The following is a 72,089-nucleotide window of genomic DNA, read 5'->3' as shown; positions in this document are numbered from 1 at the left end:
AACCGAGCAGAACAACAGTAATAACCGGGCAGTGATTACAGAATATTGATCACCGAGCATACAAAAGCAGAGTTATGTATAGTATACTGATAAGGGGAGTATATCTAATTATACTATTTCATTGACAAATGTATATACTATCAATTTAGTCAAATTTTGTAAGTATATATATTTTTGAGTTATAACTTTGAAAGTAGTTTTGTCAAACATCTCAACTAATGTCAAAAGGGGAGATTGTTACTACTTAACTAAGTTGCTATTAGTCTTATGTTCAAAGTAATTCTAGTCAGTTACTACTACCGAATCATGCAGTCGATAAGCATAGTGCAGTCGGTTATAGAAGAAAGTAGTCTCAGAGCTTAGTATACACCAAGCAGTCTATCAAGTAATGTTCTATGACTACCAAGCAGCAAAGATGATACACCAAGTTGATATACACTGAGTGAAATGTGTTACTAGATTCATTGAACTTGGACACACATATGGAAACGTGTTACAAGATCGAGGAACATAGAATCTTTATCTCATTGGAAATTGCACTTATAGATTTTGTATTATTTTGAGGTCATCTATCCAATGAAATATTTTGTATGGTTATTTATTTGATAAATCATGTTTGTAAGATCGAAGCGTGAACCTGATCAACAACATAAGAGATCTATTTATACAACATGAAATAAGGATCAACATAAGTGTATGAAGCAAGACATGTGTAATAGATAAGGAAGCACAAAGTACTGTGACTGTCAAAGACACAGAGGTCACCAAGAAGGATTTCAGAGTACAGTCAAGGAATAGAGTAAACAAAAGGGTTTACCGAGTTAATATATGGATTACTGAGGTATGCTATAAGCAAGGTAATATCATTTTGAGCACATAGAATCTGCTATAACATTCCAGATGTAAAGTTGCAGATATTTTGTAAGATTTGATTGTAATATTTTGAGTTGTAAGAGAAACCTCTAATAGGGTAAATGACTCTAACTAAGTCTATAAATTGTAAAGGCTGTAACCAGGTGCAACATTTAGAATAAGTGTTGTAAAATCCTTTAGCAAGGTAGATCTAATAGATCTTGATATTCCTAACAGGGTAAGCTATCAGAAATAGCTAAACATGTAGCTCTAACTAAGCAACCTTTATTATTGCAGTAGTGAAGTTGTGGGTGTCATCCCAAGCACAGTTTTTCTCTCTAACCAAGAGTTTCTGCATAACCAAATATATGTGTTATGGAGTGAATCATGTATGATTGTTATTTATTTGTTTTAGCATTATATTATGTTACAGCAATATTCAGTTTATGCTTAGTAGTAAAGTTATTGTTGAAGAAAAGTTTTGAAGTACTGATTCACCCCTCCCCTCTCAGTACATTAGCTTTCCATATTGGACCTAACAAGTTGCCATACATGTATAAGTCAACAACTTTCTATTCAATAGCTAGCTTGATTCCATTTACTAAGGCTTCATATTCTACAATATTGTTTGTACAAGGAAAGAGGATCTTGTATGCCTTTGGGATTGAGTATCTTTGAGCCAAAAGTGGCCCCAGTCATGTACCAGTAGCTGATATGTAGAAAATTAAGGGTTTGTCTTGAATTGGTGGCATTAAGATAGGTGGATTAGAAAGATATTCCTTGATCTGCTTTAGGTGTTATTCACATTCTTCATCCCATTTATATGTAACTCCTTTCTGTAAAGATTTTGTGAATGGTTGAGATTTATCTATGAGCTAAGAAATGAAGCATCTTATTGATTGGAGTCACTGTTGTAGAGTCCTAATTTGACTGACATTCTTTGGAGGTGGCATTTCCATAATAGATTTAACTTTTTCTAGGTCCACTTTAATTCCTTTTGTTGAAACAATGTATCCTAGGAGCTTGCCAGATGTAACTCCAAATGCACATTTCTTAGGATTTAGATTGAATTTAAATTTTTCCATCCCGTCTAAGATTGGACCGAGTTCTAAGAGATGTGTTGACCTTTTCATAGATTTGAGTAGGGTATCATCGACATAGTCCTCCATGTTTTTGTGCATCATATCATGAAAGAGCATTGTTAAAACTCTTTGATAAGTGGATCTCGCATTCTTTAAGCCGAAGGGCATCACATTTCAGTAGAAAGTTCCCCATGCATAGGTGAATGTTGTTTTCTCTTGATCCTCGGGTGCAATTTTGATCTGAATGTATTCAGAAAAACCATCCATCAGAGAGTATATTTCATAGCCGGTAGTCATGTCCACTATCATATCTGTGTTAGGCAGTGGAAAATCATCTTTTGGACATGCTTCATTTAAATCTCTGAAATCTATGCAAAAATGTATTGATTTGTCAGGTTTCGAATCATGTACAATATTAGATATCCACTCAGCATAATCAATTGCTTTGATGAATCCATCTTTTAGTAATTTTTCTAGCTCAACCTTAACAAGTAATGCAACATGAGGATGCATTTTTCAAAGTTTTTGCTTGATAGGTTTAAGTCTGGGAGCAATAGAAAGATGATGCATTATGAGGTCAGGATCCAGACTCGACATATCAGTGTATGTCAATGCAAAATTGATCTTTTTGTCCATGAAGAAATTAGAAAATTCTTTCATTTCTTCTACTGATAGGGATTGAGCTATATGTATAATATGTTGAGTTTCTTATATTCCGTTGTTCACTGCTTGTATAGGTTCAATCAGCATTGATGAGCGTTCTTGAAAGTGATTAGGCAAAATGTCAAGTGTTTCACCTGTAGGTGCCTTAGAGAGGTTTTCACCGTTATGTACATCTTTTATTTTCACTATTTTTATTTTGACACCACCACAATGTGGTTTTCGCCATCAGAAAACTTATTTTTCTTTTTTTGATTTTTTAGACTAAGATACTTGGCATCTGCTTTTGTCATGTTCTCACTTTGTTCACTGGTGGAAGAGTTCATTTGTTCAACTACATTAAGATAACAAGCTAATGTATAGTCATTAGCAAAGGTAGGAATATTCAAGGGTTGATCTTGGAGAGCATAGTCAATAATCTCAAGATGTACTAGGGATAAAGATTCAACAGGTTCAAGGGAATTCACGGTATTGTCATCACAACCTCGAACAAACAAGTTGAGTTCTAGAAGACTACCTTGTGTAAGCATTTCAAGACCAGAAAGAGTAATAACATGATTATCGAAGTTTATGTTAGCATTTAGAGGATCTAACCCAGCATACCTACCACTAGCACCTTCTTCTACTTTAGACATGACTAAATATTATGGTTCAACATTAACAAGTGTCGTATGTAAAATTCATCATCAATTCAACTTGAAATAGAGGGAAATCATGAATCCCTATTCGAATCAAAGAATCCTAAAACAAACTCAATGAAATAACACAATCAAACAATAGGAATTTAAATATCAATAAAATCTCCCTATCCCATGACTACATATTGCTTCCATTATTCTTCTTGTTGAAAGTTGATTGAGAGGTTTTTGGAAGAAAACAAAGTGAGATAAAAATAGGAATTGAAAAGATAATTGAATTAATTAATTAATTAATTGAATTAATTAATTTAGCATGTGCTTGCACTTTGAATTTGATTTTCAATTTAAACTTTGCATGGGATTTAATTCAAATATTGAATTTATTTTAATTCAATTTGATATTTCAATATATTTAGAACTTGACTTTGGAATTCAATTTGATTTTTGAAATCATGTACATGTATTTGAAATTAGAGTAAATTAGAAGAATTAGAATTAGAATTTGAAACTTAGAAGAAATAATGGAATTAAAAGAAATAAATAGTTAATTAAATAATTTAAAGAAACTATTTAATTATTTAGAAATTAAATTTAATTAAATAATAAAGATTATTAAAATTAAAGGATTAAAATCACAATTAATATTTAATTAATATATTTAGAAGAAGGTTGAATAATTAGTTTATTAGAGATAGAAATTAAGAATTAATTTATTTAAATACTAAAGATTATTTAAATTGAGGGATTAATAATCATTATTAATTAAAAAATAAATATTTAATTAACATTTAGAAAATGGTTTAAATGATTAAATGATGATAGAATTGAAATTGAAATAATTAATGAGATGACAATGAAATACGAATTTAGAAGAATAAGATTAATTAACTTAATTAAATAATTAACGAATTATTTAACTATTTGGATGAATAATTAGTACATGATCAATGAGACATTTTTTAGGTGTCTACAATAGGTTCTTCAGACAAAGTTTTGACATTCATGATAGGGTATTCATAGTTTGGTGTTGAATAGGTAATATCATAAATATATCTTATTTTAGAGTGATCAGAGTCAGAAGATGAAGCATCTTACTCCTCTTCAAGTGGCTTAGTGAAAACATTATTGTATCAATATCAACATATTTTATGTTTCAAGTTCCTTCATGATTTGGTTCAATGTTCACTTGTAGTTGACATACCTGTTGACATAACCTTGATGAATTTTTTAATCTGTGTCTTCTTTCCCATTCAACTTCCTCTAGATTGATGATCGGTCCTACTTGTCTAGCCTTGAGTTCTTCATTTTTATTCCCATTTGATTTGGTCTATCTCATTAGAGGGAGATACACTAGGTTAAGAATTTTCTTGTGCTTTTCCTTCTTTCAGTTGTTGTTCATAATCTTCTTGTCTTTTAGTTTCATTTCCTCTATTTCTTGTTGTAGCTTCAAGTGTATTATCTCTTGTACTTTGTCTATGATATCATTAGCTTCTTTAGGATTTTCTTCGGTAGATACATCTGATAGAGGCTCTGGACCCCATTCATACTCATTTGAGTTTGTTTTTGAATCCTCATCTTGCAATCTTCTCGTATATGTAAAAGGAGTGTTAAGTGGTGCAAACATGTCTTTAAATCCTTCCACGTCTTGTCTTATGTCTTCTAGAATATCTACTTCTTCTAGTCTTACTACTAATATAGTTGAAACTTGATTACAAGCTACTTCTTCTCTCTTGATTGTCAGTTCTTCTTGTTCTTTTTCATACTCTTCCTAAATTTACTGAGTATTTGTTTCTTGTGATGTTTGATGTAGTATCTTTTTCCTCCAATTAGGCTGTTGATGAGAAGTGTGTTTTTTATTTGATGACTCTTCTAGATGGTATCTGAGTCCAGTTTTATCATTTGTAGACTTAGTTTGTTGCTTGATAGGTTCGATGATTCCTTCTTGGCTCTTTCCCAGAGGACCACTACCTGAATATCCCATGCGTTGAATCATCTTATAGCTTGGACCATATTGTTCAGGGGAAATATCATACTGTTTCCCTTCTCTATTTTCACTCTCTTCTTTGAAAAGCCATTTGAGAACATCACCTCTTCTATTTCATCCACAAGGGAAGTAGAGAAATGTACAAAAATACCATCATAGATGATGTTTGTAGTTGAAGTTTGTGGCTTCATAGCCTCATATGGTTTTCCATACTATCTTGGTGATGGTGGAAGAGACATTAGTGAGAGTACAGGTTCTATCTTGTATCCATCCATGCTAGTACCTATGTTTTTCAATTTTTTTCTAAGTCTTTCATCAAAGTTTCTCAACTTTAAGCTATAGAGGTTGCTTTGTTATGAGGAACAAGGGTATCAAAACATTGTTTTAAAGCATTAAAGGTGTGGGTTGTATCAACAGGAACACTGACTTCAATTCCATTGTAGGGAAATTTCAGGCACTGATGGTAAGTAGATGGCACTGCTTGCCTTTCGTGAATTCATGGTCTTCCTAGGAAGATGTTGTAGGATAGAGGAAGATCAAGCACCTAACAAATAACATGTCTTTCTATAGGTCTCACCCTAATCCGTAATAGTACTAGACCTTTAGAGGTTATTTCTTCTTCATCATAAGCTTTGATTGTTATTTTCTTTGTTGGATCAATGACATTCTCAGAAAATCCTAACTACATCAGTAAATTGTAGGTACAAATATTCAACCTCACACCTCCATCTTTGAAAACATGCATGAATCAATGTTTATGGATCATATCTTCAATGTGCAATGGCTGGTTATGTGGATTATTCAAGGAATGGATATTTGAGTGGTAGTTCATTTTAATTGTTCAACAATGCTATAACCAGAAGAAGATGATGAAGCCAGTTGTTTAGATTTAGCCGCAATCATATCTAGTTGTTTATTTGAAGAATTCGGTAGGTTTGATGTTGTCAATGGATTCTATGATGTCATATCAGGAGAGGAGGAACTAGCTCCTTTGAGAGTAACCATTTTTTGAGTGTAGGTCACGACATTAGCAATTCGTGTTTTGTTTTATTTATCTTTGAATATGACCACATTGCAATATTCAGATTGGGAAGGTTCAAGCATGTTAATAATATTATCATTGTTGGCATAGGTGTAATTGACTTTGGCACCTCCCTTTGATCTTGAAAAATCACCCTACTCATAAGCAGGTAAGGGATCTTTGAAATCTTTATGATCAAAATTGGTTGCATGATTTCCAACAATAATTTTACCAGCATTTATAATGTCTTGAATATCGTGTTTGATTTTCATGCAATTATTTGTTGTATGACCCTTGTTTCGATGATATTCACAGTACTCATTTTCCCTCCACCATTTGGGTTTGACCTCAGGATCATATGGCTTGGGGTTGTCAGGCAATATGATCATTTCATTTGCCAATAGAGTCTTAAGAGTTGACACATAGGATTCTCCCAGAGGAATAAAATCACGTTTAGGTTTTCAAACCCAAGGCTTCTATTTAAACCACTCTTTTGATTTCTTGGGTGGATTTTCTACAGTGCTTTCAATGGCTTTGAGGGCTTGTGTGCCACTAGTCAAATTGAATACTATGGGTTTTGGTTTTGGTTTGATATTATCAACCACTGCATCCTTAATAACATTTTTTTAATTATCTTTGTCATATTTCCAGTATTTGTTCTTCTCTTTGGAACTAGAGCCTTGATGTGTTTCTTTATAAAGTGATATATCTCCTTTCCTTACAAGCACATCCTCCATTTTGAGAGTGTTGTCCACCATCTTGTTGAATGAAGGGTATAATTGCATTTGGATATTATATTTCAACTCAAGAATCAGATTATTAATAAATATGTCCATCTTCTTAGAATTAGGAATGGGTCATGAATATCTAGAGAACATCTTTCTCCAATGTTGAAGGAAAGTGAGAAAAGTTTCTCTAATCTTTTGTTTGGTATTACAAATCTTGATCTTTATGACCGAATGATGAATTTTATAGGATTATTATTGTAGAAACAATTCAACCAGTTCTTCAAAAGATTTAATTCCCATAGGAAGGCTTGAAAACCATTCCATATCTTGTCCTCCTAAACTTCTTGGAAAGAGGCACATGAGATATGTTTGTTTGTGCATGAACTCCATACATAAATTACATAATTATCGGACATGGTCTTTAGGATGTGAGTTATCGTCATATTTGTCAAACTTAGGAATCTTCACTCTTCAAGGAAATGGAGGCATGGAAAGGTTCTTATCAAATGGGAATGGGCAAATCGTGTCCAAAGAATACTTTGTAGATGATTTACCCTTGTTTTTCAATTCCTTGATTTAAGTTTGTAGTGCTTGCAATTATTTGTTTACCATCATTAATGGAGTATCTTCTTCTTTAGTGATAAGGATTTCAATGTTATAATCAATGGGAAGTTTAGCACATTGTTTTGCCAACTCTAGGAAATGCTCTTCTTTTTATCTAGCCATGACAATTTTCATCATTTTTTGGAAATCTTTATCAGTTTGATAGTTATTTATAGTAGCTTTTGTAGGTTCAGAAGTTTCAGACTCGCTAGATGAGGAGTCACTATCGATAGCATGGGTGCTAATATTATCATGAGTGTTGTATTTAGTAGCTTCTCTTTCTTGCCTTCCTGTAGACATGGTGGGAGATAAAGGTTGATAAAAAACTGGTATACTTTATGATGAAGGTTTATCAGAGATGGGATCTTCTATAAAGAATGGATTGGCCTGTGATGAAAAGGGTTATCCCCTACCTTTTGCATCTATCTTATGATAACTTCTAGTTTGAATAGGCATTTACAATCGACGTGACCAAGAGCTAGGAGTGTTACAGCAGGCAAGATTAAGTCAGAGCTAGTTGTTTGTTTGAGGTTTGTTTAAGGAGATGAAGACCAAGTCTCATTTTAGGAATGATATATCCTATATAAGACGTGATCTAAGAAGATCAGACTGATGAGGGTTTGATTGAACTAGCTGAGATATAATCAACAAAGTCATATAACACAACGTCTGGGGTACACTGTCAAGATTGTTTATGCTCAAGATTAAAATGACCAGATATACGCTCACTATAAATTGATTAATCAAGTATGATAGATCTAGAAGATTACTTATCAGACAATAATTTAAGGACTCCCAAATGATAAACTAGAAAATTTGTATGAGTTGTTGACTATTTTCGTACGATAATCTAATGATGTTTAGATGACAAACTATTAAAGATGATGATGCCTCATACGACAGTTGACAGTTAACCAAACGATAAATCCCACTAGGTAGTATGACTAACTAGAAGACTCGTATGACAGTTGACAGTTAACTAGACAATAATTCTCATGGACCTAGACGACAAAGTAGAAGACTTGTACAACACAGGACCGGAAAGGGAGGAGTTTCTAACAAGGATAGAGTTTTGACGACTAAGTTTTTTATTTTTTTGATTGTTTTCTAGTTTCAAAGTTTTAGTTTTCAATTTCCAGGATAAAAACACAGCAAACACGCAAGATCCAAAGTGACTTGAAACACAACATGCTAATTCTAAGGAAGTTGGCTGAGAGAGAAAACATTTTCTTGCAGACTCAGGTACATACCCAATAGCTAATCAGAATACAACAGATAAGTCTCACGCAATTGATTCTCAACACCGTATTAGCTGACTCCAAATGCTAAGGGGGGCACGAAATGGAAAGTATCTTGGGAGAGTTACTATCTCTCTTGCACAAAGATTCCCCCTTTTCAAGGTGAACCGGGTAGCTACTATCTTATAGTTCTTAGTAAGGATTTCCATTCAAAATTACCCCTTGAAGTCGTTTAAGCATGATTGAGGCCTATAGCCTGATAAAGTACTAAACCAAGATATAGTCACACAAGCGTGATTGAGACCATGAGGCCCTACAAAAATGCCCAATGTGAGAGATCTCAAAGAGAAAACTCGAATAATCCCATCCTCCTAGACTTTAATCCCAAAAGGCCTATTTATTATAGTGAGTTGGAATGCTTGGGTTTAGCTATACTCACTTAGGTCATTCTCATAGGGTGATTACTTTTTCTAGCTGTGACAGGCCCACTAAAGGAACACAAGTCTCAAAACTAGAAAAGCTTCAAGGGTTATATTTTTATTGTCTATGTAAACAAGAGCATACTCTCCTACCTTTTAGACTCTTCCCAAACACAAAAAGCAGATTTGTTCATTAACCATATCACAATTTAAATACCTAAAAATGAATTAAATAATACACAATGTTTAGTTGATTCTCTTTAGGCAACTTGCAAAAAGAACACATTAGTAGTCATGTTGTTTTTTATTAATGGAATCTTTGACAGGCGTAATTTTGATTGATGGATTCTTTGACAAGCGTTCTGAAAAAAAGTAGTTAGGCTCTGAAAATATCTAAGACAGACAAAAGATGTATCAAGGTTAGCATTAGTAAATCAAATTCAATTCAAGAAAAAACCCTAAAAAGAATAATTTTTCTCAAACGAGAAAATTAGAAATTTGTACGACAATTCTCACTGAACCAGATGAGTATTCTTAGTGAACCAGATGAGTAAATAATAAAATTATAGAAGTAGAATATCATACAAGGATTCCCACAGAACTGTACAACAAACTCATAACTCATACTATGTGATGCCAAAGCTCATACGACAGTGCAAAGATTTTACAGACGAAATCTGGAAAATTAAAAGAACTGATCTGCAAGGCCAAAATTGTAATCTTTGAGCCCCACAGTGGGTGCCAAAACTGTGTGTGAAAAGTGGACATGTATTTGTATCTGAATACACAACACTTCAATAAGTCATTAGATGCATGGTTAGTAAATAAATAATCAATGAATAATAAAACCATTACAAAGTGACCTATTGCCTTCTAATAGATGTGAGTTTTATTCTTGCTCTCAGATTTCTTTATGCAACACCAGTGACTAGATGACACCTAAATGAAGAATTTAATCTATATGAGCACAAAATTGAGCTAAATGGATGAAAGATTAAGCTAGATGAGTGAATATTGAGCTAGATGAATTAAAGCAATCATGATTAAACTAATAAGCAATAAAATAAGATGTAATATTCTCAATTCACAAAATCTCAATGAACCAAGAGCAAAAACAACGTAATAATAATGAATCTCTAGCGTAATCTATATGAGATATGAGAGACTCAATTTATAGAAAATCTAGAGAGAGACCAATGGTCAAGATCAATTAATTATGAGCGACCGAGATTCTCCAAGAGCAAGCACAATCCAGGTGAATTGATGTGATTGGCTGCTTTTCTTAGCTTTAAAGGAAATTGAACTAATTTTAAGATAAAATCAGAAAAACTGATTTATTCCATATTTTTATTCAATTTTGATGTTTAATTGATTTAATTACTTTTCTAAGATTTTTCAATTTAATTAATTTCTTTTTTTTACAAATTAATTCATTTTTTCAAATTAGTTTCTGATTTTTTGCAAATTAATTCCTTTTTAATGATTTAGTGGAAAATTGATCTATTAATTAAATATGATCGGATATTTAATTGAATAAAAAGGATAATTGATTGAAATGATTTACTTGGAATGATTAATTAATTAAATAAATATTTAATTAATATATAATGATTTATCTTCCATGTGACATTGATGATTGAGGAAGTAATTAATTAGATGCTCATGGTTGACTTAATTAGCTTTGGCTAGGACCTTGGTGATGTAGCTGAGATTAGGGGCCCATGGTTTAAGTGACCATTTTTAGGGTATTACATGTTTAATGCTTGTGCTTAACTTTACAAGCACACTGATATTTATAATATTATCAATGGGAAGAGTGAAATTTGAATTCTTTGCATGGTTTTTAGTGTTCAATGAACTCGTGTTCTTTCAAATTTTAGCCATGCTATCTTTCTAGAAATTTAATTATGCTCATGTGTGTGTTTGCCGCCATGTAATGTCAAAAAGCATATATTGTGTTGTGAGAATTAGTGGGAAATATGAAATGATTTTCTCTCTGATTCAACAAAAATATCCTTTTTTTAATTTCAGTGAAGAAATACCACTACATAGATTCTGATGGTAACACTTTTGTATGATTTGATAGATATGTAAAACTAGTATATATTTATTGTACATTGTTTCATTAAAATTTATTTTCCATTGTTCCATTAAAATTTATTTTCTACTAACTAATTATAAAAATAAAGGCCCCCATAAGATATCCCTCCATATTATTATATATAGATTGTTTATTCAAGCATACTCAATCAAGACATGAGAAACTTGTGAATTTTGTTCAATATTTTTTGGCTAAAATTTTGGGAGGATAATATGTTGGTCTTGCCATTTTTAGTTTTATCCTTAATGTGAAAAAATAATTATTCTAAGTTGACCAAAAGGTGATTTTACTTTTCCTATATAAAACATCACTCCTAATGAATTTCATCTTCTTCGATTATCTCATTATTCCCTTCCAAGAGAAATTATTATGATGCAACAACCAAAATTAGTTCAAATTACTATTATTTTATGACTGTAAAAAAAAAGAGAACTAGTATTTTTATTGCTGTAGAAAGTAGTATGTAAGACTGCTAAATAAGAAGATAAACAAGACCTATTCTTAATGTTGTTAGAAGACTAAGAACAAAATGTTTAATGGTTAAAATCTCAAACCATATAAGGGTTTTCAGCCCTATTATTTCAACATTTATTTATATATATCTATAAATATATAAGTATATATATTGAAAAATATATACCTATATATATAATTATATATATAAACTGCTATATGTGCATACCCCTGCAACAACAAAAGAAGAGATGTATTCTAAACTTGTGCATCCCTGTTACAGAATATATAAAAGATTATATACTGCTGTGTTAAAAATAATTCAGAATAAACTTCCTAATCCTAACCCTATATATATATATATATCCCTGCGTGGGAGAAATATATGTATAGACTTGAAACATGACAATGGAGATATACAAATACATATATAAAAATATGTATATTGATTTATAAATATATATATATTTATATTTACCTAATGATAAATTTTTTTAAAAAAATTAATATCATTAAAAAAAAAAAGGGATCGTAGCACTGGCCGAACCACTGTGTGTAAACACAGTGGACGGCTCTCAGGCCGTGCCACTGTGTTTACCCATAGTGGATGGCACGGGAAATGCCGAGCCACTATGTGTAAACATAGTGGACGGCGCTCGGGCTGCGCCACTGTGCTTACCCACAGTGGACGGCATGGGAGGTGCTGCCACTATGTGTAAGCATAGTGGACGGTCCACGGCCGCCACTGTGCTTATACACAGTGGACGGCACCGCCGTCACTGTGTATAAACACAGTGGCATCCGGGAGAGCCCCGTGCCGCCTCCTCCAGTCATTCCCCCCCCCTCTGCGAAAACCGCCGCCTTGCCATGGCTGCCGTGCCCTATTCCGCCTCCGTACCTGCACTCATACTAAACAAAAAAAAGTAGTATAATAAACCCTAACCCATTTCGGGTTAGGGTATAAATTAATAAGAAATTTAAACAAAAGGGTAAATAAATAGAAATGCAACCCTAACCCAAGGCATTTTTAAATAAAGGATTTCTTTATTTAAAGGGGAAAAAAAATTAAAATTAGAGAGGGGAGTTTATTTAATGGGAATTTTAAACTTTTATTTTAATATATATATTTGGGGTTATTTTAATAATGGAATTATTATATGTCCATTTATTCTTTAGGGGATTAAAATTTTAATATAGTAAAATTAAAGTGATTTAAAAATGAAGGGGTTATTATAGTTGGATACACCATACATTAAAATGATTAATTTATTTAATTAATCAATAGATTTTTCCCAATATATTTGGACGTTAGGAAAATTTAAAAGGAGAAATTGTAGAATTAATTTTATGGACCATAAGCCCTTGGTGACCAGTTTGGGCCGAATTTAATTAAATCATCATAATTAAGGGGTTAGAAAAATTAGAATTGGCTTTAGCTTATTGTCGGTCTTAGTGGGCAAATGACCTTATAGAAATTCGAACCCTCATCGGTTGGAATTAAATAATAAATTTTGCATAAGCATCAATTAATTATTGGTATTCTCATTATATGAATCGGAATGATTAAACTCATGTAGATAACCAATTAACCTTTGTTTTTAATTAGCGACAACTTGAGTTAGGTAATTGAGCTAGCCAATAATCTGTGATACTAATTTAATCTTCACTAAACTAGTCGCTCATTCGAGTTGGTTAATTAACCCAACCTTACTAAACATTTTTATTCTCACCCTAGATAAGACAAAACTCTAATAAAGTTAATATTATTATTAGGATATATTGCGAGTTCTTGATGTCAAAAAAAATAAATTTGTTGTTCCATTTTTGTGCCCTAAAGTTTGGGCATGACAAACATATTCCTTCTCTGGTGCTTTTAGATTAGTTTATTGAGATCATGGTTTGTTGTATGGAGTATTTATATTCTTCTATATTGGTTTTGGTGATCTAGGAAGCTTAATTTCTCATATCATTTGATCTGGTTTTGTAGTTTTTTTTCTGATCAGTGCTTTGCAGAGTTCAATATTTCCTCTTCTATCTTTCGGTGTGATCAGTTCTTGAGCTTAGTTTTTGGGATATTATTTGGAATGGTCTTGTGTATCTTCAGTTCAGATGGTGCTCCACAAGTTATCTTTCTTTGTGACAGTTGTTGATGTTTGAGTGTTCTTGGGTTTCAGATATTGATAGATGAAGATTTGATAAGTGGTGTTGGTGCAGCTATTTCTGATGATTCTAACATGCTTGCTAGTGTTTCCTAGTTGTGTCCTATTTGATTTGGTGATTTTCATTGATCATTGTGAATGTTGTTGGTGATTTTGCTGAACTGGTGATGTTCTTCGTGTTATATGGTTTTCTTGGTGGTGTAGCATGTTGTAGTGGATCTTGGCATGATTTACGGTGGTGTTGCATGTTTGGAGATTTGAATTAGGTCCAAATTATGTCATGCATATCATTATATTAGTTTGGTGGTCCATATTTGTATCGTGTGATGAAATTTTGTAATTGTAAGTTGAGGGTTTAGCTGACCTTGTTGTCACGGTTGATGAATTGTATAAATAGGTGATATTGTCATGTAAATTAGGTATCAAGGTTGTGTCTACATTATCAGAGAGTGGTGTATGTATGAACAAGTGATTCATCCTTCAGCATTGTGATTGAGCAAAGATTGATATTATAGGAAAGACAATGGTGTTTAACCAGAATTATCATGAAGCATCTAGAGATTATATTATTATAGGTCATTTCTTCTATATTATAGTCTAAATCTTATTGTAATTTAGCAAAACTTCCCAAAGGGTGGTAGACTTCTAGGTCATTATCTCTTGAGTAGTGAGCTTTAGGCAGTGTGCCTGAATGCACGTGCATTCCATGTTGTAATATTTATGCATACTACTGGAGAGTATCATATTATTATGGGTACGTTCCCACCATGGTTTTTCCCTTAATCGGGTTTTCCACGTCAAAGTGTTGGTGTTGTGTGTTGTGCTATCAATTTTATTATCTTTGTTATTGCTGCAGTTTTTCAAATTTGTATTTGTGATTAAGTTTGTTGATCTAGTGAAAATTGATTCACCCCCCTCTCAATTTTCCTTCATTGTTGTTGCCAACAATTGGTATTAGAGATAGATCCACTAGAGGAAGATTAACCATTTGGGGAGATCTAAGATGGGATCTAGAACTAGAGGTGCTATCTTTAAGAAGGAGAGTCGAAGATTTCATGGAAGCAACTATGCTATATGGAAGAACTAGATGGAAGTGTAATTGAGATGTCTTGGAGAAGATTACTGGAAGATTACAAAGAATGCCTATTTTGCTCCTCTGAATGGACCAGTTACTGCTGATGAGATCAAGGAAGATAAACATAACATTAGAGTGAAGGAAGAATTGTTGAGTGCCTTGACTGATTCAAAGATGACAAATGTAATGTGACTTCAGACCGCACTTGAGCTCTAAAAGAAGTTTGAAACCCTATATGATGGAGATAAACAAGTGAAAGTTGCTAAGTTACAAAGTTTGATAGGAAAATATGAGATACTGAAGATGGGATAAAATGAGAATATAAATACCTTTATGGCTAAGGTGAATGATCTTATCCTAGGTATGAGATGTGTTGGTGGAACCCTTGAAGAAGGAAATTATTGCTAAGGTGCTGAGATCTTTACTGTTATCATTGATTAAAATGGGCTTTTCTTTTCCCATGATTGGCTATGGTTTGTTGAAATTTTGAGTAGGGCGCATTTTCAAATGCTTCAGCTCTGTTTTAGGCCTTAAGGGTTTAAGGGTTTTGATTTTAGATCCTCTAATGTTTGTTTAAAACCCTTTGGTTTCTATTCTTTCGTTGCTTTATTCACTTAAGTAATGGGTCATGGGATCGTAGGAAGTGTCCCCCCTTGTCGTTTTCCTAGGCAGTCATGTTAATTAATCACAAAAATTTATGCCTTATATGTATTCCTCCTAAAGTTGTTAGGCCCAGTAACTAGTGCGCATCTCGCGAATGAATCTATGGCTTTCACTATTTCGCTAGGCAAAGTTGTGCGTAGTTTAAAACTAGCGAAGTTGCGAAAATGACGTGGCATGCCACCTAGGCGGTCTAGCTGGTTGATGAGAGAAAGTAAAATGGTGGCACATGGCATAAGTCACAACAGTCAGCAAGTCAGGATTAAAGGCTAAAAAGAAAGCCCCAGAGGTGAGCCAGGTCACAAGTTAGGAGATGACCTGGCAGATAGAGTTGTCGAGAATCTACTGGAACCCAGTGCTTTCTCTCAGCATATGAAAAGGTGACAAGTTAGCTCCGAAGGTGACTGGACACCAGGTGTTCAAAGTGAGTCAGAGGGCCCACCCTTCCCGAAGCCTATTCAGATGGTTAAATGCCGATTAATTAAAAAATGATCTGATGGCCCACGCTATTTCGCAAGCGTAAGATGCTCGTGCTTTATACCCTGCAAAATAGCGAAAGTGAACGAGAACCGTCCATGTGTCATGATAGATGGTAATGTTAGCTCTGCAGATGACTGGATGCTAGGTGTTCAAAGTGAGTCAGAGGGCCCACCCTTCCCGAAACCTATTCAGATGGTTAAATGTTGATCAATTAAAAAATGATTTGATGGCCCGTGCTATTTCGCAAGGGTAAGATGCTTGTACTTTATACCTTGCAAAATAGAAAAAGTGAACGAGAACCATCCACGTGTCGTGATGGATGGCAACGTGTCCGGCGACACGTGGTCTTAGAAGAAATTTGTGGGCCCGCCAAGGTGGAACCAGCGGTATAATAGAAAGACACGCGGCCAACATTAAGTTGAATGCAAAAGAAGTTTCAAGGCTAGTGGTTGAGCGCCACGCGGTAACATGTAGCCAATAGAGAAGCGGGACCCAGCGTGGAGCCAAAGCTATTAGTTAGTATAACACTCGATCAAGTTTCTTTTGATCGGATGGTCGGCGCTATTTCGTAGGACCAAGCTGCCCAATAGTTATGCTTCACGAAGTTGCAAAAGAGAAAAATGAAAGACTTGTAGGAATGTTGTGACCCGTTGGAGCAAAAAATACGAATTCTCCTATGAATTCAATTTTGAAGGGATGGCTGACGCATGCGGAATCAATGTTGTAGCTAAGACCCTGAATACAATATTTGATTTCCCATCAACCGGGTGAAGATATCTTTTAAATAATTTTGTAGAGGAGTGGATGCAGAGCTATCTTCTTCAGGTGCAAAGCAAGTCAGTTCAGTTGTAGAGAAAATACCTTCAAGTTAAGAACAGGTTTTCTCATACTCCTGTGTAGCAATTCCTATGTGGTGTGTTTTAAATAAGATATTGATTCATCACAGAAGTGTCTAGGAGTGGTATTCATTTCTTACATTTTTTAAATGGCTCCTAAAAGAGAATTTTCTGGCAAAGTCAATTATTCAGAAAGGAGTGTCTGTGATGATTTTCTGGAACAGTTGACGTTGTCAACTAATCAAGCATCGAAGGCAAAAGAATTAGTGCCTAAAGCTCCCTATTTAAAGATAGGAGAAGGACTGTATGACAAGGGTAACTGGTTGAGAGACCCACAGGTTGGATTGTCTAGGTTGGGGTTATTTAAGATTGGATTTGGAATGAGAAATTCTTCGGCCCTGCAAAACAGTATTTGGGAATTAGATGTTGGGAAACTGGTAGTCCCAGGGGTATTTATGGACATAGATTTGTTGACCCAAATTGCACTCAACTATGATCCAGTCACAAGAAGCGTTCAGGTTATAAATGGAAAAACCCTTATTGAGATTAATGCTGAAGAATTCAGGAATGCTTTTGGGCCTAATGAGTTTACCAATTTTCTAGAATCCATAAATTTCAAATCATTAGCTCAAATTTACAGTGCACAGAGAAGTCATCTCAGGAACGGGCCTCTCAAGGAGTTTTTTGTGAAGATAGGTGGGTTGACAGTTGTAGGACCCAACACACAAGAGCCCTTTTCATTAAGTATGTTCACCCTGAGGGCTAAAGGAATGTATTGGGCACTTTGCCAAGTTTTGGGAGAAGATTCTGAAGCAAATATGCCAAATCACTACCTATTAATGATTGCTCAGATTTTGAATCCTTCTCTTGCAATTACATTTGATTATGCTTCTTTCATTGCTGATGCTATCCATGGAGGGTTAAGAGGAATAAAGAATGGAAAGGTGGATAGGCCTTTCGGATGGTACTCACTCCTGATGCATCTATTTCTCTTTAAAGGTGGTGATTACTTTGCCAGTGGACTGGACCTTATCAAGGAGAAAGAAGGAGAAAAAATGCCGGTACAATTATGGAGTACTGTGTTGTCATGGGATAGAGAGGATGCTAGTTTCTTGAAGTTTGACAAATACTTTGCATCCAAGATTAGAACTCTCCTCTGCTCGGAGAACCCAAGAATCCCCAAGGTTCTTCTGGAATTCATAAGACCAAAAGAATTCACAGAGAACATAAAAATTGCTCATAATTGGGGTGATATTTATTTGTATCCAATCTCGACAGTTTTCAGAGTGTTTGGTTTTAGAGGCACCCCATTCTTGTTACCTTACTAGGTCCCTCTCAAAGTGGGAATTGCAGAGATCCTTAGAAAAATTGGTGGTGTACAAGAGGCAGAGTTGACAGGCAGGGGTAAAGGGACTATTTTCCCTGCAGCTACCATAGCCCACCAATTTATAATAACAAAGGGAGGTTGGAATTGCTTTGAGGATTTTCTCAAGCCTTATCATTTGTCCACTGCATTGTCCAGGTGTGCTGATCCAGAAGACTTCTTCAACGGCATGTTTAGAAAGAAGGCAACATGCAAAGCTAGGCCCCATCAATTTCAGTTTCCTGAAGACCTCATCAGAAATGAGTTTGATCTAGATGAGCAGGAGCTAAGGAAAGAGAAATGGGTGGCTTATAAGAAAGCCTTGGATTTCGTGCATCAGTTTGATGCCAACTATGACCCATTGTCTAGCTTTTTCCCTCTGGAGGAGAGAAAAAGTTTTTAATTGTTTGCTTTGAAGATATGATGCAGACCCTGAAGGAGAAGAGGGAAGCTGTAATCAAAAGAAACCCTAAAAAGGCAAGAATGATCCTAAGTAGGTCAGTCTCTAGCAAAGCAATCCCTCCTGGTGATTATACACTGCACAAGAAATCTAGTTTTAGTGTGCTGATGCCTACGACAGGGGAGCCCTCTACCTCTAAAGGAAAGAGGAAGATGCAAGATGTCATTGACATCCAAGAAAGCCCAAAGAAGCAAAGGGTAGGGAAAGAAGTACAATCGGATACACCTTTGTACTCCCCATCCCAATCCCCTATCCATATAGGAAATGAACAAGCAGCAGCTGAGCAACTCCTACAATTAGGTAGTCTAGGGGAAATTGCCTACACTTATGATGAAGTGGAAGAAGGAATGCCAGAAGAACCCCTTGCTACTAAAATGGATATTACCACCATTGAACTCAAAGGCCAGGAGTGGGATCTTGAGATAAAGCAGGCAAGTAATGCCTTCTTGGCTAACAACAATTTTGTCACATCAGAAGCATTTATGTAGTTTATATGGAAACAAAACATAGATAAATATAATGCTAGATGTGAAAAGAGAAAGGCTGAGCAGCCTAATAAAGATCCAGCCGTGGTAGAAGAAGAAATAAAGAAAGAGATGTTGGAAGAGTTCAAAACCATCACCCTTGAGAAAGGGAGAGATATGGTGGCACAAGCTGGAGTGCTTATTCTACCCGAGTGGGATATAGCAGACGCCCTGGTACTAGACGCAGTGAGGAAAGAGACCAGACCCATGGAGGGAATTACTTTCAATAAGGATAATGTTGCACTCGTCATGTGGTCTCTTAAGAGAAATGAGAGTAAGAAGAGAAAAGATACCCCAAGGTCAAATTACCTTGGTGGGATGATGGTGAAAAGAGTGTAGAGTATAGGGGTAGTGGAAGCTACTAGCACTGTGTTAGAGACTGCAAAATTCAGTGTTGCAGTAGCAAAAAAGGAAGCCAAAGAGAAAGAGGCCCTCCAAGTCAAGTTGGAAAGAGTTTTGAAGGCCTATAACAGTGCTAAGGAGGAGGTAAGAGGTAAGGATAGCATCATTGCTAAGCTACAGAGCCAGTTGACTGGACAATACCATCAAGGTGAGTCTTCAACACTGATGATCTCCTCTTCTCCTGCAAGACCTCCACCTAATAGCCCTATCATTGAGTTTCCACCATCTTCAGCACCCTCCAACTCTCAAATGGTTGAAATTACTCCTCAAGAATTAGAAAACTTAAAACAAGCTCAAGCCTTATATGCAAAGAAGTATGAGGAGAGAGTAAGGGCTACAATTTCCAGTTTTGTAGATACAATGAATGCTTCATTGCTCTACAACAATGTAGGTAAAATTCTGGATATATGGAATGAGCTCAGGGGAGACAAGGCCATTTTGACACCTATTTTAGACAAATGGAGGCCTAGGGAGCAAGATTTAGAGTTTATGTGTGTATCCTACAATGAAGCAAGGGCCAATCCCATCATTAGATCCACTTCTGACATCACTAAAGTTTTAGTACAATTAGCAGTAGAGGTGGATAATGTTGATAGAAAGGTTAGTTTGTGCAAAAAGGAGTATAATGATCAAGTTTTTGAGTTGCTCCCAGGAGTTTTTACTAGCTCGGATCAATTAAAGGACAAACAAATGTGGCTTCAGGAGATAGAAGCTAAATTGTTAGCAATAATTAAAGGAATTATTGATTTAGATGATGCTTCTTTCTTTGTTTTGACAATACAAGAGATAGAGAAAATTAAGTCACATTATGGTTTTCTCAATTCAGAAGTCAACAAAATGAGAAATTCTTGGAAAAGGTTGACCAAGACTAAGTATAAAGTGATTAATTTCTCATGGCCAAAAGAAGAGGTGTATGATGAGTGGCAACCAAATATCCCACCCATGATCCGGAATAGTTGGAGAGCGCCCCTGAAAAGGTAGAAGAGGTTGCAACCGAATAGCCTGTTGAAGAAACTGCAGAGGCCAAAAAGAGCTTGTAACTGTTTTTGTGAAAAGCTTGTAACCTCTTTATTTTGAAAGAAATGATTGTAACAAACTCTCCTTGAGAAGTCTGAAGCTTTGTGCATCCATGTTGTTATAAATGGATACCAGGACTAGAGGAAGAGGGATCGCAAAAGAATTGTAAGAAAACGCTGTAGAAATTTATCTGAGCTTTTCTAAGTTTAATGGAGAATATTCAAAAACTTCTCGTAATATTTCTTGAACTTAATATCAATATACAGACCATCGGTTTTGAGTGAAGCTTTGTGTCGTCTTCAAGTGTGTTTACAATTTGTTTACTGTTTTCATTCTGAATAATCCATGGTTATTTTGTTTGAATGGAATTGTAAAGCAATTTTTAGTAGAAGTGTTCACTAGCTTTTTTCTTTAGGAGGGAGATTATAGATGTGGGGATCACTCATACCAGTAAACTCTTTGGAAGGGACTTTGAATTTTGATGATCATAGCTTAATTTCGAATGCATAAGTTCTTGTAGGTGTCAGGCATATACAAGGATTAATAGAAACCAAGCCAACGGGATGCATAAAGATATTTTGTTTGAGGAGTATTATCTGAGTTTAGATGACTCTGTGACTTTGGATAAGGCACTGGTATTGACTGAAGTTGTTTATTGCATGTTTTGTTGATCGAAATGCTGAATTTAAGTGTAATTTCCATTCTTTGTTTTCAGTTAATTTCGAGGTGAATAGATCCACTGGCTTTCTGGACTAGTTTGCTGTGGGTTTATGTTTGAAAGTGTGAATTCAATTCACAAAGATATACCCACCTGGGCTCTGAGTAAGTCTGAACTGTAGAAGGTTCAATCAAACCTTGTCATATGTTGTCTTGAGAATTTCCTTATCTTTGATATCTCTTCTGCACCGAGTTCAATCATATTATTTTAAGGATGTTAAAGAGAATCAGATTTTGAAGAAAACAAAAGTGGCGACTCTGCTAGGGAGAGTTACAATAAAGATATAAACGCAGATCTGTGTTGAGGCTTATAAAGAAAATTGTTGTGTGTTTGTGGATTAGACTGCTTGTTTTCATAATTCCCATAGTTTTGTGGGTGGTGACTCTGTTACTTTTAAACCAGTCCTTGTGAAGATACAAATATTTCTAAAAGGAAGACAAGCGAGATGCAAGGAGAAAAAAACATGAGATCATTCATGAAGAAACATCATCGTGAAACCTTGCAAGAAGGTCTACCAGAATAGTCACGGAGAGGCCAGAAGAGATCTGTGTTGCATGAGCCATCAAATGCTGCTTGGGTGCAGAAAAACATTAATACTGGTAAGATGCCTGATCGACCTATTTATGCAAAGTCTAATTCATCTTCCAGAGATTCAGAACATGATATCTTAGGTTTCCATTCAGGATTGTTTGGAAATATTGATAATGCGCCTATTTTAAATCAAGATCTATCTCATGTTAGTGTTTCTGCAAGAGATAGAACCAGTTCAAATGCAATTAGGCACTCTGTTCCTAGGACAATTGATGGGAACATTAGTCTGATTGACATAGATCAAGTTAATGCACCAGACTCTGAAGAAAACTTCCCTGATGAGGATAAAGTGTCTCAAGAGATTGAAGATTTAAATAGAAGAGTCCATCATTTAATCTCCCTAAGAGCCCAAAAGGAGGCAAATAAGGAGAAGGAAGTTAAAGCCAAACTAATGGAAAGAGATAGGCTTCTTAGATAGATAGTTGATCTTGAAGTACTTGCTAAGGAGAAAGAAAAAAGTGATGAGGAAGGCCCTATGATTAGAGAAATTCTAATCCCAAAAACTAAACAAGCTTGTAAGTCAGCAGCCCAACCAACTAGGGAAGTATTTAATGACTCCCAATTTCCTAAAGCCAATATAGATAAAGGAAAACAAAAATGGGTAGATGATGGAATAGAATCTAAAACTGTAGAAGAGATCTCTCATAGGCTTTTAGCACATGAAAGAGAAATGGAAAGGATGAGGAAAGAAAAGGAAGATCTCCAAATGGAATTAGAAAAGGTTGAGCTAGAAGTAGCAAGTCAGGAAGTAAAAAGAAAGATTAATTACTTAAAGGCTCCCCCTATTACATTCCCATCAGAAGATCTTAGCAAGCCTAATCCCCAACACATTTCCTTTCCTCAGGCCAATACTCAACCTGCAGTACAAGCTAATATTGCCTCAGTAAGCCAAATACCTGTGAATAAACAGTGCACTCAAATACCACAATCTCAAATCCCAAAAGCTAAAATGACCATGGGAAATAACAATGCTATTACCCCTTTTCAAAGAAGACCAATCAATTTAAAACAATATAGACAATTGTTCTTTGATGGGATCCCGGGATATCTAAATCATGTTCCCACTGAGTTAAGAGACGGACTCCATAAATTTGCTAGGAACAATGCAATTAGTGCTGAGGAACACCTGAAATCATTTGGGGATCTAATAAATGATTATGAGATAGTAGATGAAGATGTTATTATGAAACTGTTTGTTCAATCCTTGGTTGATGATGCAAGAGATTGGTACAGAGGTCTCCCGGTTAATAGCATAGGGTCATGGAAAGATTTTAAAATTTGTTTTGAAGAGCAGTATGGTGACAAGACTAATGTGAGTTCCATGCTAAATGAATTCAACAACATCAAAAAATCTGAAAACGAAATGGTCACTGATTTCAATGCCAGATTCCAGAAGGCCATGCACAGATTGTACCAAGTGATGAGGCTAGATGATAACATGTGTCTTAATACATATTACAATGCATTTGATTCCAAGATGGCCTATATTTTGAGGGATAAAAACCCACATAATTTGAGAGATGCTTTTAGAATTGCCATAAATGTAGACAGTAACAAAAAAGCATCTGGGAAGTTAGGAAGAAGGACAGATGGTAGATTATGGCAAGCAACCAAACAACAACCTAATAAAGTTGCTAAGGAGGATGATAAGATAGAGAAATTGGTTACGACTATGAAAGATCTGACTGCCAAGGTTAGCAAAAATGATAAACCTCATTATAATTGGCAAGATAGACCCCCTAGATTGCATGATATGCCATATAATACCAATTGGAAGGATGGTAAACCCCAAATTAAGAAGCCTAAAATTGTCCAAAGTCAAGACACTCCAGATCCCTTGAAATGGAAAAATATTCACAATATAGAAAATACTCCCTAGTGTATTGCTTGTGATGGATGGACCACATTCTCCTCATCAGTGTGCAGTGGCTCAAGCTCTTGAAGAATCTATGACACCAGAAGAAGAGCCTGACATTAATGATTGTAACAAACTCTCCTCGAGAAGTCCAAAGCTTTGTGCATCCATGTTGTTATAAATGGATACCAGGACTAGAGGAAGAGGGATCGCAAAAGAATTGTAAGAAAACACTGCAGAAATTTATCTCAGCTTTTCTAAGTTTAATGGAGAATATTCAAAAACTTCTTGTAATATTTCTTGAACTTAATATCAATATACAAACCATTGGTTTTGAGTGAAGCTTTGTGTCATCTTCAAGTGTGTTTACAATTTGTTTACTATTTTCATTATGAATAATCCAGGGTTATTTTGTTTGAATGGAATTGCAAAGCAATTTTTAGTTGAAGTGTTCGCTATCTTTTCTCTTTAGGAGGGAGATTAAAGATGCGGGGATCACTCATACCAATAAACTCTTTGGAAGGGACTTTGAATTTTGATGATCATAGCTTAATTTGGAATGCATAAGTTCTTGTAGGTGTCAAGCATATACAAGGATTAATAGAAACCAAGCCAACGGGATGCATAAAGATATTTTGTTTGAGTATTATATGAGTTTAGATGACTCTGTGACCTTGGATAAGGCACTGGTATTGATTGAAGTTGTTTATTGCATGTTTTGTTGATCGAAATGCTGAATTTAAGTATAATTTTCATTCTTTGTTTTTGGTTAATTTCAAGGTGAATAGATCCACTGGCTTTCTGGACTGGTTTGTTGTGGGTTTATGTTTGAAAGTGTGAATTCAATTCACAAAGGTATACCCACCTGGGCTCTGAGTAAGTCCGAAGTGTAGAAGGTTCAATCAAACCTTGTCATATGTTGTCTTGAGAATTTCCTTATCTTTGCTATCTCTTTTGCACCGAGTTCAATCATATTATTTTAAGGATGTTAAAGAGAATCAGATTTTGAAGACAACATTTACCTCCTTATAAACACAAGGTAGCTGCTATTGATGAGATCTGGAGTGTGACTTTAGTAACAAGAGATATGTTGGTTAGAAAGATTGTTGCATTTGAGTTGAGCGAATTTGTAGAATCACATAGAAAGTTAGAGACAATATTTAGAGCATCTATATCCGAAAAATAGAAGTATGATCCTGAAGAATCTAAAATATCTAGATATAAAAGAGAAAGGAGAGAGATGGAAGAGAAAGAAAGAGAACTGGATGATCTTGAAGCATTAATTGCTTGGATATTTCCTAAAGGAGTTGGTAAGTATGATGGAAAATTGTCCTTGAAATGTTTCTCTTGCAATAAGGTAGGACATTTTTCTTCTCAGTGCCCAAAGAGAATGGCGAACTAGGATAGGAATGATAAATTTGATAAGCATGACAAAAATGATTCATATGAGAAGCATGAGAAGTATGATATGTCTTACAAGTATAACCTGAAGTATAAGCATTAGAAGAACTGCTATTTTGTTGCTGATGAAGGTATTATAGATGAAGAATTAGAAGGAGATGAAGTTGTGTTTCTTGCCATTAAAGAAGATGGATCGGTACCTATTGATTCCACTAGATGCACTATTGAGGAGAAAGGTTTAGCTACTAAGGTTGAGGAAGAAGATGAATGGGTGATTGACAGTGGTTGTTCACTTCATATGACTGGTGATAAAAGAAAATTTGTGACTATGGAAAGGCATGATGGTTGAATAGTGATATCTGGAGATGACAAAGCCTGTGTGATTTGTGGTAGAGGTTCTATTTCCTTTTATGGTAAGAATAATACTGATGTTGTTCTATATATTGAAGTTTGAAGCATAATATTTTGAGTGTTAGATAGATGATTGACAAAGGTTATGATTTACAATTCAAGAATGGTAAATGCAAGATCCTAAATGCCTCTAGTATAGAGATTGCTTCTGAAATTAAGATTGAAGGTAATATTTTTCATTTGAATGCTGCTGAGAAAAGCTATTTCATTTCTTAGATTAATGAAAATTGGATGAGAGCTACAGAAGAAGAATTGGATCACATTGAAAAGAATAACACATTGGAGCTTGTGCCTAGACCTAAAGGTTAGAATGTGACTGGTACTAAATGGGTATTCAGGAATAAATTAAATGATGCTGGTGAATTTGTCAAAAATAAAGCAAGACTAGTATGCAAAGGATATTCACGGAAAGAAGGGATTGATTATGAGGAGAATTTTTCTTCAATAGCCAAACTTGAATCTGTTAGATTCTTGCTTGCATATGCTTCCTATAATGATTTCAAGGTATATCAAATGGATGTCAAGTCATCTTTTCTGAAGGGTGATCTTGAGGAAGAAGTCTACATTGAGAAACCTAATGGATTTTCATTATCAGATGATGGAGACATTGTATGTAAACTGAAGAAATCTCTTTATAGATTTAAAAAACCCCCTAAAGCTTGGCATGGTAGATTGGATAAGTATTTGATGAAATTAGGATTTCATAAAGAGACTGCTAATAGTAATCTATATTTTAAGACTGAGACTGATAAAATATTGACTGTTGAAGTCTTTGTTGATGATATTATCTTTGGAGGAGATGATAACTTTAGTATGAAGTTTGTCGGTGATATGCAAAAAGAATTTGAGATGTCTATGATAGGAGAGATGAAATGTTTCTTACGTTTGTAGATTTCACAGACTGGAAAAAATATTTTTATATCTCAAACTAAATATGTGAAGTAATTGTTGAAGAATTTTGGTTTGGATGACTCCAAACCGGTTGGAACTCTTATGGTGACTAGCTGCAAATTGTCTAAGAATGATGAATCTTCGAAAGATAATAAGAGTTTGTACAAATCTATGGTTGGTGGACTTATATATCTTACTTAGACAAGACCAAACATTATGCATGTTGTGTGCATGGCTACTAGATATCAAGCTAATCTAAAAGAAAGTCATGTCACTGATGTAAAGAGAATCTTCATATACTTGAAGGGAACTGTGGATTATGGTTTTTGGTATCTGAGGAATGATGATTTCATGTTATGTGCTTACACTGATGCTGATTGGGCTGGTGATTTTGATGACTGGAAGAGTACCTCTGGTGGTGCTTTCTTTTTAGGTAATAAATTAGTTTCATGGGCTAGTAAGAAACAAAATTTAGTGTCCTTATCTACTGTTGAAGATGAGTATATTGTAGTTGTTGGTAGTTGCACTTAGGTAGTTTGGATGAAGCAAATGTTGAAGGATATTAGAGTTATCTATGATGATCCTACTATCATATACTGTAATAATTCTAGTGCTATTAACATGTCAAAGAATCTAGTGCAACATTAAAAAACTAAACATGTGTCAATCAAATATCATTACTTGAGAGAAAAACTCAGTGAAGAGGAAGTGAAGCTGGAATATGTGTCTACAAAGGAACAAATTTCTAATATTTTCACTAAGCCTTTTTCTTGCAGATACATTTATTTCTTTGAGAGACAAGTTAGGGGTATCCACCTCTCTTGACCAGAACTATATGCATTGAGTTGCATCAATCCAGTGGACATCACAGTCTTATTCCTTTTATTTGGATTGATGAGTTGATGTTACTCCTCTAGTGGAGTTGTCTATTGGGTTGATTATCTTTTTATGGGTGAGAGTCATGATTTTTTCATCTAAGGGGGAGAGTGAGTTTGGTTTTCTGTTTTGATATCTTTGGCATTGTTGTCAAAGGGGGAGAGAAGCATGTGAAAAAATGTTTTTAGGGGGAGTTTGTTGGAGTTGCTTTCTTTCTTTGCATTGAGTGTTTTTCACATTCATATGTTTCCATCAATGCCAAAGGGAGTGATTGTTGGACATTGCTACTACTAGGATATGTTGTTGTCATTGATGTGAACATATTCCTGCTCTGGTGCTTGCTAATTGGTTAATTGAGATCATGGTTTGGTGTATGGAGTATTTATATTATTCTATATTGGTTTTGGAGTTTTTTTCTCTGATCAGTGCTTTGTAGAGTTCAGTGGCTTAATTGAGTATATCATATGATCTAGTTTTGCAGTTTGTATTTATGATCAGTGCTTTGCAGAGTTCAGTATTACCTCTGATATATTCTGGTGTGATCAGATCTTGAGATATGTTTTTAGGATATTGTTTGGAATGGTCTTGTGTATCTTTATTTCAGATGGTTCATGATTTGGTGCTCTGCAAGTTATCTTTCTTTGTGAGAGTTGCTAATATTTCAGTGTTCTTGAGTTTCAGACATTGATAGATGAAGTTTTGATAAGTGATGTTGTTGTAGTTTTTTGCTGATGATTATAGCATGCTTGTTGGTGTTTCCTAATTGTTTCCTATTTTTTTTAGTGATCCGCATTGATCCTTGTGCAAGTTGTTGGTGATTTTGCTGAACCGGTGATATTCTTTGTGTTATGCAGTTTTCCTGGTGGTGTAGCGTGTTGCGATTGATCTTGGTATGATTTTTGATGGTGTTGCATGTTTGGAGATTTGAATTTGGTCCATGTTATGTCATTTTTATCATTATATTGGTCTGGTGATCAATTTTTATATTGTGTGATGTAATTTTATAATTGTAAGTTAAGGGTTTAGCAGACCTTGTTGTCAAGGTTGATGAATTGTATAAATAGGTGATATTGTCATGTAATTTAGGTATTAAGGTTGTGTCTACATTATCAAAGAGTGGTGTATGTGTGAACAAGTGATTCATCCTTTGACATATTGATTGAGCAGAGATTGGTGTTGCAGGGTAGACAATTGTGCTTAACTGGAAGAATCATCAAGCATTTGGAGATGTTATTATTGCAGTTCATTTGTTCCAGATTGTAGTTTGAATCTTATTGTAAGTCAGTGAGACTTTTCTAAGGGTTGTATCCTTTCAGGTCATTATATCTTGAGCAATGAGATCTAGGAAGTGTTCCTGAATGGATATGCATTCCCCATCATAATATTTACACATACTACTGTAGAGTATCATCTTATTGTTGGTAGGTAGCCATTGTGGTTTTTCCCTTAACCAGGTTTTCCTTGTCGAAATCTTGGTGTTGTGTGTTGGTCTATCAATTTTCTTATCTTTTCTATTGTTGTAGTTTTTCAAATCTATATTTGTGATTAAGTTTATTGATCTAGTGAAAACAAATTCACCTCTCCTTCTCAGTTTTCTTTCATTTTTTATGCCAACAAGGGAAAGATATAATGAACTTCAAGCTAACATGCATGAACCCAAGGCAAGATACAAATCAGCACAAGTTACCAAATGGGACTCACTGTCATCTAGCAAGTATAAAGAAATGATGAATAGAAATGAATAATATCTCTTGATCATGATATTATCCTTGCTCCTCTAATTCAAGAGACCAATATCATGAAAAATACTATTGACACATTCAATGCATCAAAAATTTATCACCTTGAAAGATGTGATCATCAAAGCTCACTACAAATTGATATTTGCACTTTTTCCTCCCACATATGATTCCATAAATATTTCAATAAAATCACTCCACAATTCACACATTTGCACATCTATTTATATCACATTATTCACCAAAAATCTCAACTAGGTCAAATATAAAAAGAATAAACATAATTTACATAAAGTTGACCACCATGAGAAATTGGACTAAATATGGTCCACTCTAGGAGATAAAGAGGAGCTAAATACATTACAACATGTATTCCTAAGTTGATTCTAATAAAACACACATAACAACACACCCTAGAAAGTCAGCATCAAATGAAACATGTAGATAAGCAATAAAACATGTTAATTAATCAACCCAAAAACAATATACATAAGAAATTACTTAATTTATATCTTCACACACCATGCTAAGACCCATAAAAACACCTTAAATCAACCTCCAAAGCATATCTAGACCAAAAGAGTATGATCCAAAAAATATAAATCATCTGAGTTGGCTAAAGACCAACAGAAATGATAACGTCAAACAATAGAGCGTCATAAATTCACTTGCAAAGTAAACTATCACTCAAATCTTAAACTAGCACATGTAAATGCAATATGAACATGTCCTCCAAGCTGCAACACTTGAATCAACATGGTGGAGCAATGTATAACATTATAAAAACTAGTCTTGAAAGACAACCTCATTGCAACAAACTGGAACAACTAACTTCAACACCTAAACTGTTAAGCACCTGAAAACATGTAATAGTGTAACATCCACAAAAAAAAGATGTTAAATCCATAATCGCAGGCCATCATCTTTAAAAGCCAGAGGAATATAGAGAATTCTCCTATAAAGACTTTAAATATGCTTTCCTATATATTTTTAGCTTCAACTATTTTTACCTTTCAGAAACACCATATATTCACTCAAAATCACCACTAGAAACCATAACAACATTAGAACATTCATCATGAGAACATTATATGTTAGGCAAAAATCCATGCATAATAGGTTAAAAAGGATATCCACATGTTGTGATGTATTTGGGTCCTCTGTGTATCCTAAAGTGGATTGCATTTATCATGGTTTCTCATGTTGGCCAACTTTGTGTAAATTATGTTTATTCTCTTTATGGCCAACCTAGTTGAATGTTTTGGTGAATAAGTTGATAATACTAGATGTGGAGCTATGTGAATTTTAGGGCAATTTGATTGAAAGAGCTTTGGAATAATATGTGAGAAGAAACAATGTAGATATTAGTTTGTGATGAGAATTGATGATCATATCTTCCAATGCGATAGAGTTTTGATGCAAAAAATATGTGAGTTGTGTGTGCCATGATATTGGTCTCCTGAATCAAAGGTTCAATGATAATTTCATGATCAAGTTAGTGAGTTCGTTTGGTAGCTTGTGCAAAATGTGTATCTTTCCCTTGGATTGCATCTTAGCTTCCAAGTCCATTTTATCTTACCCTAAGGTTGTGCACCTTAGCCTCCTTAGCCTTGAGCCTAAAATATTATATTTATTTATTCATATAGAGAGTTTGATTATCACTGTAGTTTTTCCTATATTGGGTTTCCACATAAAAAATCTAGTGTTCATGTGTTTAGTGTTTATTGATTCATCTTCCATTGGTGTTTAGTTGATTGAAGATAATTGATATGTGTTTGTGATTGAAGAAAGTTTATGTATTTTGTCAAGACTACTCATCCCCCTACCCCTTAATCTTTTGGTGTGTTCAACAATTGCTATCAAAGAAAGTTTCCTCTAGGAAAGGTTAAACCACTTGAGGAAGGTCGAAGATGGAACAACATTGTGGTCACAAAGTACCAAAATTTGATAATTCAGATTATTCCATTTGGAAGGAGTAGATGGAATTTTATTTGGATTCTATGCTATTTGGAGAATGGGAAGCTATTAAGGATGGTTGTACTCCTTTGGCTTGTGGTCCTTCAACTTCAAATGAGATCAAGTTTTTTGAAGACAATGGAAAGGAAACAAATGCACTTATCAATAGTTTGAGTGATTGTATGCTCTTGAAAGACATCCCTCAAGACTACAAAGGAAGTTGGGGAGAAGATAGGCAATATTTATGAAGGAGATTAGAAGATCAAGCAAGTCAAGATATAGAATATGAAGTATAAATTTGAGACTCTGGGGATGTTTGAAGATGATAACATTTATAGTTACCTGCATCGAGTAAATGATATAGTAAGTCGAATCAATGGTGTTGGTGAAAAGATGGAAGAAAATTAGGTTGTGAGAAAAGTGATAGTTGGAAACACCATTGTCATTGCACCAAAATATTGAGATCTGAATGCTTGATACAACTGTGAGACTTAATGAATCCACGTGAGGTGATTAAGCCATGTCACAAATCTAAGTGATGTGTTGCACAAGGCATGGAGAAAAAAGGCACACACATTGAAAAAATCCCCCAAATGAAAGTGAGGGGTTTGAACCCATGACCCAGGCTCCAATACTACTTATTGGAAACACGGTTGTTTTTGCACCAAAATATCAACATGTTGATGCTCAATACAACCGAAAAACTTAATGAATCTATAGGAGCTAGTTAAGCCATGTCACAAACCCGAGTGCTACACTAAACAATACAAGGAGACTAACAGCGCACACCTTGCAATAGTAATGATAACTCTACCTAGATGATATAGACCTAAGTTGTATTCTATTGAGGAAAGTCATAATATTGATGCATATGCCTTGACTCATCTCTATGGATCTATCTCTACCTTTGAGATATCACAACTTGGAGATCATCACAATAGAAAGAGGAAGTCTAGAGAGAGATGCAAAGAAAGACACTTTAAAATTTTGAAGAGGATAAATAACAAATGTAAATAATTGATGAAAGGTATGTTCGGGTGGAGAAGTCAAATATCTCAACAAGGATAAAGAAAATATTAAAATTATGCATAATGGCATATTAGATGTAGGGAAACTCTACGACTTTGACATTGAGTATAGAACCTAAAAAATCTAACATAAAACACACTGAAATTTTAAATTTTAAAATTTTAGCCTGAAACATGTGATGGGAACATGGGAGATGACAATAGATAAAATTTAGGTTAAAGGGTACATCTCATATTATTTGTTAGTATTGGGTAAGAAGATCCAAAATAAACATTGGAGCTAGAGCTCATGTAAATTTTGCACTATAATATTGAATGCCAATAATATCTAGTTTGGAACATGTTTCACTAGATGACATAAAGAGAATAGTTATATTTAGGAGTAAACCTAATAAGGGATCAAAAGAAGACAAAGAAAAATAATCTACATTAGGATGAAATAAAGACAATAACTACACAAAATACTTACAAAATAAGACAAAGCATTAAATTAATACTTGGCCATTCAAAAATCTAGTAATGAATTCTAACTATGCCACTTATTATATTGCATTTCTTCTCTAGAGAGTCATCTTGGAAAAGATTAGTGTCAAATATCCCTACTCTAGATAAATTTGTCTATCTAAGATTTCTTAGGTGTATTTCCTTTTAGATGTATAGTTTCTTGGAATTGAATTCATGTATTCTAAATAACTATTCTTATTTGTAAGTGTTGGGATTGTGTCATTTTATGACCCGATAGGCTACAAACATACTTATACATGCATTCTTAACACAAATCACTATAACATCCACCATGGTAATAAGTACTCAATTACCTTGCTTGGCTTGATAGACTTAGATTGAAGTGGAGATAAACAAAAAACAAAATCTATTGCCAGTTATATTTTTCGACTTGGATTAATCCTCATAATATTAAGTAGAAAAAATAAATCATATCATTAGGTTCATGTGAAATAGAATATAGAGTAGAAAAGGAGTTAGTTTGGGTTTGAAATATTTTACTTATTCTTGGTCTTGTGTAATATTTTTCTTCCACATTATATGAAGACATTCAAAGTTTGGTAAAAAGTTACAAATAATCTCGTTTTCCATGATAAAATAAAGGCATATTCAAATTAAATTCATAAAATTTGAGATATTTTTAAAGAAACAATTGCTAATCTACAATTTTATCTTATAGAAGAACAAATAGCTATTACATATAGCACTACTATTATACTATATATTTTTTAAATTGTGAACAATTCTTAATATAATAGAGGTGATCATTAAAGGTTGATATTTGTAAAATATTTTATTCCTTATATATCATGTATATTTACCTAACCAATCTTAGAAAATGATGTACAAAAAAAATAATTTCTAAAATCTTATAATCTAAATACTAAATTAATATCGCTATTCTTTATTTTTATATTTGCTACCTAACGTTTTACTTGTTATTGCCCTTATATTTTTATGGGGATGTTTCAAACCATAAAGATGCATTAAGCATGACTCAATTCAAATGTGAAATGTCAATAATGAAATCATGTGCAACTTGTGAGGAAATCTACCAATGTAGATGTCTATAGATAAAATATAATTAATGTGTGACATGCATTAAAAAAGGGGCATCGTAAATTAATCCTATCCACAAAAAATAGAATGTAGTGTATAAATAATTAACCTAGTAATATTTTCAATTATGTTTATACCCAAATATAACATTAGATGGATTTATATTAAATCTAATGTAGATTATTTAACACTTTCATAAGATATGGAATCCAACATGTAATTAAAAGTACTAATGCATGAATAATTATAGTAACACATTGATAAAGTGTAGAACCAATAGAATTATTATCAAAGAGTAAAAGTCTATTTTATAAAGTATAGTATCTTTCTATAGGAATGTAGCTTTAATGACCATTATTTATGACAATGTGACTATAGTAAACTTTTATTTTGGCCTTCATATGATATAAACACTATCATTCTATGCTTTAACTAAATCAAAAAGAACTTTGAATACTCGTTGCTTGACTCCCTTATCATGATATGAAAACCCATCTCCAAATATATAAAAGCTCTGATCTCCTCTACCAAGATTGAAGTATAATTTATCCCATTCTAGTAGAACTTTGTCAGGATTCAGAAATTCCCATGTTAATTCTGTAAGCAACTCATCAAAATGGTTGTTCATATGAATTAATGCATCTTCTTCTGAATATTCATGATGGTCCTTCATATAGCAAGAAATTGCTGAGGCTGTTTGTCCATGGAGCTTGTCATCCTTCAAAAGAATAAAAATATGTTAATATTATAAGCATGATAAAAAAATTATCTATAATTAATCATGAAATTGAAATAGAAGGAAATAAACCTCGAAATCATGAATATCATCCACTATGCGTCCCGTCAACCATATAAGCTCATAGAATCTTGATTTACTGAGAAATATTTTCTCAATAGAATCATCTTCCAAATTAGGAAATGCTAAGAGGATTGGGTGCAATGATAATAGTCCACTTGCTCCAGTTGTTGCAGCAATGTTTATGTACTCATTATAGGTTGGAACATATTGACCTTCTTTCCATTGTGCTTGTTTCAAACTAGCTTCGGCATAATCTACCCACTAAAACACAATATTATGAAATTCTTAAAATTTATTCCATGATTTAATTTTATGATCAATATGCTTATTTCAATCTTTCAAAAGTGTAATAATAAATGTTGAAAAAATTATGCATGCAAAATATTATAATAATATATTTATTATTTTTCCTTTAACAATATCGCAAAAGATAAGATGTAGCTATAACTTAAGTCTAATTTATATAATCTACAATAATTATTGAAAGTAAATTAATAATATTTACATAATTCTTAAAAATTCAAATTAGATTTAAAACTCTTCTATTTATTTTTTATAATATTATAAATGTTCTTTTAGAAAAAAATACTTAAGAACAAAATCTAAATGTGTATTAAATATTAAATGATTTAATTTTTTCTATATAGTGATTTTATAATTTTAATGTCAATTTAAATAAAATAAAAAATATATAATTTTATTTTTCTATAGTTTCAACTAGAATTATTTAAGGAAAGAATACATACTGCTTTTGTAATGAATTGCATCATGTCACGTCCTTGGATTTGAGTTGCCTCAGTTGTCAATTCTTGTAACGTTTTGAAAACAAATTCCACAATTTTTTTAAAATTGCTTGGAACATTTTGTACAATAGAAATATCCCAACCTTGAATAATAGCCTTAATAAAAAGCTCAACTTGTGCAAGGGTCAAGTGATCATCGAAAAGATCATCTAATAAGGAAACAAGAGTTGCTGCTTTGGCCAAAGCTATTCTGCTACTTCCAAACTCTGCATTATCTATAGCACTAACTGCCAACAAGTAATATTCAATTGAGCGCTCTCTAACTGCAATCAATTTTGAGACCCCAGAATTTTGCCACCAACTGCAATGAAAAATAATCAAATTAATTTTCACTTGAAATTCTAATTGAATTTGAATGAAAATGAGAATAAGTGATATCCTCCTAATTGAACAAAGTAGGATGATTAATAACACCTTCTATGATTAGAAAGCCTAATTTAAAGAATAGTAATTAAATGATTGTGCATATATTGGCCACTTTTTAAAGAGAAATATTGCTATGCTTTTAAAAATTATGTGTACTTGTTTAATTCAATAAATCAAAGAGAGTAATTGTTGCATAACATAATATCTTATAAAACATGAATTAAATAATTATAGACAAAAAAAATTATCAACTTAACAAGTGACATAATAAAATATGTTCTAAAATGAGATGCATATTCTTATGATATAAAAATTTATTTTTTGTTATATGAACATTTAAATTAGAAAACTTGGAGATATGATTCCTATTAAATCATTGGAAAAATAAAGTTAATAATTGTTCAATTTTTTCCACCCTAATAATTACCTCGAGAGTTTCTTCATCTCCATCTTGTATATATATTGCAATATATTGAAATTCAATTTGGCCAACTCTAAAATGATTTTGTCCTTCAACCTAAAAAATTAAAAAATATTAAAATGAATCTTAAAAAGCTACGATATTCCTAACCTTAAAAAAAATAAAAATAAAAATAAAAAATAAAAAATTTAAAATTTTTAATAACATCCTATAGCTCTTACCTCGAGTTATCCAATTCATATATTTCTATATAACTCCGTGCCTCCCATCGAGGAAAAGTAGAAGGCCATTCATATAGGAGAGCATACTCAGCCTATAAAATTAAAAAAATAAAATATATATATATATAATCAATGTTAAATTTGATACTTATATTTGTGTTTGTGTAAGCTGCGCCTTAGATTTAATATCTATTATTTAGAAAAAACAAATTCCAAAAAAATACATTACCTCTTTCAAATAACTTTTCTGCTTTATATCTTCAGATTTTTCTAATAATTGTTTGAGATAAGCAGAGCTGAACACTTTAGCATCCTTCATAACTGTCTCTCCAAGAAATGCTAAACTTGAAGCTCTTAAAAGATTGATCATACTTCTCAGCATGTGTTCATCTCTTATATCGATCAGATTACTATCATTATCTCCTCCATGGGAAATGAACTGCCCATTTTTGTTCTTGAAATTTTTCAACACATCTTTTCAATATACAGCATGTTGATAAATAATTAGTTACTGATAAACAAGAATAGGACTCAGTAATTGAAAATGTTAAACCTTAATTATAAGAAACTTGCGAATGATTTGAAATCATCGAAATAAATAGAATTTTGAAAAGAACCAGAAATTAAGATGCCCTATTAGAACAATGGAAAAGCATAATGAATTATTTGAATACCTGCAGAAACATGATAACGATATAGTCGAAGTACTCTCAGTCCTAAAGCAGTTGTATTCAAATCATTTGTAGTGCTTTCACAGCCTAATCCTATCCCCACACTTCCATCCCAAAAGCTGCATCCATTTAACAAGAGTTTTAACACTTTCTGAAAGAATTTTAACAATCCAAATGTTAACGTTAAGAGATAATTTTAACAGACCGGTAAACATAATCAAGAGCCTCTTTTATTTCAGCCTGAAAATATCGATCTATTCCGAGGCAATGCAATGCATCAACCATCTCAAGCCGTTCGATTAGATCGCCATCAAATCCAGTCTGCATTTCTTTTAACAAGATTTTGACTTGTTTAACCAGTGTTTCAACACGTTCACGGTATTCAGATTCCTGAAAAATATATAATCAATAGAAAAAAAAAATAGATATAGGAGAATAATGTAGAAAAGAAATATAGATAACATAGTAATACAATCAAAATGAGTAGAGCATAATAATGTAGAAAAGTACCGCGTATGATGTTTGCATAGATTGCACAAACCCATCATTCCACAGATTTAAAGATTTTTCTGGTGTTTCCACGAAAGAAACAGAAGAAATGTTGGCTCCCTTCAAAGTAGACATCGCAGAAAAAATGTGAAATCTGCTCAACTTTACAAGTTTACAAGCTTAATGTTGAATGCGTGTGCTCAACTTTACAACAACACTGATATTTATAATATTGCCAATGCTAAGAGTGGAATTTGAATGTTTTGCATGGTTTTTAGTGGTCAATGAACGTGTTCTTTGAAATTTTAGCCATGTTATCTTTCTCAAAATGTAATTATTCATATATTGTGCTGGTGAGAAATATGAAATTCTTTTTTTCTCCGATTCAACAAAAATCAGCGAAGAAATACCACTTCGCCAATTCCGATAGTAACGTTATTTTATGATTAGATTAATACCTACTATGTATTTATTCCATTGCAAAAATAATAACGTAAAAGATACATATATTAATTAAAGAAAAATAATATACAAAATATAATAAGAGTTTGATTTTTCCAAATCAAAATTATAGGTTTCAGCTATTTTGGTACTTTTTATATTAAAATTTATTTTCTACTAATTAATTATAAAAAGAAGGACCTCCATAAGATGTCTCTCCTTATTATTTATATAAATTAATTAACAAAGATAATCTAATAAAAAAAAAATCAGATAAAATAAATAAATAATATAATACAATATAATAATGATAATAATAATTATACTATTATATTAATATTATATTATTATTAGTTTTAGCAAGAATTGGAAAAAAAAGAAGAGCTCTTGCACATCGACATCATGGCAATCTTCTTCCACACCAGGGCAGGAACGACGACATGGCTGGCAAGCCTCCATCGAGCAGGGAAGCACCTTCACATAACCCCATGTGGCAATTGGTATTGGGCAAAAACGCTACTAGGGCAGAGAAGAGGGAGGCGAGGGCTTCTCTGGAAAGCATGTGGGTGATCCCCATCACCTCTCGAATCCCCGAGTGTGCCACCAAAGCAAACAACATACCATTGGGGTTTCGAGCAAATTCTTCAGGACTCGAACATCCCCTTCGAAAGCCACAACAATATTCTCGTCCACATAACTATAGAGCGGAGGATTATAGAAGACTCGCTAAGGATGGAGGAAGGGCATTGCCATATCATGGCCCCAAATTAGCCAATTCAAGGCCGGTCTCAAAGCTTAGGGACTCGCTCCATCATGTTGCAAGGAGAGAGGGTGCCTTAGCAGCGACAAAACCTAACCTAGAGTTCATCAAAATTTCGAACCCCAGAGAAGCCATGTATTTAAATAATTATTGTAGAGGGCACAAGCCCTTTGCGAAATGGGGAGGGATTAATCAGCCACTCGATGGATTAGTGGAATGGTGGAAAACTACATTCCACGGCTAGGTAAGTATCACATCCCTAGAAAATAATTTTCTACACATTCAATGCTAGAAAAAATACTTGAAGGCCAAACTATTGCATGAAGAATATGTTTTTTACAAAGGTGTAAATTTCAATTTCATTGATTGGCAACCTAAATTCAATGCTAAGGGATATGAATTTAAAAGGGTATCAAAATGGATTGAAATCCCCAATATTCCTGTAGAATTAATGCATGCCAAAATTCTTATAGAAATTGGGGATAAATTGGGCAAATTCATAGCCGTAGAGAAAAGTTGGTCGGATAAATCTGACATAAAATTGCTAATAGAAGTAAACAGGGACATGGAAGACCTAAAAAACATAATCCTAGAAACAATAGATGGAAGCTACATTCTAAAATCGATATGGTATACTGGTGCGATAGCAGAAGATTTAGCTTTCTGCAAAAGGTCAAACCCTAATCTGCAGAAGCCGCATGAAATAGTAAATGACAACCATAGAGCTTCAAATGATAAGATAAACATCCAATTTAATAATGATAGGGGCGGTTTTATTATAAACACTGGTCAGTAAGAGAATGATAATATCCCAACCCTGCCTCCTTTCCCGATCTTGAGTAGCAGTCTAGACAGAGCCGATAACAACAAAGAAACTCAGGTTTATGATAATGAGGACCGAATCCAAGAAGAACTGAACAATGTTATAGAAAATTTAATGGATAAACTAGCTAAATAATTTATCGAGGAGGTACTCATTGATACTCTGACAAATAGGGCAGATAATGTCAACATCTCCAATATAGAACAGGTTCAGATCCCCCCAAAACCCCCTTACTAATCACCAATGCAACTGAGGTGGCTCAAGAGGATACAACCATAGCCTCTCCCAATCTGGAGGAATCCCTTGTTGTGGAAGGATTGAATGCAAATGAGGAAAGATAATTCATTATCAATGAACTGATCAATACGCAGGAAACGGAAAATAACATAGTATCAAACAATACTTCAACCAACCCACAAAACAGAGGTATCCTCCAGATGGTAGGTGAGAAATTAACTATTGATCGTGGTAAATCCATGAGCAACAAAAAAGGTTGGAAGTCTTTTTTAGGAAAAAAGAAGATGGATGGGGATGCGGAGGGGCAGGCCAAAATCACAACACTGTTGGGGCAAGGAAAATCTCCTCTCCCCCTCGTAGAGGTATAAATATACTTACATGGAATGTTAGGGGTTTGGGAGCCCCTAACAAACAAAGACTGATTAAGCGAAGCATACTAAAATTTTCTATGGACCTAGTTATGATACAAGAAACAAAACTAGGCAAGACTGATATGAACAATTTTAGTAGAAAATTCACCCAATGGCAGATGGAAGCGGTGGAGTCTACAGGGGCATCGGGGGGACTGGGTGTAATATGGAGAAAAAATGCCGTTACATTCACATGTCAAACCAAGATGCAAAATTGGATGGTTGGCAAAGTAAGACCTCTTAGTCTAAATCTTCAGTTTATTATTATCAATGTTTATGGCCCAATTCCACCAGATAAAAAGAGATTAGTGTGGCAGGAAATTGAACACTATTTAAATACCTAGGTTGAAAAACACATCATCATAGGTGGTGATTTCAACACCATCTTATACTCATCTGATAAAAGCAGTGGTATAAAAACCATTAGACAACCACAAAGAGACTTCACAAACTTGATAAACAACAATAACTTACTTGAAATCAGAACTGAGATGAGTTTTCACACATGGAATAATAGAAGAAAAGATTTCTCCAACATTGCAGAAACACTTGATCGATTTTTCTTTAAAGGAGATCTAACCGATCTTAAAACATGACTAAAAACTATAGTATTACCATGGTCAGGCTCTGATCACTACCCGGTACTTTTAGAACTTATGGGGGAAAGAGAGAAAACTGGGTGTCCCTTCAAGTTTGAAAGAATGTGGTTTACACATGAAGACTTCCTCCACAACATACAAAAATGGTGGAAGGAGAGTGTCTTTGTAGGATCAAAAATGTACTATCTAGTCTCCAAGCTGAAAGAGGTTAAGCATAAATTATTAGATTCGAACAAAAAGAAATTTAAAAACATCTTCGAGGAGAAGTCAAGAATTGAGAAAGAAATAGAGACAATAAACACTGATGTGATGCAAAATGGGATGACCTCTGAAACATACAAGGCTAAAAAAATTCTTTTATGTGAATATGAAGGCATTCTGGCCAGAGAAGAGATATACTGGAAACAGAAATCTCGAGAGACATGGCTAGAAGATGGAGATAGAAACACCAAAATTTTTCACAACAGTGTCAAAATGAAAAGGGAAGCAAATAAGATTACTCAAATTACCAATGACAGTGATCAAATCATTATGGATCAAGATCTGATCGTAAAAGATGCAACCAAGTGTTTTGATAATATCCTCAACAACTGGGAACACTCAGACCTCCTTAACAATAGAATCTTATTAAATAACATACCCAAACTGATAACAGAGGGTGATAATAAAATGTTAAACTCTAAATTCACCCATGAAGAAGTTAAAACGGCTATGGCACAATTTCAGGGAGACAAAGCCCCTAGACCGGATGGCTTCCCTTCTAGCATTTTTTAGAAATGTTGGAACATCTTAGGGGATGAGGTTACCAATGCCTTGGAATCTACCCACAATGTAGGGAAATTCCTAAAAGAGATTAAGAACACCTTTTTGGCCTTAATTCCCAAAAAGGAGAACCCCTCAAAGTGGGAAGAGTTCAGACCCATTTCTCTATGTAACATGACTTATAAACTACTAGCTAATGTTGGTGTTATTACATTAGTTTATATTTAATTAATAAAACTACCGACGGTTGTGTTTTCAGTTGTGCAGTTACACAACCATTTGCTGTTTTGTATTGCCTATTTAAAGGTACAAATTTAGAATGAATAAGAGTATCTAATAATATATTTTATCCTACAAAATCAAATCAATAATATTTTTCATTTGTGCCATTCTCAGCAATCATGGTTTAGTTTTTTATGTTCTATGTTGGCTCTACCATTTCAACAAAAGTCATGGCCAATAGACTAAAAACATTACTGCCCGCCATAATATCAGAAGAACAAACAAGGTTTGTACCCAATAGATCAATTCTGGATGGAATTATTATTGTACAGGAACCCATGTACTCCTATTAGTCCCAAGGGAAACCTAATATGCTAATAAAATTAGACATCAAAAAGGCTTATGACAAAGTGGATTGGTATTTCCTTTGTAGCTACATGAAGGCCTTTGGCTTTAACAAACAATGGATCAATTGGGTTTACTTCTGCATATCAAACCCAAGATTCTCTATCCTACTATATGGGAAACCGAAAGGTTTCTTTGAAGTATCCAGGGGACTCAAACAATGTGACCCTTTATCCCCATTATTATTTATAATTATGTCTGAAGCCTTAGGTAGAAGCTTGGATGCATCACGGAGGTCTAGCAGACTAACGGGGATTCAGATCACTGGTGAGGTAGAACCATGTACCCACCAATAGTTTGTCGATGACACAATGATTTTGGGGAAGGACAGTTAAAAGAAGCCAAGGAAATTAAGAATATATTACAATCTTATGGGCTGGCTTCAGGAGAGATGGTAAACAAGGAGAAATCAAAAATATTCTTCTTTAATATGGAAGCACAGGAGGATTACAAGATAGCTTTGTATCTAGGGTACAAAATAGGTCATCTACCAATCTTGTATTTGGGGATGCCTCTGGACAAAGGTATCATAACCAATAAACTTTGGGATCCCTTGATTAAAAAAGTAAGGAAGAAGTTGTCATCTTGGAAAGCCTTATGGCTGATAGGGGTAGGAAGATTAACTCTCATAAAAATAGTATTAGCAGCAATGCCTATTTATCTTCTATCATGTATTCCACTTCCAAAAGGGGCATATAAGAAACTAACTCAAATAATTAGAGATTTCTATTGGAATGGTGCAGAGGATAAAAAAAAATGAAACTGATATCATGGGAAAAGATATGTCGAGAAAATAGTGATGGAGGCAGGAGAATAAGAAAATTACTATGGAAAAATAAAGCGTTAGGGGAAAAATTGGCATGGAGAATGTACACATCCTCAAAAGCCAAATGGGCAAGAATCCTTAGGAGAAAATACATATCACAAAATTAGAGAGAGGTAGTATTTAGGGAAACAAACCCACCCAAGGGATCTAGAATCTGGAACTTTATAAAAGAAAGTCGGTCGCTCATAGAGAACCACTTATCCTGGGATATTCGTGATGGTAAAACTGCCTTGTTCTGGGAAGATTTATGGGGGGTTACCCCTCAATAGACAGTCTAATGAACACAACCGATATAAAAGACCAAATGAAATCTTTATGGGGTAATCATATAAGGGATTGACATTGGCACGAAAATCGACAATGGGATGGGAATGGAAAAACATGCTCCCATTCTTGGTGGACAACAATGACCGAGAATTGGTGCAAATTCTTGAGGGCATATTAATAACATTCAGACATGGGCCAGATGAGCTTATTTGGTCGAGATCAAAGGATGGACAATACAACTGCAAAGATGGTTTCAGAACCATATATGATGAGGCAAACAATATCAAGGACTATATCCCTAACACAATATGTTGGGACAAATTTGGTCTCTGAAAAGCTGGCTTCTTTGCATGGGTGGCATTTCAGGGGAAGGTCCTAACTGTGGAGAAGTTTAAACTTAGAGGTTATGAAGGACCCTCAATGTGTTTCTTACGCAAGAAAGATGAGGAAACAAATGATCACATATTCACAACCTACAACTACACACAAAAATGTTGGTGTTGGCTGATGGCAAAACTAGGTTGGTTAGGTGCCCTCATCCCTTACCTAAAGGATTGGCTCAGAAGTTGGCCAATCATCAAAAGGAACAGAATATTCCACAATTTATGGATATGCAGCCCAACAATAGTAATCTGGGAGATCTAGAAGGAGAGGAACAGGAGAATTTTCCAAGAGACAAAAATGAAGGTAGAAAATTTGATAGCAAAAATAGAAGCCTCCATCACAAAACCTCCAATAATAGGAATACGACCATTCCACAACATGACAAAACATTTACAAACTAGGATAACTACATCAGAAAGTAGTGGAAGGGGATTAAAATCCCTCCTTTCTTGGGGAAGGGGAACGGAGACAAGACCGATGGTAGAAAAGCATGCAAATGGGTTCCCCCGAAGATTGGATGGTGTAATCTCAATTTTTATGGAGCATCCAGAGGCAATCCAGGGGAGGCAAGGGTAGGATGTATAATACATTCACATGATGGGATATGTATTGGATTGAGATCCCAATATCTAGGGAATTGCACCAACAATAAAGAATAATTGTTGAGCTTAATAGAGGGTTTAAACCTATGCAAACAGTCAAAAATATCCAAATTGGAAATAGAAGGGGACTCGTCCATCATAGTTAATGCAATAAGGACAAGGACAATGCCAAACTGGGAGCTCAGAAGTTTATTGGATAGAGCCCTTTCTCTAATGGAAAGCTTCTCAGATTACACTCTCAATCGCATATATAGAGAAGCTAACACATTGGTAGATAAGCTAGCTAATTTAGGGGCAGATGGAATAAATAGAACCACATCATTAACATATAGGGATTCAGACTAGGATACTCATAGGCAGGCATAGATTTAGACATAATCCTAAAAACAACACATTCACAACACATTCACATACATAGTGGAAGGTATACATATTAATATGTACAGATAGTGGTATATATGTATGTATATATTTGTATGTATATAATTATATGTGCACACGTATACATATATAACTATATATAGATACACACAGACACATATATAGATATATGCACATATAATCATACATATACCTATAAACAATATTCTTAGAGAAAAGCAAATAAATATACACAATGTATGTTGTTATGCATATAGGGATACAAATATATGCATATATACAACACAACATACAATGAAAGGACATAATAGGGCTGGAAATTTCACAAATGTGACAGAAATGCTCACCTGTACACATATAACAGGATTATCTTAAATCTATATATACATACATACATATGCATATATATATAGATATAAAAGTATGGATATAGATACATATGCATATAGGCATACATATATATATGCATATAGGTGTAAACATAGATATATGCATATAGGTGCATATGTGTATACATAAATATATATGCATGTATATAGAAGTATATAAATATGTATATAGATATATATGCATATGGGCATATATACATAGGGATCTCTTTATGTAGACTGTCGGGTCTCGGCATAGCTCCAAATATGTTCCTCCAATGGTTAAAAGTTATTCTGATGAGTCCTGCTCATAGTCCGCATCTCATTTGGTACATCGGGTCACATTATCGGGTATCAAAACAACTCATTCTATGGTTCTCCGATGACTTGATCACATCGCCCTCATACTTGTGCATCTTCATACCTCTCTGGTCTATCGGTATATGCTTCCCCGATAAAACCTCCTTCTTGTTCATCATGTTGCAAAGCATATTGGGTGTCGGGACACCCTATGTTTCTCAGATGAGCCGATGACATCAAGGTCCAACTTGTCTATCTTTAGGTCTATCGGCTTATGCTCCCCCGTTAAGGTTTCCTTCCTAACAACTACCTCAGCTTCCTCATCGAGTATCAATGAAGCAGGAAAATCCTCTTCAAAATAGCCGATGTCATCCCGATGACATCACATTGGTGCTCTTTTAGTCACTTCTTTCGGTGTTGGCTATCCCGATGAAACCTCATGATATTCACCCTATTGGGTATCGGGGTAGCTATTTCCTACACTATCCGATGTCCTGATGATTTAAAAACATCCGCTCCACATTCTCCTTCATCTGTGCTCGGCTTGTCTTCCTCATCGAGTATCAGCATAATTTCAAACACCTCTCCCTGATGGCTCAAGTTACCGTGATGACTATCGCATCATTGGAGTAAGTCCAACCGATAACAATGCCTTTGTCACCTAGTCCATCAGGTATTGAGGTAACATAAAATAACTATCGGCTTATGCTTCCCCGATAAGGTTTCCTTCCTAACAACTACCTCAGCTTCCTCATTGGGTATCATCATAGCAGAAAAATCTTCTTCCGAATAGCCGATGTCATCTTGATGACATCACCTTGGTGCTCTTTTAGTCACTTCTTTCAGCATAGGCTATCTTGATGAAACCTCATCACCCTATTGGGTATCGGGGTAGCTATTTCCTACACTATCTGATGTCCCAATGATTTCAAAATATCCGCTCTGCATTCTCCTTCATTAGTGTAAATCATTCTGATAGCCTCCTCCTCTATGCTCGGGTTGTCTTCCTCATTGGGTATCAACATAACCTGAAACACCTCTCCCCAATGGCTCAAGTTACCTCGATGACTATCACATCATCAGAGTAAGTCCAGCCGATAACACTACCTTTGTCACCTAGTCCATCGGGTATCGGGGTAACATAGAATAATGATTTATCAGAACAACTCATTTTATGTTTCTCCAATGACCCGATCACATCGCCCTCATACTTGTGCATCTTTTTACTTCTTCGATCTATTGGCATACGCATCCCTAATGAAACCTCCTTTTTATTCATCATGTTGCAAAGCGTATCGGTGTCAAGACATCCTATGTTTCTTCGATGACCCGATGACATTGGGATCCAGCCTGTCTGTCTTTAGGTCTATCGGCTTATGCCCCCTTGATGAGGTCTCCTTCCCGATAACCGCTTCAGATTCATCATCGGGTATCAGTGTAGAGGAAAATGTCTTCCTCCAAAGGGTCGATGTCATCCCGATAACTTTACCTTGTCTCTCTATTAGTCACTTACTTCGGTGTAGGCTATCCCGATGAAACCTCATTTCCATCCATCATGATATATACCCTATCGGGTATCAGGTAGCTTTTCTTACGCTGTCTGATATCTCGATGATTTCAAAACATACGCTCCATATTCTCCTTAGTTGGTGCAAGTCATATTGATAACCTCATCCTCTGTGCTCAGCTTGTCTTTCTTATCAGGTATCGGCATAACCCAAAACTCCTTTCACCGATAGTCCTAGTTTGAGCTACCCAATGACTTAGTATTCCCACTTTTTGGGGTTGCTTCATCGGATAGTCATGCCGATGACACCACGTTTTTCCATCTAGCCCATCGAGTATCAGGGTAGCACGAGAAATCATTTTTTGACAACCCGATGAAATTTACTCTCTACTTCACATTGTCTTTCATCGGTGTAGGTTATACCGATCACCTCATCGGCTATTGGCACAACATTTTTGTCACCTCCGATAATGAATGTTATGCCAATGAGTACCTTCTTCTAAACTTCCTTTTGGTTCTCCTTCGGAGTGATCGGTCTAGGTCATGCCGATAAGTTTTTTATTTTTCACTTTTGTTTGCCCATTCCCTTTTTTCACTTAATTTGTGTGATGTAGTGGTTGTCGCTCGACCGCGATGGAAAGTCACTCGAGTTTTATTCTTCATAGATCAGTGACTAAAAGGAAATACATGCTAAAAACATATGTTTGGTCCATTGGAGCAGAAAATTTTTAATTTACATGGATTAATCGCAGAACATGTGGCTCCATTGATGGTAATTAATGCTCATTTGTCGGTCGGATGCCTTCATAAAACATTTTTTGAGACTTTAATCACAAAAGGCATTCAAGAGGATTAGCAGAGACAAGGTACATATTTTCTGTGAATTCTCAAGCGTCAAGCACATACTAGAATACAGTAACAGGGAGTACTTAAGTAAATCTGGCATATTGGTTTACTTCAACATTTAAAACATATACAAGTCTCGACTACCATGGTAAGAGTAGGAAGTACATGCTAGATAGGTTGTGTTATTATCAACCCTTTGCTGACCAGTGTTTATACCCCTAATATTATTATAGACTGGGTAATCTTTCATAGTATGGCCAACAATTTCCGATGCTGACTTAATATGAAAAAAATCTATGGCACTAACAATTTTTTATGTTGACTTAGTATGCAGAAATAATATTGGCTCTTCATCTTTGGCACTAACAATTAACAAAGTGGTTTTGCAGAAGGATTGTTTTGAAAATATGTTTTTACGGGATAACCAGAAGATGGCAAATATGGCAGCAGTGAACTAGGAAATTTGGTAGAAGTGAACTAAGATACAACAGTGAACTAGGTTGCTAGCTATGGAGGGCTTTTTGATCAACTAAAATGCAAAATTTGTAAAAGATGGCAACAGGGAACTAGGTTGGTACCTATGAAGGCCTTATAATCAGCCATAATGCAGAATCTATTAAATATTATATGCAAATAGTCATTGACTGGACCTATGGTCTCAGGCAAGTCTGGAGGTTTTCTCCTCTCTGCTCTTTCCTATCGACGCCCACATTGAGCGAGGATTGTAATAATATTTATTAATTAATAAAATATGGCTTAGGCCTTTTATCGAGCAAAAAAAAAAAATAGTATATTATTAGTAAAAAGAAATAAATTAAAATTAATATTAGCTATAATAATACTATAATATATAATAAAAATAAAATTACAATATAAAAAATATTACATAATATGTTTTTCTTCTATATAAATAAAAAAATCTTTATAAAAAGATTGATACATATATTTAAATTATTTATATTATATTATTATTATTATTTATATTATATCTATATTTATTTTTTCTTATTATTAATATTACATTTATGTTACATTATTATTTATATTTTATTATTATTTTTTGATCAATTTAAGTTGGCTTAAGGAAGTCGGACTTATAATAATATTGAAAAAACATTGGGATGCAAATCATGCCCTATCAACAAGGATACAACAAAATAAGTACAAGATGTCAAACTATCTCCTACTAACTTACAGTCACGAATAGGTATTGCCCTACTACTGTGACCCCATGGACAAGAAACAAAACACCAAAACAAGCAGTAAAACTATGATTTTAATGTGGGAAGGAAATTGTTTGTTAAACTTAATCTCATTTTTCTTTCTTTTTCTTTTCACCATTGTTCAACTTTCCTCTTATTTTCTATGCACACCTCAACTCCTTTGAAATGTCCCTTCACTTGAGAGATTCCATGACTGAGCTTTTTATTTCTTCTCCTAACTCCTATACCATCTCAACCTTAACATTGTCTACTCAGACAAGAGGGGATCCATTTGTGGCCCTTAGTGTAGTCTAGAGTTATATTTATTATCATTTATACTATATTTATTATATATTTACATTATATTTATTAAATTATATTTATATATCTTTATTATTCTTTATTTAAGATAATTTTAATATGGTAGTTTTATAATATTAAATTATAGTTATATTATTATAATTTATTTATATTATTGTTTTCTTGAGTTATTAATGTTTTCATTATATTTTTTTTGATTTATATGAGTATGTTATTATTTTTATTATTAATCATATTATGCTATTATATTATATTATCATATTGTAGTATATAATAACTTTATTATTATTACTATTATATCAAACTTGTATTTTTGTTTATATTATTATTATCTTGGTAAGTGCTACCATAAGGGTAGCTCCCTTCAATAAACATCAAAAGAAATTTATAGAATATTATGCATGATGTGCATTAGGTCATCAACAAATTAATAAACCCTATATACCTAATAGGGAGAGAATAGGTTCCCAAACAAACTAATGTAGTTGGCAAAATTTCCTAAATTCCTCTTTTAAATCCATTCTCTATGGAGAGAAGGTTGCTCAGATATTTTTTTCTTATTGTTTTTAGCATGATCAAAGATGCCCACCATAAGCCCATACTTGGGTGGAATATCGTAGGAGGGGATAGCCCTTTTAATTGTACACACATTATCACTCACCAAAAAATTATGAGCCATTATAATACCCCATGTAAGTGCTTTCATAATTTTCACTACACTGACATGAAAGATCTCATAAACCAATCCATCATGGACATACATGCTCAACCACCTATTCTCACCAAAGACATTAACAATCACTTTTTTCATGTCTTCATCCTCAACCTTGAATAATATATGAAGCTACTAGTCCTTGGTTTTCTCATTGCAAATGCATCAAAAGCCAAAGAAAAAATGAGAAGCCTGTTCACATCTATTTGATCTCATAGCCTTTGTATATAGTACTTTTCATGAAGACCAGAGTGAGAAAAAAGATCACAAGGCGAATAGAGAAGGAGGAGGACACCATATGACACAAACACCATCCAAGAAAAGGGAGGCATAGTTATATATAGGAAGACAACCAAGAGACCCAATAGATGTAGAGGATCCATAAAATTTCACATACTATGCCCCTAGTCATTTGCATTCTGTACATGAAATTGAGTTGGCATAATATGTTGGAAAGATATGGAGAGCATCATTAGAGAAACATATGACACAAAAAAGTATGGCAACCCTAGTTCTTATTCAATTTCCACCAATCCAACATCAATTTCTTATCTAAACCATCCGAAGAAGTTAGGAAACAATCCAAGATGTCCTTCTCTTCTTGAAAAATGCTCACGTTACCCAAAAGGTCCATTAGCCATATGTGTCTCAATATACATGTGTGATAGATAAGCACTTCATTCCCTCTAAGATAATTCTATATTTTCTAGATCCAAGCTTTCAACTTCCAATTGGATGTCTTAAATCTTTAATACATTGATACATACTATTGAGTATCCTTCTATGTATATTTTATCTAGACCTTTATCCTTAAATATCCAAAGATCATCTGTGAGGACTTCCATCTTAGTCTCATTATTCATGGCCATTCCAATCCTCTAAGACAAAGCCTAGACAAGATAGACATGATCATCAAGATTAATTCTTCCAATACTAGCAAGACTAGAGCTACCCTTTGATGACCCACCAAATTTTAGCTTTGGACGTCCTCTCAAGGGGGCAGCCATTTCACCATTTTTTATTTCTTATTGTTTTTGTTTGTGTTCATCTCCTTCAACACCATGAGTCCTTGCCAATACTTTTTCCAGTTCATTGTCCCTATACGTATCATTAAAATTTAGTTTCCATTGTTTCACTAAAATTTATTTTCTACTACCTAAATATAAAAATGAAAGCCTCCATAAGATATCTGTTTGCATTATTTATATAGATTAATTAACATAGATAGCCTAGTAAACATTGAAATCATCTAAAAAATATTAAATAATATAATACAATATAACAGTGATAATAATATAATTATGCAATTATATAGTATATTTTTATCATATTAACATAATTGTTACTATATGTTATTAAAATATAGTAATAATATTAACATAATTATATTATTATTATTATACTCTTATATTATATTCTTATTACAAATAAATTAATTCTAATTATAAATTAAAGAAAATTAATATTAACTATAATAATAATGATAATAATGTACAACCTGAGTTGGCCTAGTGATGGAGAACTTGTGCTCTTGAAAGAGAGGTCACAAGTTCAAATCCAACAAGGGGGTAGGGTATGTACACCTTATCGACTTCGGCCCATTACCTATCAAAAAAATAAAAAATAAAAATAATAATGATAATAATAATATAATACGAAATTTCATTTTGAACTTGTCATTGTGAATCCTAGAAGGAAACCCTATTTTATGAGGGCATTGTATTATGGATAGATCATCATATTGTAATTTTCTCTTCATTGGATAGTAGTAAAGAAGTTAACAATTGTTTCTCTAATGGATGTAGCCTACATTGGGTGAACCTCATTAATTTTTTGTTTTATTGTGCTTGGCTATTTTTGCCTCTATTTTTTGCATTAAATTAAATATTATTTATTGCTGAACAGTTTCCCTTAATACCCTAAAAATATCTTGCTCCCTTCACAAACTTTGATCCATCTGATAGACCATTGATATTTTGTATAGATATGGGATGCTTCTTGTACCCATTGAAGCATGATATATTAGTGAGAATATTGAGTTGAGAATGCATTCTTAAAGATGGCTTCTTGCTTTGGATTTAGGTGAAGGTGTGTGGATGAGTCTCATGATGAGAACATTGTTTCCCTATTCATATTGTGAAATGATGAAGTGTGTGAATTCATTAGCAAGATCATTGGTGCTAACTCTTGGAGCTTATGTCACATCCATCATGAAGTATATGAGCACTTCTTGACCCTTGTAGTGTAGATTATATGTGGTGAATTTGTGTAGCTAAGAAAATTGTTGGTAGCGAGAATATGGATATGGTATAAGAGACTATAGAAAATATCCATGGGAATGCTTGGATTTGGCTTGGTGCTTGGGCTATGGGATCTTAATGCTGAAGAAATGAGGATCAAACTGTAGTGGACTTGGAGACTATTCAAGAAAGGGGTTAAGAAGTGTAAAGCGGAAAATCGCGATCGAACCCTAGTTGTTCTCCCCTCTTCCAACTCCGAGGAGAGAGAAGGGAGGTTCGCTAGGATTCGATGGTTTTCACTTAGGGGAGAGACTTTACATTCAAAAGAGGGGTTGAAACTCATAAGATCCAATCCCACACAATGTAAGATTGGATGCTAAATGAATTTCAAGGGTTAGGAAAGCAAGGCTACCCTCTTTTGTAAAGAATGTTGTTAAGGAAATTAAGCCAAGAATACATAGAAAGTCATAAAGATTCGCTTATAAACTGAGTTCGGGTTATAGGATGAAGCTGCGGACCTGGAATTAGAAGTAGAATGTCGATACGGCACTGTCTTGCAAATTTGAGCAAAAGTTGTCGGGACGATGGCGCCCGGCGCCACGGTCCTCCGAAAAATCCGCGAAACGAAGGGGGATCTGTTCGTCTCTGCACAAGGATTCCAGATCTTCAATCTCAGCCGCGTACCTGTAACCTACACACAGAAAAGCGAAGACGATTGGGGGGTTAGGGATTAGGGGTTTGCCTTTAGGTCAAACCCCGGTTTTGGAATTAACCAAGAAATGAGCAAGTGCTGTAAATGTAAATGACTGTAATGTAAAACAAGTACTAATACCTTGTTCTAAGGATGTTTGTATCCTTATGTGCGAAGGTTTAGATGTTGTATGTTGTATGTTGTAGTGGCATGTAATAAGTGATCTCCTCTTCAATGGTTGAATCCTTGACTTGAATGCAACACTTAGCCTTGAATGGAGACTTGAAATGATCAATTGCTTGAAGGAATGCTTGAATGCTTGAATGCTTGAGTATAGTTTCCACGCCTTTTCCATCATATCGAATGAGAGAGGAAAATGTAGTTTATATACTTGTCATTTAGGGCTGATAGACTGATTTTCCCGACCTTAGGCCGACCAGGGAAGTTTATTTCCAATTTGCAATCAAAAAGGCCCGATACCACTTAGGAGACCGGGCCCAAAAATAGGACCCAGGGACCAGGGCGCTGGGCGCCCTGGTCCTGAGGGACCAGGGCGCTGGGTGCTCTGGTCCCACCTCCCGGGATAGCAGGGTGCAAGGAGGTTCAGGCCAGGGTGCTTGAAAAATGCAGTTTTCAGTGTCGTGAGCAAGTTTTGGGGTCTCCATTCAGGTTGGGTGTTGCGTCGCCATCGTGAAGACCGAAATGCAGTCAAAATTGCAAGTGTCGCAATTTTATGACGCTACATTTAGCCCCCACTTTAGCGGGAGTATGTATGCTCATACTTCCGGTAAAGTACAAGGAACAATCATTGAAAGACTTTCACCACGTCAAGGAGGCAAGATACACCAAGCCCCCAGTGGACTAAGGATCTTACGACTTTGATTGACAAAGTAAAAGGGAAGATCATGAGGGAGAACCATGACTGTCAGTAGTAAGGTTCCCTCACTATGAGTCATGCAAGAAAGATATCAAAAATTTTCAAGGCAAGGTTAAATTTGTCAAGAAATTTTCAAGTATCTTGAAAGGATAGACAGGGTGTATGCCCCCCTACGTTAAAGCGATCGCACACGCCTCAACGAGGGTGATTGTTTTAACGTAGTGATACACATAGGAAATGAGAAAGGAAAGGAGCACGTTACCACAAGGATTTAGCCCCCAAGTGTGAGATAAACCCAAAGATAATAGACACAAAACACAAAGAACGAGGTGACTTCGCTTTCCTCGGGGTCAGTATGCTGTATGATAAGTCATGTATATATCATATGTATGTATGCATAATTGTTCTTCATTCCCCAATCAAGGAAGGTCACCTAGAAGAAGGGAACACATGTGTCTTTTGAGTCAACATGAGAGAGACCAAAGAGATCTCAATGCTTTGCATCGTCCTCAAGTAGACAACACCAAGGACAACAAATAGAAGAATGAGAATAACATATAGAAGAAGTAACGAAAGAGAGGAGGAGAGAATCTGCTATGCTAATGTACTAGTCTAGCACGTCATCTACCCCCCGATCTTGCTGATCAATGTTTCGGGAAGGCAGGGAACACGCTAGAGGAGGAACATCCAACACAGCAGATGGAGCTATCACAAGATCCAAACAAGGGCTATGTTCATGTTCCGAGCCACGTTGTTCTTGTCTAGGAGATAGGATAAGTGCTTTAGAAAATTCATTAGATAAATGGTTATCAACATCAACAAGTTCATATTCACTATCAGAAGCAAGAGGAGTAACATTTTCATCATGCATAACATTTTCATCCACATCATCATCAAGATTTATAAAAATAGGATCTTTAACTCGCACAGGATCAAGACCATCATGTATCTTGTATTTAGGAGATTTAGGCTCAATATCCGGCTGAGGAGAAAATGGAATAATGCTTGTTGAAGGTGTTTTTGGAGATTGTAAAGTTTCAGAAGCAGCTGCTTGAGCCCTAAGACGACGCTTTCATCGGCGTTCGCGTGCAGAACGATTACGTCTAGTCTTAGTAGGAAGTGTAGAAGATAGAGGAGGAGGAATGTTCTCATCCTTATCACTTGGGTGTTTAGGTTGTGGTCTCTTAGGCTGGATAATAGGAGAAGAAGAAGGTCTCTTCTCTCTATAAAAAGAAGGAGGAGGAACTGCTCCATATAGAGGAGGAATTTTTGGTTTAGGAAGAAGACCAAGTCCATCATGACGAGGAGGTATAGGTCTACTTTTAGAAGGTTTATTAGGCATAGACATAGTCACATCCATGGGGACGGGTTGGGAATCTTCTTGAGGAAAGACATTAGTTTTATCTTTCAAAGGAAAAATTTCCTTCTCAAGAATGATAGGAATGTCAAGTTTAGGTGTTCTAGGTTCACTTAGAGATAGGATCATATCTGTTTTCCACTTTTGATAAGATTTAAAAAGATGATCACTTCGTGGAGGAAGAGATTGGAATTGTTTAGGCCAAAAGTAATCAATTGGAACACTAGAGGTTCTTTCAGCTGGTTTAAAGAGACTATGATTGACAGTAACAACTTCACCATTATGGGGAAATTTTAAACACTTGTGAATAGGAGAAGCAATAGCCTTCATGGAAGATAGCCAAGGATAGCCAAGCTTCACACGAAATTGTTCGGAAGATGGAATAATAGCAAAGTTCACATCAAGGGATTTGTTATGGACCTCAATAGGCAATGTAATAGAACCAATTGCAGGAGAAGAAAATGCATCGAATAATTTCACAACCACATCTGTTTTGTCATAGATCACTTGATTTAATTGCAAAGTAAAAAGAAATTCTTCAGTAATAACATTAATCATGCACGAAGGATCAATAAGCACTCCACGGCAAGGTGTATTCTTGACTTTTGCAACTATGTATAAAGGACCATCAGGTGCTCTAATGGTTTCAATAGAATCAAATGTGATGGAAGGTTCTTTAGGGATTTCTTGCTGCTCTACAAAGTTAATCACATTCGGAGTCATAGACACGAGACCATCAGATGAGAGAGAGGAATCATTAGCCTCAATCACATTAGAGGTATGAGAAGGTAATGGATCAGTGAAAATCTGAAGATTTTGATTAGGAGGAGCTACAGATGTGTTGCCTTTATCATTCACTCCAGAAACAGAGATAGTATTATTATCAATCAAATCCTGAATTTTACCCTTTAAAGAAAAACATTTTTCAGTATCATGACCAGGCTGACGATGAAAATGACAAAAAGCTTTATGATCAAAATAAGGGGAAGTAATCTTTGCAGGATCAGTTTGTCTTATAGGAGGAAGAGTAAGCACATTTTGTTCCAATAACTTACTCATAATACCATGCAATGATTCATTCAAAGGAGTATACTTTCTTTCTTTCTTGAAAAATTTAGAAATAGGAGGCACACCTGATGCTGCATTCACATTGTTGTTGATGATGTTTTCATTGAATTTGATGGAATCTCTGTTCGGTTTAAACTTCCCAAATGGTTGTTGACTGCTATCACCCTTATCACTCGGAGCCATAGGATGTGATTGTTCCATTTGACTCACAGTCAGTTGATAATTGTGAAGAGTGGCACACAACTGTTGGAAAGAAGTAAACTCAGAAAACAAAAGTTTGTCTCGAATATCTTTTTGCAAATTAGAAATAAAGATTCTTTGAATATCATTGTCAGGCACTGGAAAAGAAATTTGAGCATACAAATGCTTATATCTACCAATGAAATCAGTCACTTTTTCTTTAACACCTTGTTTACAATGCATTAAATCAATCAAAGTAACTTTAGGACTTATATTGTTTTGAAATTGTTGAATGAAAGCATTTGCAAGTTGTTCAAAAGAAGTAATAGAATAAGAAGGCAACGAGCAATACCATTGTAGGGCTTTGTCTCTTAATGTTCTAGTGAACAGTTTCGCAAGCAACCTCGAGTCATAAGCAAAATCAGTATATATTGTTTGAAAAGTCTTAACATGTGTTAGAGGGTCTCCTTTACCATTATAGAGCTCCAAATGCGGGATTTCAACATGTTTAGGAGGGATAGCTCGAACAATGTCAAGAGAAAGTGGGCTCGCAACATCAAATGTGGGCACACTAAACTTAGATTGATTCATAGAGGCAATTTGTTGCTATAAAGAAGAGACAGTTTGTGCAAGATTGTTAATGGTCGCTTCAGTCGAAGAATTCATATTGGATGTGTTAGATTGAGATGGAGGTGTTATGTTATTGAAAGAAGGTAAAGAATAAGGTGGTGGGACTCTATGATAGTCAATCATAGGCGATGATTGGACAAGAGGAACACTACAAGGAGGAATGGAATGGTTAAATGAATTGCCCCCTTGCGTCATGTTCATTTGTGGAGATGTAATAGGAACACTTATTGAGGGAATGTACGAAGAAGTTGGATTGAATGAAGGAAGAGGATTAATTGAAGAAGGAGGATTGCCCCCATGACTAGTAATCACAGGAGGAATGTCTTGTATAGAGGTAGCCATGATGTTTGATGTAAAGGTAGGTATACTAGCAATAGGAGGGGTCAAAGGAATAGAATGATTGACTTGTGTAGGAGGTTGTGTATAACCTAAGGATTCAGCACAACTCTTCATAGGCATCACATTCGAATCCACAATATGTGCGATACCACGTAAAACATCAATTCCATTCTTATCACTTTGAAGCATGCGTTTTAGACCCTCAATTAAAGGAAGAGCTTGACTATCGGGATACTCATGAGACATCCATTGGTGAAAATCGTCAAATTGGTTATCCAATTTCGAAAGTTGTTCAACGGAAATTTCATGGAGAGCTTCTTCATCATTCAGAGGATTAAAGGAATTACCCATGTCCTCGTTAAAAAGGCTACTCAAATTAGGTTCCATCTCCTCGGTAGTTAAACCTCGGAAGGACTTAATTCTACGGCTTCGTCTAACGGGAATAGTGTAAGTAGGGCTTACTGTTGTAAAACTCATGCACTAGAAAGAAAGAGAAAATTTCGAATTTAGAGGTAGCAATTTTCAGTAAAAACAGCCAATCTTCCAGATTTAAGCTGTTAAATGCAATCACAACAGTCTCCCGAAATTTTGGAAAAAATGTTCGGGACCGTGGCGCTCGGAGTGCAACACGGTCCTTGCAACTTTTTTTGAAATTTGTAGGGATAAAAGGTATGATGATTTTAGAGCTAATCTGAAAAAATTGAGTGATTTTACGATCTGTAGATAGGCCAAATTAAAGTTGCAATCTCAAAATTGAACCCTATCAAGATTGTCGAAAAATGCAAAATTTTGAATTTTGAAAAAGAGAGGGAAACTGAAATTTTGAATTTTATGATTTTAGAGGGAATGTCAAAAGCAATGCAAGTTTTGAAATTTAAAAATTGATTCAATTTCACGCTAAATTCAATTTTGAAAGCGGAAATCAAAGTTGTTGTAATTAAGCACTTAATTTCAAAAGTCACAAATTGCAAGAATTTGAATAAAGCACTGAAATTTTTAATGAATGATAACACACTTTTCAGATTTAGGACAGTAAGAACACAATTTTGACACAAAATTTCAATTTCAATGATTTTTGAATGATTAGGAGCCCTAGACCAAGCAATCACAGGATCAACTTTGACTGTAATTTTGAAAGTGTTATAATTGACAAAATCAGCCAAAATTCTGGATTTTAGCAGGAAAATACAACAAGATCTTGCTCCCGAAATTTTGGAAAAAATGTCGGGGACGATGGCGCTCGGAGTGCAACACGGTCCTCGCAACTTTTCTCCAAATTTTCAGGGATGAAAGATATTGTGATTTTGTTGCAGAATCCAAAGTTACAGCTGATTCAGAGATGTTTTGATCGGTCAAATTGTCAGACAAAGGTTGAATTAAGAGGGTTTCAAAAATTAGGGTTTTGACATTTAACCACTTAATTTTCAAAATTAAAGTACAGATATGAATTGATAATTTATAATAGAAAAGCAGATCTGAAGCAAGCATTAATAATTAAACATTTCGCAAGTTCAATGTTCAAAAAGAAAATTTAGGGTTTTTATGCAATCACCTCTAAAATTTTGCAAAAGATCAAACATGGAAATGTAATCAAGGAATCAAATTTCAGATCTAAGCATGAAAAATCAGAAAGGATGTTCACGTCGGGTTCACCAAAATCTAAAGCGGAAAATCGCGATCGAACCCTAGTTGTTCTCCCCTCTTCCAACTCCGAGGAGAGAGAAGGGAGGTTCGCTAGGATTCGATGGTTTTCACTTAGGGGAGAGACTTTACATTCAAAAGAGGGGTTGAAACTTATAAGATCCAATCCCACACAATGTAAGATTGGATGCTAAATGAATTTCAAGGGTTAGGAAAGCAAGGCTACCCTCTTTTGTAAAGAATGTTGTTAAGGAAATTAAGCCAAGAATACATAGAAAGTCATAAAGATTCGCTTATAAACTGAGTTCGGGTTATAGGATGAAGCTGCGGACCTGGAATTAGCAGTAGAATGTCGATACGGCGCTGTCCTGCAAATTTGAGCAAAAGTTGTCGGGACGATGGCGCCCGGCGCCACGATCCTCCGAAAAATCCGCGAAACGAAGGGGGATCTGTTCGTCTCTGCACAAGGATTCCAGATCTTCAATCTCAGTCACGTACCTGCAACCTACACACAGAAAAGCGAAGACGATTGGGGGGTTAGGGATTAGGGGTTTGCCTTTAGGTCAAACCCTGGTTTTGGAATTAACCAAGAAATGAGCAAGTGCTGTAAATGTAAATGACTGTAATGTAAAACAAGTACTAATACCTTGTTCTAAGGATGTTTGTATCCTTATGTGCGAAGGTTTAGATGTTGTATGTTGTATGTTGTAGTGGCATGTAATAAGTGATCTCCTCTTCAATGGTTGAATCCTTGACTTGAATGCAACACTTAGCCTTGAATGGAGACTTGAAATGATCAATTGCTTGAAGGAATGCTTGAATGCTTGAATGCTTGAGTATAGTTTCCACGCCTTTTCTATCATATCGAATGAGAGAGGAAAATGTAGTTTATATACTTGTCATTTAGGGCTGATAGACTGATTTTCTCGACCTTAGGCCGACCAGGGAAGTTTATTTCCAATTTGCAATCAAAAAGGCCCGATACCACTTAGGAGACCGGGCCCAAAAATAGGACCCAGGGACCAGGGCGCTGGGCGCCATGGTCCTGGGGACCAGGGCACTGGGCGCCCTGGTCCTGAGGGACCAGGGCGCTGGGCGCTCTGGTCCCACCTCCCGGGACAGCAGGGTGCAAGGAGGTTCAGGCTAGGATGCTTGAAAAATGCAGTTTTCAGTGTCGTGAGCAAGTTTTGGGGTCTCCATTCAGGTTGCGTGTTGCGTCGCCATCGTGAAGACCGAAATGCAGTCAAAATTGCAAGTGTCACAATTTTAGGACGCTACAAGAAGATTTATTATCTAGATAAATTTAAAACATTTGTGAGGGCTAGTAGTAATCTTCTCCCAACAAAAACTGTTGTAAGGATTGTAGAAATTAGTGATGGAGTAGGTTTCTTTTAACACAAGTATTGAAATTAATACAAGGTGACGTAGTCAAGGTAGGGAGATCCAATGAAGGATAGCCCAACCTTGCAGCTAAACACATAAACCATGCAAAGCATACCGGTAACTGGTAACAAAGTGCTAGAAACAATAGGAAGAACAACTAGTAACAAGAAATAACACATAATCGGTAAACAATATAAATGAATCTTATTAGAATCTAAAGAATTATACATGCCACATGTTGGATCACCATCCAGGATACAAACAATTCTTACCATGAAATTATAAGATCCACAGATCATCCTCATATCAAATCGACTTCTGATAACATTCTATTGGTTCTATCCTAATCTGGACCTCAACCTTCCAGCCTCAGTCCTACCAGATTAGAATCTCGTCGGTTTTACATCTTAGCTCAATCTCAATTCTTTGTCTTCAATCTTCTAACTTCTCTCTTGTCTTCAAATGATTCACAAGCTTCCATATATACCACCCATAAATAATTACAACTTAATCTAGTCGGCCCAAAGAACAACTAGTTCATGAAATATGCAATGGTAATAGGTCGGCTCAAGAACAAATCCAAAACATAAAATGATACACAAACCTCCAGGAATACTGGCCAAGGCCCAAAGAAATACCCCAAATGATCTGCAAGTCACAAAGATCAATTGCAATCTGAAATCATTTTCGCTCAACATAGAACTAGGGTAACCAATAAGAACACATCAACCAGGACAATACCAGAATCGACATCTTACCGGAAACAAAGCCAAATTCTATGAAACCCAAAGACGGTAAAGATCATGAACACAAGGGAATAAACCCAAAACCACAATGCTAAACGCTCAAACATGAAGAAATTCCACGCTCTCAAGCAACTTCCACTGAAAACTGCTCAACCGGTAAGAACTAGACCGATGCTACTACATCAAACTCTTGGGGTTAATTTGAAAGGTGATTCCCATCACTTGATCTGGTTTGGTGATTGGTCTATAGGTACTTGCAACTGCCTTAGGGATTTGGTGATCTAACCACAACTTCCAGTTGCCTCTCCACGATGATCTACCAGTACAAACTGCAACCTGCCTCAATTGACGATCTGTTCAAGTCTCCACCCACTAACTGCCTCAAGTTCAAGATCTAGGATTGGCGGTCTACCTAAAAACCTTTTTCTGCATCATCTTCGGCGATCTGAACAAGTCCACAAGTTGTCTCAATCTTCCCTCCAGCCAACCGGTGCCCAAACAACACTCTATCCAACAATAGTTTCATGAACCAGCTCTGATACCATTAGACACAGTCAAGGTAAGGAGATCCAATGAAGGACAACCCAACCTTGCAACTAAACACACAAACCATGAAAAGCATACCAGTAACCGCTAACAAAGTGCCAGAAACAGTAGGAAGAACAATCGGTAACAAGAAAGAACACATAATTGGTAAACAATATGAATGAATCTTATTACAATCTGAAGAATTATACATGTCACGTGCTAGATCACCATCCAAGATACAAACAATGCTTATAATACAATTACAAGATCCGCAAATCATCCTCATATCAAATTAGCTTCTGGTAACAGTCTATTGGTTCTATCCTAATCCGGACCTCAACCTTCCAGCCTTAGTCCTATTGCATCAGAATCTTGCTAGTTCTACATCTTAGATCAATCTCAATTCTTTGTCTTCAATCTTCTAACTTCTCTCTTGTCTTCAAATTATTCACAACCTTCCAGATATATATCACCCACAAATAATTACAACTTAATCAAGTCGTCCCAAAGACCAACCGATTCATGAAACGTGCAATGGTAACATGTCAGTTCAAGAACAAATCCAAAACATAAAATGATGCATAGACCTCCAGGAATACCGGCCAAGGCCCAAAGAAATACCTGAAATGAGCTGCAAGTCATGGAGATCAACCGCAACTCAAAATCATCTTCACTCAACATACACCTAGGCTAATCGGTAAGAACACATCAACCGGAACAATACCAGAATCCACATCTCACCGTAAACAAAGCCAAATGCTATAAAAATAAAACATGGTAAATACCATGAACACAAAGGAATAAACCCAAAACCACAATGCTCAATTCTCAAACATGAAGAAATGCCACGCTCTCAAGCAACTCCACTGAAAACTACTCAACTGGTAAGAACTAGACCGGTGCTTCTGCATCAAAAAGGTTACAAACCCCTAGTCCACTTTTACCAATCAATAAATAGTAATAATAATAATATAAATTTGATATAATATAATATTATATAATTATTTTATAATAATATAATTTAATACAATAAATAATTTAAATAATGGTATAATCATTTAAAATAATAAAATATTATAAAAATATTAATAATATAAATTAAAATAAAATATATATATATATATATAATTGTGATATAATATAATAATAATATATAAATATTAAGAACATGATATAGATAATTTTAATATATAATATGAATAACAAAAATATAACTATAAACTTTCAGATGGGCGGGAGAGCATTAGGAAGCTCTGCTAGGGTTTCGAGGGATTGCGGCTCTTCTGAAATAGCAGATGATGGAGGGGAAAACAAAGATGCAGATGGCGATGGGTAGAAACAGAGGGTGGTTTGCAGTTGGGGGTGGCTGCTAGAGCATTTGGGGCCCCCTCTTCCCTTCCCTGTCATTGTCTTTGGTCCTTGCAGGGGCTGCTTTGGTGTGTGCTCTTCCTTTGGTAACCTTGCGATGGAGGCTTTGTCTCCTGCTAGTGCTTGCTAGGATGGTGCTTGTTTTGTGCGGTGTGGGCCTTTCATGGGTCCTATGTTTCATGGGGTTTGTTTTGTGTGGTCTGGGCCTTTCGTGGGTCCTTTGTTGAGCCTTTCTATCGCTGTCTCTTCCTGGATATTTACCCCGACTTCTCTTTATGAGTTGTTCTCCTTTCCTATGGAGATGGATGGGACTTAGGTGGATTTTCCTATGGTTACAATGTCTTTTTGGCTCCCTTTTTTTCTCTCTAGGCCTGTAATGGTGATGTTATCTCCTATTGAGGTGGAGATATTCTCTAGGGCTAGAGCTGGAGTTTCTATTTTTTAGGTTTTTTTGCCTAACAGAGGCTGGTTGGATCTCAGGTTGTTGTTGGTGTGGCTTCTCCCTCTGATGAACATTTCCCCTTTTGAGGTGGGGTTTCTTCCTTTGGTGATGGAGTTGAACACTTGCAACAAACCTGATTATTTGGTGTGCACCCTCGATGCTTCTCTTGTTGGTACCTTTCTAAGGGCTTGTTTTCTTGTTGCTCATTTCCATGACTTTCCTATTGAGGTAATGTGCCCTCCTATGGAGGTGGAGTGGTTGCATGGTGATTGGGTGGTTAAGGGACTTCTTGGTCTCTTGGATAGTATTATGGAGGGTGGGTTGGATTTGTGTAGGGCTATTGATGCCCTATTTTGTCTTTGCAAGAGAACCAAGGATGGTAGGCTAGCTGCCTTTCTTTCTCTTTCCCCCATTGAAGTGGGGTTTCTAAAGTATCTTTTGTGGTTTTTTTTGTTCAGTTTGATGGTTTTGGGAACCATTTTAAAACCCAATTGGAAGGTTAGGTGATCTTTTCAAAACCCCCTTTTTTATTTTTATGTTTGGTTGGATGCTGACAGTTTTGAAGCGCCCAACTTAGTTTGTGCTGGTTTTTGGTTAAGGGAAAGGTTAGCCTTTTGCTGCTTAATTTTTATGCATATGGGGGTGGAAACAAAAAATCCCTGATTTCTGGATGTGAGAGTTCATCAACTACACTAATAGGATTAGGTTGTGTTGCCAACAAATTTTATAATGATTTTCTTTTAGTCTGGCTGGCTTTTTCTTGTTTGTGGTAGTGCTAGCTTCTAGCTGGCACTGACCAGTTTGGTTGTTATGATTTGTTGATTTAATGTGCCTATCTTTACTAGCAGAAGTTTCTCTGTAGGTTCCAGATACTAGAAAAATTTGAGGGTTTCGGGTCCCTTCAAAACCTAGTGTAGGGGGTTTCTGGTCCCCTCAAAATCTGTTTTCCCTTAATCAAAAATAAAAATATAGCTATAATATAACATTAAAAATTAATAAAGATATTAAAAATACAATGGATAGAATATAAAAAATGTAAATAATAATATAATACAATATACTATAATTATCTAATTAAGAATATAAATAATAATTAAATATACTATAAATAAAAACACAATGTAAATAATATCATAAAATCACATAAATAATAATATAATATAATATAAATTGTATTTGTTCAAAGGTGTGTAGAGATGATTGAAAAAGAAGGCATAGTAGGGTGGAGGTGGTGAAGGTGATAAGTAGAGCATGAGAAAGTGAGTCATAATTTTCATCCAATAAAACATGGTTGTAGCAAATGTGAAAGAGAATGGATTTATTGATAGGTTTGGAAGAAAGTTCAATAGGTATTGGACCATTAATTGAATAAAGGATCATTGGTCGAATGACTCCACTCTGTAATTTATCCTAAAAGGATTCTTCTATGTAGAGTTCTGGAGACAGGAAGCAAGGAATGGAGTACTAGAGAATGGTCCATGGATCTTTAAAAATTTGACCATGTATGTCTACCAGACGAAACCTAATTTCAATCCATGGGTTTTTATTTAACAATCTAAAGAAATTTCAATCAAGTTATACAATCTCCCCCTCAAAGTTCAGAAGGACAAATATCTCCAGGGACTATGTGATAGTATAGGGATCATGGTGCAGATTGATAAAAGCTATAAATCTTTCAATTCATATCTATTTTCAAGAATTAAGGTAGGTCATATTAATATGATTCTCATTGAACTATACATTGAACCCCATTTGGAGAATGGGTCCAACCTACTATCATTGAAGAGGGAAAATTCTACTAAATAGAGTGAAAAAACCTAAAGAACTTGTAGGAAAATTTCCCCAGGAAGGAGAGGCCACAAGTGTAGAAAATAGAGTAGCAACTAAAAACCAAAAATCTAATAGAGATGATAGTTATTGCCAAGGTCAAGTTTCCCAATCTGAATGTGAAGAGACAAGAAGGATTGAAAGAGAAGGTGGTAGAGGATAATGAGGTGTTTAGTCATGATTCCATCATGTGAAACAACTAAGAAAATATTTACTCTTAGGATACATCCCACATAGAGGATGTTTTTCCAGCAAAGGATGGCTTAGAGGGTGAGTATGGTCTAATGAGGAGACATTAGATCAAGATAAAATTGTAAATTTAACAGAATAATTATGAATTATTCAACCTATTGCCAAGGTTCTAAAGAAGAGGACAATGGTTGGGAAGAAGAAGGGACGAAAAAATAACAAACAAAAGAGGGAATAATTGGCTTTAGAGTATAGGTTATCCAACATTAAGGATTACATACTAAGATCTAGGGGAGGAAGCACCTCCCTTGGAGAGAAATGAAGATCACCACTTGTAATTTTAGGGGCTAATACTCTCCTTGCAAATGACACACAACGAAGAACCATCTAAATTAAATTTTGTTCAATGTGATTTTATTGCAAGAAAGAAAATTAACGTCTTTAGATTTATAAAAATTACTAAAGAATTATAGGTCATGGGATGGAACTTTAGTGAGTTCATCAGACTTTTTGGAGGTTTTCTCTTTTATGAAATCCTATGAGAGTAAAAATTATAGAAATTGAGGTGCACAAAAACTAGCAATTCAATAAGGTTAGTCTATATTACTCTAACATCTCTTTCTTTTTATTTAATATTTATGGGCACATTAAAAAAAAGATAAGAGGGGAGTTTGGGAAGAATTATCCATCAAAATTGAGTATATTTGAGGTGGTAAGGTGATATTGGAGGAATATTTCAATGCAATCTTGAGATTAGAAGAGAAAAGTGGAGGTATTTGTAGATAAAGTGTGGCTACTGTTGACTTTGGGACCTTTGTAGATGATAATAATTAATGTGATCGACAATCAAAGAATGGATTGTACACTTGAACTAATAGAAGAGTAGGCTTCACTAACATTGAAAAGTGCTTGGATCATTTCCTTGTTTCCACAGAATGACTATACTATCAAACAAGATCAAAGATAAACACTCTGAAATCAGATTTCACTTTTAGATTATTTTCTAGTGATGCTGGAAATTTTTAAAGATTTGAGACATGGAAAGATGTATTTTAATTTTGAAAAGATGTGGCTAAGGAAGGAAGATCTATTGGATCTTATCAAGAAATGTTGGAATGAAATTTTTTACTTGAGAGGCACTAAGAGCTCCATATTTTGTAGAAAGCTAGCTCATATCAAGAAGAAATTAAATGAAAGGAATGTCACATCCTTTAAAAACATCTTCTTGGAAATGGAAAGGGTTTAGGGGGATTTGGCATCTTTGAATGAAAATATTAATTCTCTTGGAATTTTTTAGGAGTATTGCCTCAAAGAGAAGGAATTATTAATTGAAGACTTGGAATCAGTAGTTAGGGAGAAGAAATATTGGAAAGATAAATCAAGAGAGAGTTGGTTAGAGGTTGGGGATCTCAACACAAATTATTTTTGCAACACAAAATTAAGGATAGGCTAGGAACATATGTTATAGGTAGTAAAGATATTACTAATATAATTGTCAATATCTTTAAGAATATGCTATCCTTGAATAAGGGGTCTATTCAAGCTAATAATCAAATAATCTTTGAGCACTTTATAAATTTGGTGAATGATGCAAACAATTTCATTCTTATGGCTACATTCATAGAGGAAGAAATCAGGGTGATAGATTTTAGCTTCATCCTGATCATCCTCTAGGGATAGATGAATTTTTAGTTCTTGTTTCACAAATGTTGGAACATTGTAGGTAAAGAGGTATGGGAATTGGTGGAAGATTTCAAGGTCAAGAACAAGTTTGTAAAATACATCAACAAAATGGTAATATCTATTATTCTAAAGAAAAGTTTTTGCCATTAATTTGTGGGTTATAGTCTGATTTTTTGTGCAATACTATATACAAGATCTTATCAAAGGTGATAGAAGAAATATTAAAGGAATTTTTAAACAAAATTGTAGAAGAAAATCATAATGGGTTTACTCTAAGAAGAGAATTATGGATGGTATTAACTTAACTAATGAAACCATTATCCATAATGGAATCTAGAAAATGTTGCATGTTTATAAATTTATATACCAATAGGGCCTATGACTGAATAAGTTGACATTTACTACTTTAGGTGATGGAAAAGGTCATCTTTTATAGCTAGTGGCTCAAACAATTCTATATGTTTGAAGAGCCAGTGCTAGACATCATCATCAAAACTATTGGTGTTTCTCTTTGGATGAATGGCCATGTGCATGATGGCTAGGATTATAAGACTTTCTTTGCCAATGTAATCTAAACAATGAGGGTGACATTGTGGGGAATAATATTTTCTCATCATTTGCTCACTCGAGATAATATAGACGTGATCAAGCTACCTTTCATTGACTCAAAAGAGTTATCTCTCTATAGTTAAGGAATATTAAATATATCAAAGTGAAAAAACTATTGTCTAGTGAATAATGTCTTTACTTATTCTATTATTAGGAAATTTGAGAATGATTGGCCACAATAGAATTGAAGAACTAGGGAGATCAATATATCTAGTTCAAAACCTTCTCCTACATCAGGGTGGCATGATTTTGTAACACACCATATAAGTTGCCTAGGTATCCTAATGATAGGTCAATCCTATTTTAAATATTAAGATGATGGTGCAAAAAGAACAAGAAAAGAATCCCATTTCACATCAAGGTTGGTGTCCGCACTTGTGGAAAGATGCAAATTGCTATAATAATATTGATAGGGATGATACCCTTGTAAATGTATTTATATAGAAATATTAGAAATAAATCTGACCCTATTAGAAAAGTCTAGTTATAGGGGTGTATTGAAAAATGGAATGGGTCTATGAATTTGTAGATGGAATGATGTACATTGTGCACATGATTCCATAATTTTTGTCTATTTTAATAGAGGGAATTGTCTCCTCCTAACACATATGGATCAAAATAATAATAGTACAAACATACTTATCTATAGAGGAACATAGGTAAACGATACCAAATATATAATATTCGTTCATTATTTCACTTTAAAAATTATTATATTATTATATTTCTATTAAACTATTAACCAGAGATAAAAAATCTATTAAAACTATATTATTATTATTATTATTATTATTATTATTATTATTATTATTATTATTATTATTATTATTATTATTATTATTATTATTATTATTATTATTATTATTATTATTATTATTATTATATTATCATATCATTATATTTTTATTTTATTATGCCAAAAGGCATATCAATACTCACAAAATGGATTGATACATTAGCGAAGTTAAAAACCCCATGTGATTAAAATTGACACCCATCGTAATTACAATTAGTTTTACTATCACTTCAATAAAATAATTTAAATAACTTTAAATAACCTAAATTAAAATAAATGCTTGAAAAAATAAAATAAATATTTTATTTATTTTATCCTCTCAACCACCACTCACTATGAGTTTATCTATTAATCAACTCTTTTTATCTCCATCATACTAGTAGTAAACTTCGTCAAAATAATATTATAATAATAATATAAAGATATGATAATATAATAATAATTAGTCTTAATAGATTTTTTTTCTTTGGTGAAGATTTTAATAGAAATATAATAACAATAAGAAAGGAACACAACGATGAAAAACATAATAAGAAAAACTCAACAAAGACAACTCTAGAGGACTTACAAAATACAACACAACAGTAGGACACTAGTGCTCACAAGGGAAGAGTGTGATCACATAGCCTTTGTATGGATTATCCTGGTAGTCTCCATAGACCCCGACCCCCATCTTGGGTTATCTTAGTAGTCTCTCCTGATCTTGGCCCCTCATACAAGACTCATGTGGAACCAACAACCTTTCGTGAGGACAAGGTAGTTGATCTTGCCTTCCCAATCTCATCTCGAGCCTAAACAAGCACTAAAGGCCATGAGTGGGGCATTACGATTATCTTTATTAATATGAAATACTACCCAAACCCCTATGTACATAATTAAGGTTATCACTTGTTAAAACGACTCTCCCAATGGGTTGTGTTGGCAATCACTTAGGATCTCAACCCCCATGGAGAGCCACTCTCCCTTATGACACTATGACTACCTAAACCAAAGCATAAGCATAATATAAGCATAAGCATTATATATTTGCTTATTGAGAAAAGAGTTGATTTTATATAGGCACACTTTTGATCCTTCATTATTCATAATATTATATCTAATCTATTGTTATACTACTATTTTATATATTATTTCATATCAATCAATGGCAATGATCTAATGAGAAGATTCGATTAATGAATTGATTAAGATAATTATGAAGTTAATGGATTGCATGATGGAGATCTAAACAAAATTGATTGATCAGTTAAACTCAGAGTGAGTGGGAGTTGAGAGGTGGAACTGAAGATAAAATAAGATAAAATTTAATAAATAATTTATTTTTATTTTTCATCCATTTAAGTGTAACAAACATGTCAAATTAAATTCTTGTAATTTTCATTATAGACATTTTTATACCCATGTGTGTATAATACACTTTTGATGTAATAAATTTAAATATTATTTATACTTTTAATAATGAAATTTTATATTATATTATAAAATAATTTGCATCCATGAATAAAATCAAACCCCTTGTCTATGCTTTGACCTTAGATAATTTCTTCAATACATTAAAACTTTCACTATATAAAAACAACTAAATAAATCTTGCAAGATTCAAAGATCATTTTTTTATCTACGAGAATGACTTAGGTGTTATATGCCTCTATCTGGCCTAATTATTTTTGACTAATCTTTTATTTTCCTAATAATGTAACTATGTAATAATTACTCTCCAACCATGATTCCATATAAAGTATATATTGTGAATTGTGTTGTAAGAGGGAGTGGTATAATCAAAGTTGTTAAAAAGTCTCTTGATTTAATGACAAAGTAGATATTGTAGGCACCTATATGATGCTGAGTTCAAATCTTCTAGAATTAAAAAAAAGTTAAATTTTGATCACATGTAATATTTTTGTCTCCAATTCAACTAAACTTCAGTTTTTCATTTAAAAAATGAAATACAATTTCGATGGACCCGGACATATAAATATTATTACGCTTTCAATAGAAAATCTGGAGCTTAATAGATCGAATAAAAATTATTGTCAACGAAGAAAACAATAGATTTAAAGTTAGTCGGGATTATATCTCTAAATAATCGGACGCTTTAGTATATATAATAAAAAATTGAAATTTTTTGCTTCGATTCAAATGTTTTACTTAGCTTTGCTGTTTTTTACAGCCAGCTTCAGTGGTATTTGAATTTGAAGTCTTTAGTCATTGCTGGGTTTTGATTTATTTTTCACAATATTAATTATATTATTATAATTTATTGTTCTTTCAAATTCAATTTGTAATATTATTTGTTGCTATATTCTTTATGTTGAAAAAAGTATTTATTGAGTCATTTTAATTTAGTTTTTGATTTATTTTTGTTTATATATTCTAATGTAATTATATGTTTACAAGTTTCACATTTTTTTGTTCATTAGTCATTTGTCCACCTAACTTCACACATATTTGAATAAACCAAAAAATTGTAACCAAATTCTTAAAAGATCACATCTTTTGTACAAATTTTCAAACGAAAGCTAGAAATATATCATAAATACATCTATCTAGAAGATATTGTAATGCCTAATTTTTAACTAAGGCAAAATGCAACTAAAACCCTACTAATTTTTTTTTGTCCAAACTTGCTACCAGAGGACGGTAATCCTGATCCTACTAATGACTTTGTCCAACTTCATCACCTTGATTCAAAATTTAATTTTTATTTAATCTAAATTTACATCATTGTTGTAACATTGTTATTATCATTCATTGGTAAATGTGTTATTAATCCTAGATACCTTGTTCCACTTTCTAGATTCAACACAACAATATTCATAACATTTAAGTTATCACTATGTTGACATAGTAATTTAATCATTGCACTATTCTAACAAGAATCATGTTAGTATAATAACTCGTTGCTTATAATTGTTCACAATTAAGTTGTTAATACTAACAACAATAATGTCATCACCTTAACCAATCATTTTGGATTTATGTCAATGACATTTTAATTCTTAATAACCTTAATGCTACTATTTTACCTAACAATATGAATGCTATTATTTAAAATAACCTGATGATGATACAAAAACCTTTCATTAGCATTGCTATTGCTATTACACTAACTTAATAACCTTGGAAAATGGACATTAGTATTATTATTTAATCTACCTATGATAAAGTTATTAATGTCATTGTTATTTTAATAACATTAATTATTATTTGTTCTAACCATATTAATGCTAATAATATTAATGTTAATAATAGTAGACTGGATATTTGGTCTCACGTTTGACTCTAAGGCCTGGACTCGCCCGATGAATCTAGCTTACGAGTGCCTTGGTACATCTCTAGGGATTAGTCTCGCCTCATTTTGTCCCATAATGAGAAACCTATGTCACTGGGCTAAGTCACAGGGACACCTTGGACTACCCAAAAAAATAGTAGATTGGATATTACTATTAAGATTGGTTATATTACTAATGAGGAAATTAATATTATCAAAACTAGCCAAGGAAAAAAATATCCCTATGATCGTTAATGAAATTAACGAGTTCTTTCAATAGTATTAATATTATGGT

The 72,089-nt window shown here is 34.4% G+C and overlaps 1 protein-coding gene across 1 annotated transcript; it reads right to left on the bottom strand.

The window, feature by feature from the left end:
• Positions 1 to 34,182: 34,182 nt before the first annotated feature.
• LOC131068932 (longifolene synthase-like) lies at positions 34,183 to 37,810 on the bottom strand. Its single transcript, XM_058004213.2, has 9 exons — positions 37,576 to 37,810; positions 37,271 to 37,455; positions 37,069 to 37,184; positions 36,624 to 36,868; positions 36,395 to 36,486; positions 36,180 to 36,269; positions 35,330 to 35,687; positions 34,593 to 34,844; positions 34,183 to 34,502 (listed from the first exon to the last, which is right to left on the bottom strand). Exons 1-9 carry the CDS (start codon positions 37,687 to 37,689, stop codon positions 34,206 to 34,208), a joined length of 1,749 nt encoding a protein of 582 aa, XP_057860196.2. The 5' UTR covers positions 37,690 to 37,810; the 3' UTR covers positions 34,183 to 34,205.
• Between the last annotated feature and the right edge of the window lie 34,279 nt (positions 37,811 to 72,089).

This window comes from Cryptomeria japonica, chromosome 7, assembly GCF_030272615.1.
Source record: "Cryptomeria japonica chromosome 7, Sugi_1.0, whole genome shotgun sequence".
Lineage (NCBI taxonomy): Eukaryota > Viridiplantae > Streptophyta > Pinopsida > Cupressales > Cupressaceae > Cryptomeria > Cryptomeria japonica.
Note: the sequence above shows the minus strand (reverse complement) of the source record. Positions and strands in the feature narration are given on the sequence as shown.

Coding starts and splice junctions, on each gene's coding strand:
- LOC131068932 (XM_058004213.2), bottom strand. CDS start 37,689: ATGTCTACTTTGAAGGGAGCCAACATTTCTTCTGTTTCTTTCGTGGAA. Junction 36,487..36,623: donor AGAAAAGTTATTTGAAAGAG/GTAATGTATTTT, acceptor TTAATTTTATAG/GCTGAGTATGCTCTCCTATA. Junction 34,845..35,329: donor TGCAATTCATTACAAAAGCA/GTATGTATTCTT, acceptor ATTGTGTTTTAG/TGGGTAGATTATGCCGAAGC.